The sequence below is a fragment of the Aegilops tauschii genome, chromosome 4, assembly GCF_002575655.3.
Source record: "Aegilops tauschii subsp. strangulata cultivar AL8/78 chromosome 4, Aet v6.0, whole genome shotgun sequence".
Classification (NCBI taxonomy): Eukaryota; Viridiplantae; Streptophyta; class Magnoliopsida; order Poales; family Poaceae; genus Aegilops; species Aegilops tauschii.
This window is the reverse complement of record NC_053038.3, coordinates 134,114,007-134,186,095: the sequence shown is the minus strand read 5'-3', so window position 1 is coordinate 134,186,095 and position 72,089 is coordinate 134,114,007. Positions and strand designations below refer to the sequence as shown.

General features: G+C 45.8%; 1 long non-coding RNA gene across 4 annotated transcripts; it reads right to left on the bottom strand.

Moving 5' to 3' along the window:
• Positions 1 to 65,953: 65,953 nt before the first annotated feature.
• LOC120962827 (uncharacterized) lies at positions 65,954 to 71,008 on the bottom strand. Of its 4 annotated transcripts, none has more exons than XR_006662290.2 (4): positions 70,560 to 71,008; positions 68,509 to 68,636; positions 67,911 to 68,017; positions 65,954 to 67,090 (listed from the first exon to the last, which is right to left on the bottom strand). It is a non-coding gene; the product is annotated as an uncharacterized lncRNA (long non-coding RNA). The 4 variants fall into 4 exon arrangements; XR_006662289.2 differs by having other exon boundaries at positions 67,911 to 67,995; XR_006662293.2 differs by lacking the exon at positions 67,911 to 68,017 and having other exon boundaries at positions 70,560 to 71,006.
• Between the last annotated feature and the right edge of the window lie 1,081 nt (positions 71,009 to 72,089).

The window sequence follows — 72,089 nt, the reverse complement described above, 5'->3', positions numbered from 1 at the left end:
ACTCGCCAGAAGATGAGTGAGGTGTTCCCTGATAATTTGAATCAGATGGATTAAGAGGCTATCGGAAACAACCCGCCTTGGGGGAAGAAGTGTCAAGAGTATAAGAGACCTCTGATCGGCGTTTCCGAACCAGAGTGTTCGGTAAACCGGCAGAGGTAACTACCTGGCCGTTGTGCCGAGTTGTGCGGCGAGCTTCCTGTTGCTGCGTCTTCAAAAGAAAGTTTGGATCCAAGTAAGCAAGGGGGTGAGAAAATTTTACTTTCCGGTTTGCTCGACGGATTTTCGATGTTGGCAGAGGATCTGAATCGAAGGAAAGAATGATTACCTCTACGTCCTGATAATAGTCATTGTCAATGAGGTGTATGAAAAATGAACCAAGAGAGTCAAGTTCTACCTCTGAGTCCGGATTAGCCACATCGGCATCAGCATTTGGCTCGGAAGATGCAGTGGTCCTTTTCTTGGCAGGTTTTTTAACAACCTTGGTCTTCTGGCGAAGTGGCTTGGCCGGTTTATCTTGCGGTTTTGCCGGTTTATCTTGTGGTTTTTTCTTCCAGAATGGATGATCGCCCTGTCAAAGATGGACAAGATTTTCAGAGAATATTTTGAAAGAAGCAACTTAAAACAAAAAAGTCATATGATTCTTACAGCTGGCGGTTTGTTGGAGGTGCAGAAAGGACTTAATGCGGTCTGGCCACAGACAGCCTCTGGTTCATTCAACATTTTCTTGACAGCCTCAGTAACTTCAGCCTCTGTTAGCTGAATATTAACATGTCGTTGAGGGTCGGTCAAACTCCCCGTGTATTCACACATCAAATCGGGGCACCGGCTTAAGGCAGAATGCTCCAGTTTATCCAACAACGAGCAAAGTCAACACCTGTTAAACCGTTCGCCATAAAGGCTCTAAGCTTTGACAGTTGTGGGGCATAGTTGGCCCTTTCCTTTGCAGTTAACCTCTGAGGAAAGGGATGTGTATTGCTGAGATGGTGAGGGCAGTAACCCGGCAAAGGGTTTTCATCAGTTGGAGATGTGTCTTTGCAATAAAACCAAGTCTGGTTCCACTCCTTGGGGTGACTGTGAAGCTTCGCATGAGGGAAGCTGACTTCCTTCCTTTTTTGAACTGCCATTCCACCGAGTTCAATATTGGGTCCATCTGTGAACTCTGTGCGACGGTTTAAGTGGAAGAAATCCCTAAATAATTCAACTGTGGGCTCCTCTTGAAGATAAGCCTCACAAAAGACTTGGAAATGGCAGATGTTGGACGCAGAGTTTGGACCGATGTCCTGAGGGTGAAGCTGAAAACTGGCAAGCACATCTCGGAAGAATTTTGAACCGGGAGGGCTAAAGCCTCGACCAATATGGTCAACAAAAACGACTACTTCTCCGTCCTTGGGTTCAGGAGGATTTTCCGGATCAGGGGCCCTCCAGTGGATGACCTCTTTCTTGGCTAAAGCGCCAGCTGCGACACATCTGTTTAACTGATCTTCAGTGACCCGGGAAGGAACCCAGTTGCATTCATAGACTTGTTTGGCCATTTCAATGGAAGCTGAAACATAGTTATTGCCGGTTTAAGATTTATAATGAACAAGTATAAAGTGATGCAAGTTAAAGCAGAGGTGTATGCATATTGTTAAACCGGAATATGATATTGCTAAACCGGAGTCTGATATTGCTAAGCCGGAATCTTACGATGGAGAAGGTGCAAACATAAATGAATCGGCGGTTTAAGAGGGGACTAATGGTACCTACCGGATTATCATTTTTTCAAAGCTATACCGCCTATATTGGTATCAAAGGTACAGATCTAAAGTACTTAAGTGAAGGAAAACAAGTTTCGCAGATTGATGTGATAAATTTCAGATCTGTGGTGTGACAGAAAACTAGAAAATATTCAGACCTAATTTCAAGTGCTTGAACAAGTTCATCAAGTTCAGATGAGTTTTTATATAAAGGAGATGCTCCAATAAGGAAAAGGGGGATTATGGCCACGACCGCACAAGAAGTATTAGATCCAAACTAGCCGTCTGTGCTACTAAGAAGAACAGGGAAGAACGGCGCCGGAGCTGCAATAAACTCTGATGAACACTGAACCCTAATGGTGGATCTAGAGCAAGGAAAAGAGGAACTTACTGATGCTGAGGAAATAGCGGAGGAGCACCGCGTTTCTCTGGTGCGATCAGGTTGATGCAGCGGTCGTTGTTGATGCAGATGTGAAGATCGATGGCGGCGGCAGAGCTCGATGGTTCGGTCGGCGCGGGGAAGAAGATGATGTGAAGAGGCACGGGGGGAAAATGGAAAGACCCCCTGGTCCTATTTGTAAAGGCAAGGGGATAAGTGACAGGCGTGAGAATCGAGGAGCCCAAAAGTTAGATATATGGCAGAGCTGTCGCCTCGATTGTCGGAGGCTCATTAAGGAAGGTGAGCTATATGCAATTTTTAATAGCAGATGGCGTCATGGCGGTTTATCATGATTCTAGAAGATGACATCATGGCGGTTTACAAGATTTCTGTGAAGATGATGATGCGTTGAAGATTGACATGAACCAGTTCAAATCAATCTGGGGCCTAATGTTGGGGATATTACTACTGGGCGTAAACCGCCCAGGAGAGGCCGGGTTATCCCCATAATGGTTCACTGTACCTGAAGCCCATGAAGACAGACGGTGGTGCTTAATGAAGGCCCATGGTCCAAAGACGGTTTAAGCTCTATAGACGTAAACCGACATTGATATGTAAACTTGTGTTGTAAGATAGAAAGAGCAGAGACCGAGCCGGACACGTTTATGAGCCGGCCTCGGGACCCTGTAAACTGACGGGCGTCAACCCAAGTATATAAGGGGACGACCTGGCGGCGGATTAGGACAGCAGACAACAACTCGAGACTCAGGCAAAGCGTATTCGCTCCCTGGTCATCGAAACCCTAGCAATCCCACAACAACTGGATCGTAGGCTTTTACCTTCACCGCAAGGGGCCGAACCAGTATAAACTCTCTGCGTCCCTTGTCCGCTTTAACCCCTTTAAGCTAACCCGTTGCGATGGCTCCACGACTAAGTCCTTTCTCTGGGACATCTGCCGTGACAAAACCACGACAGTACCCTCCTTTAACTTTCTGTTATTTAGAATAAATAAAGCAAAAATAGTATTTTCTGTTTGTTTTCTGAATTATGCTTGCAATAAAAAAATACCCCGAAAATAAAAGTTCTCCAAATGCCCTGAAATTGAAATATGATTTTTTTTCTAGAATATTTAAGAATATCTGGCACTTAGAACACACCCGAGGGAGCCACCACATGGCCACAAGGGTCTAGGGCACGCCCTACCCCCCTGGGCGCACCCCCTGCCTCGTGGGCCCCACATGGCCCCCCTCCACTTATTCCAGCACCCGCACACTTCGTCTTCCTCCAGAAAAAATCACCACACATTTCAAACCCGTGTTCTAGCTCGTTTTGCTGCGATTTTCGATCTCCTTGCTCAAATCTCCATTCACAAAACTGCTTTGGGGGATTGTTCTTCGGTATGTGACTCCTCCAATGGTCCAATTAGTTTTTGTTCTAGTGCTTTATTCATTGCAAATTTTTGCTGCTTAGGTGACCCTGTTCTTGAGCTTGCATGTCAAATTTATTTGGTCCCAAGTAGTTCTAATGCATGATATAGTCTCTAGGCACTTGTGGGAGTAGTTGCTACCAATTTTCTTGAGCTTTGTTCACTTTTATTTTGAGTTACTAAAAATTTCAGACATTTTTCAGAGGAAGAAATATGTTTAGTAAAATGTAGCAAGGTGGTTCTTCAAGGAAGCAAGGACCCACGCCCGTAATACATGAGCCGGACCATGAACTACCAAGAGAAGCTCAAGTGCGGCCTTGTGAATGGCCGTCAGAAAATTTCATGGTCCAAGCAGGAATTAAGGAGGAATTTGATGCGTATGTGCATAATGCTGAACTCGAGGGCTTCGTGTCAGATAAGTGCCCCCAACATTACTACCTAACTGACTCCTTTGTGAGAAGGTTTAAATTTACATCATCACGCAATTCTCACATGGTCCTGTTTGATCTTTATGATAAATCTTATACCATTGACTTAGAGGATTTTAATACTGCTTGTAAACTCCCGCAGTGGGGTACTGCTAGTGAACGTCGCAAATCTGAATATAAAGACTTTCTTCCTAGTATAACTGTGGGGGAATCTAGGGAAATCACGCAAGCTACCATAGGGAGCTAGGGAGCATTCACTTTCCTGCCATACATTATTTTGCTCTCTTTATAGGTAGATGCATTAACGGTAAGGACGAGGCATGTCACATGTGTGTTCCCGATCTTAGTGTTCTCAAGAGTGTTGTATTAGGAGATAAACAATATAACTTGGGAGCTATTGTTGCACGAAGGTTGCATCATAATAGTATTAGCGGAGATTTGTTTGGTGGAATTTATGCAACCCGTTTAGCCAATTTTCTTGAGGTACCCATTCATGAAAATGATATGGAGTTGCCTCCTACTTATCTAGATTTTAATGCTATGGTTTGCCATCAGTTTATTGAGAGGAATGAACATCCTCTCCAGTACCGACTAATGTTTGACAGGTGTCGCGCTGTCCATATTGCTCTCCCTGCTCCTACTTTCTTTTACTTTCAGGTAAAAGGGAGATATGTTATAACCAGAGAGGAGGCGAACGAGTATGAGAGGAGGATGGAGGCAGCTCGCCTCCAAGCTGCAGCTCATCAGGCAATAGCCGCTGCATCTCAGTACGACCCCAGTTACAACTTCGGATATCCGCCAGGCAATCCATGGGCATAGACCAACTTAGGCCAAAAGCCTAAGCTTGGGGGAGTACGTATTTCTCACCGACATTATATTCATGTTCACACACTCATGCCAGTTGTCGGTGCTCATACATTTTCATTGTACTATCCATGCTAGTTTATTTTCCTTTTTCTTGTTTTCTTCTTGTGTGTTTGAAAAACCTTAAGAAAAAACCAAAAAAATTAGTTGTAGCTTTTAGCTAGTTTACTTTCCATGCCTGTAGTAGTAGTAACTAAAAGAAAACCCAAAAAGATTTCTCGTTCTTCTTTGGGGGTTGAGAGGAGAAGACCATGATTAAAATGTTGAAGTGGCTCTTATATGCATTATTGTTGATTTAACTAGGAGCCCATGTTACCTTTTCTTCTCCCTTGTATTAAAATGCTTGTGGATTCTAGCTTAGTCCAATGCACGTGCACTATTATTATTATCCACACCGTTCGGTCGTGCAAGTGAAATGCAATAATGATGGTATATGATGGACTGATTGAGATGAGAGAAGCTAGTATGAACTCGGCATCTCTTGTTTTTGTAAATATGATTAGTTCATCGTTCCTGATTTGGCCTATTATGAATGAAACATATTTGCAATGACAATTAGAGATTATAGTTACTCATGCCATGCTTAATTAGCTAGGAGTTTATAATGGTTTACCTTGCGTGCCAACATGCTATTAAAATGGTTGTGATGTGGTATGATAGGGTGGTATCCTCCTTTGAACGATTCGAGTGGCTTGACTTGGCACATGTTCACGCATGTAGTTGAAACAAATTCAACATAGCCTCCACGATATTTATGTTCATGGTGAATTATATCCTACTCATGCTTGCACTCAGTGTTGATTAATTTTAATGCAGGTTCATGACTGTTGTCGCTCTCTAGTTGGTCGCTTCCCAGTCTCTTTCTAGCCTTCACTTGTACTAAGCGGGAATACTGCTTGTGCATCCACTTCCATAAACCCCAAAAGTTATTCCATATGATTCCACCATACCTTCCTATATGCGGTATCTACATGCCGTTCCAAGTAAATTTGTATGTGCCAAACTCTAAACCTTTAAATGAAATTCTATTTTGTATGCTCGAATAGCTCATGTATCAACTAGGGCTGTCTGTATCTTCCATGCTAGGCGGGTTATTCTCAAGAGGAGTGGACACCGCTCCTCACTCACGAGAAATGGCTGGTCACCAGGATGCCCAGTCCCATGCTCAAACCAAATCAAAATAATTGCAAACAAAACTCCCCCAGGATTGTTGTTAGTTGGAGGCACCCGTTGTTTCGGGCAAGCCATGGATTGATGCTTGTTGGTCGTGGGGGAGTATAAACTTTACCATTCTGCTTGGTAACCGCTTATAATGTGTGTAGCATGGAAGATATCGAGATCTCTCGGTTGTTATGTTGACAATGAAAGTATGCCACTCAAAATATTATTTATCTCTGTTTAAAAAATCGAGCTCTGGCACCTCTACAAATCCCTGCTTCCCTCTGCGAAGGGCCTATCTATTTACTTTTATGTTGAGTCATCATCCTCTTATTAAAAAGCACCAGTTGGAGAGCACCGCTGTCATTTGCATCCATTACTATTAATTTATATTGAGTATGACTATGACTGGATCTCTTTTACCATGAATTACAATGTTTAGTCAGTACTTTATCTTCAGAGGTGCTCTGCACTTATGTTTTGCGGTCTCGGAAAGGGCTAGCGAGATACCATCTTATTATATCTTATTATGATTGTTTTGAGAAAGTGTTGTCATCCGAGATTTATTATTATTGCTCGCTAGTTGATTATGCCATTGATATGAGTAAACATGAGACCTAAGTGTTATTGTGAATATGGTTAGTTCATAATCTTTGCTGAAAACTTGAATGCTTGCTTTACATATTTACAACAACAAGAGCAAATAGAGTTTGTAAAAGTTTTTCTTTATCACTTTCAGTTTGTCAACTGAATTGCTTGAGGACAAGCAAAGGTTTAAGCTTGGGGGAGTTGATACGTCTCCATCATATCTATTTTCCAAACACTTTTGCCCTTGTTTTGGACTCTAACTTGCATGATTTGAATGGAACTAACCCGGACTGACGCTGTTTCAGCAGAATTTCCATGGTGTTATTTTTGTGCAGAAATAAAAGTTCTCGGAATAACCTGAAACTTCACAGAGAATATTTTGGAATTTATAAAAAATACTGGCGAAAGAATCAAGACTAGGGAGCCCACACCCTATCCACGAGGGTAGGGGCGCGCCCCCTGCCTCGTGGGCCCCCTGGTGCTCCACCGAACTCAACTCCAACTCTATATATTCATGTTTGGGGAGAAAAAAATCAGAGAGAAGGATTCATCGTGTTTTACGATACGGAGCCGCCGCCAAGCCCTAAACTCTCTCGGGAGGGCTGATCTAGAGTCCGTTCGGGGCTCCGGAGAGGGGAATCCGCCGCCGTCGTCATCATCAACCATCCTCCATCACCAATTTCATGATGCTCACCGCCGTGCGTGAGTAATTCCATCATAGGCTTGCTGGACGGTGATGCGTTGGATGAGATTTATCATGTAATCGAGTTAGTTTTGTTAGGTTTGATCCCTAGTATCCATTATGTTCTGAGATTGATGTTGATATGACTTTGCTATGCTTAATGCTTGTCACTAGGGCCCGAGTGCCATGATTTCAGATCTGAACCTATGATGTTTCAATGAATATATGTGAGTTCTTGATCCTATCTTGCAAGTCAATAGTCACCTACTATGTGTTATGATCCGGTAACCCCGAAGTGACAATAATCGGGACCACTCCCGGTGATGACCTTAGTTTGAGGAGTTCATGTATTCACTAAGTGTTAATGCTTTGGTCCGGTACTCTATTAAAAGGAGGCCTTAATATCCCTTAGTTTCCAATAGGACCCCGCTGCCACGGGAGGGTAGGACAAAAGATGTCATGCAAGTTCTTTTCCATAAGCACGTATGACTATATTCGGAATACATGCCTACATTACATTGATGAACTGGAGCTAGTTCTGTGTCACCCTATGTTATAACTATTGCATGAGGAATCACACCCGACATAATTATCCATCACTGATCCAATGCCTACGAGCTTTTCACATATTGATCTTTACTTAGTTACGTTTCCATTGCCACTGTTACAATTACTACAAAACTGCTATTGTTACTTTTGCCACCGTTACCGTTACTTCCATATTACTTTGCTACTAAATACTTTGCTGCAGATATTAAGTTATCCAGGTGTGGTTGAGTTGACAACTCAGCTGCTAATACTTGAGAATATTCTTTGGCTCCCCTTGTGTCGAATCAATAAACTTGGGTTGAATACTCTACCCTCGAAAACTGTTGCGATCCCCTATACTTGTTGGTTATCAGACGTCACCGCAGATGGTGCATGCCTCCATGCAGCCGAGTGTGTTCGGATGCATGTGTTATTCACGTGCATTCTGTGGCCGAATGTGTGTGCATGCATGTGTTGTGTACGTTCGTTGTGTGCTCCGTGTTGTGCGCGTTTGTGCATGAGTTGGATCAGCATGAGTTAGTGCGTTGGCGTGTGTACATGCGTGGCTGCATGCATCCTGTACATGCATGGCTTCTTGCGTGGTTATCAATATGAACTAATAAAATATCTTCAACTTAGCATCCCGATGTATCGTCTATAGTGGTTAGCGAAGAGTTCATGTTCTTTTATTTGTTTATAGGCGGGCCGGCGGCAAAAAACAGGGGAAAACGCGCAAGGTTCCTTGCGACTCTCCACCGCGAAGTTCCTTGCTCCTTCTCGGTCGTCGGGAATCTATGTTCTTCCACTCTCTTTTTTACGTGAGCTTTGTTCATCCTTTTGCCAACACGCGAGACATCTGGCATCAAGGTGCACGTGTCATGCAAGAAAATGGAGATAATCAGATAAGCAGTGCGTAAGTGAGTCGTGCACTTCGATGGCACCTACTCCTATACGCAATATTTTTTCTCCTCGATGGCACGTGAATAGTGCAAGTACTCAACGACGGAGCACGGGATGGTAGCCAAGACATCGTCAGCCCTTTTTGGAGAGAGTACGTACTAAATAACTTGGATGTGTCCCGTCAACTCGCAGAACGACGAGAAGCTTGCTTACTACGCCTTCTCCGTCGCCAACGCGTGCGCGGTGGCTCACAGCAGAAGGAGAAACTTTTGCTTACAAGCGGTGGACGTGCAACAGTTCATTTGGTGTCAGATTGCCAGAAGTACTACTGTAGTACCACCATTATTGTTCGACTGCCGGAAGAGGCGAAGCTAGCCATAGTGGGAGTAACATAAGTAGGAGTACCTCCTTTGTTATTCTAGAAAAACCACATGCGAATATTGGATGGTGCCAGCACAGCAACTTAATCAAAAATCGAAACCTTCCCGCCCGGCGCCAGCTGAGCCCGCCGCTCCACATTGATGGAAAGTCAGGGCGACACGACCTCTCACTGCTTCCGCCGTTGAAGCGGTGCGCCGACCGAGGGCACTGCCCGCTGCACTCCCGGCATTTCAGCCTACACATACTTTGTGAGACAAAAGGTTGGGCCATTATTAATGATATAGTATTATACTAAAGGGAATAACTATTGTAAGCAGGCTCCGTATTAGGTTGGTTCTAGATGATGTGTCAACTTCATATAGCCGGATGTTGGCTATACTATTTACCATGCTCTAAGTGTGGTGTGAGTCGGAAAATTTATGAAGACATTAATTAATAATTAACGGATGCCTTAATTACTCAGTCGTTTCTGATTCTTTTGGATAGTGGGGCTATTATTGACTTGGACGTGGGGTTTGGGCCAAAGGCCTACTATTATACTACTTGGTCTTACTCACACAACCGACCTGACAGGCTCTACCCTAGCCGCCGCTGTATCATAGGGTTTCGCACCATTCCAGATCTTAGCGCCGCCACGCAATTCTTCTCCATCCCTCCTTCCGGCGTGCACTGCGAGAAGGGACAGTAGTCCTCCGAACCCCGCCTTTCGTGATCCTGTACGGGAGAGGGGCGATCAGGTTTTTCGGGAGCACACTCCTGTGACTGCTGCCAGCGACGACTTCCTCAACGACAGCCTTCTTCCCCGACCTCGGTAACCTCTTCATCAACGACATGAGTGACAACATCAACCTCAGTGGTTCTGCTCCCGCTGTACATTATGTGATTTTGTCCTCCTGGTTTAGTCCGCATCATTACTTCGATCTTTTCAATTGTCGTCATGATCTATTTACTGTTGATTCGGATTACATCTCATAGTAAATTGCTCATATATTCAACAATCCAATCCAAAAACCTGATTATAGGCAATTTACTCCGAGTGGTTTTGCTGCGCTTTTGAAGCCGTCTACTTTTAAGGGGGTGCAATATAAAAGGTGGCGCACAAGAGCAGTATATTGGTTTTAGATCATGTACAGCTATGGCGCCACTAAGGGTAAGCCTGAGGGCGATCTTAATCCTACACAGCAGGAAGCTTTTGAGAAAATGGATACCCTCTTCAAAGCCGCCCTGCTGAGTGTTCTTGACGATTCCATTGTGGATTCATATATGTCGTTTGATAGCGGAAAAGACATGTGGGCTGCACTCGAGGCCACGTTTGGGGCCTCAGGCGCTGGCAACGAGTTGTATGTCATGGAGCAATTCTGTGAATACAAGATGACTGATGAGCGCTCTGTTGTTCAGCAGACTCATGAGATACAGTCACTCGCTAAGGAACTTGAGTATTTCAAGTGTGTGTTGCCGGACAAATTTCTTGCTGGGACCATCATTGCCAAGCTTCCACCTTCGTGGAATGATTTTGCTACTTCTCTGAAAATAAGAGACATGAGTTTTCCGTTTTGGATCTCATTAGCACTCTACATTTTGAAGAGAAGGCGAGAGCAAAAGACACACGTGCTTGGGTCGCTGAGGGAGCTTCTAGTGCCCACATGGTACACGAGAAGAACTTCCAGCCCAACCAGCCCCAAAACAACAAGAACAAATCTCAGGGGAAAGGCAAGTTTGATGCAAAGAATAAGCCGTCACATTCTACCAACTTCAAGAAGAATTCTCATAACGGGAAGGGATACAAACCTCAATTTTGGTAGCACCGCACAAAACTTATATGGCTGCACCTACCTGCTGTCAGCTAACCTCATGGTGCTCCAGGTATTCCTACATTTGTAACTAGGTACAATCACCACCGCAAGATGAAATAAGCTTATTCGGACGTTGACTTGCTGATTGCAGTGCGGAACGATCTTGTCATGTGTGGAGTAGCAAACAAGCAGTGCAACCAAAGGTGGAAATCAACCAAGGACTTATGAAATTATATATAATCTTCCTCACGCAGGTCAGTATCCCCTTCGTCCAGATGATCATGTTTTGTCATGCCGAGCTATGGATATGTGCTACTATTTTGCAACACCGTTTAAGTATAGTTATTGTTTTCCTATCTTTTCAGATTCAGGACAATGAAGATGATTTCAGGGGAACTGCACAATATGGACTCATGTTGAGTCATCTCTATTGCCTCATGTGTTTGCTGCAAATGTGTCAGCATCAATTGCAAGATGAGGCAGCTAGCTAGCTGTGGAGTTGCCAACATGCTCAAAGTGCTCGCAACATTGAGAAGAAACAAGCATGCCCAGGAAATTAATGTGTGCGCAGGGAGGCCCTTTGCTCAGAGAAGCATCGACCAATTTTCTTTATTTCCACACCTTCTCACAGCTTTGTATTGGTTATAGTATGGTGAATCATTGAGATGCATAAACATTCTGAACTTTTGTTCTTCTGAATGTTAGTATGCATACTGTATCTTCTGAAGCTTAGTTTAATGTAAATGTTGACTAGCCTGTGAACCTTCACAACCTAGTAAGTATATTGTAGGCCTATTATTTGACACCTCGCTTTGACGCGCTACGCGGCCAGTGTGAGTGTCTGCATCCAGTAGCGCATCCTCTAATTTGGTGGATGCCAAGTTGAAAAAGGTTACCGATGAGTAGCCATAAGCTGGAGGCATCTCTTTTTTTCTTTCGAATGGGTAGTAAGATGGAGAGTGTCTTGGGCTGCCTCTAGCACAAGGCCCTCCAGTACGAAACACGGGCAGCCGACTGGGCCGATACAAAAGCCTATCCATCTTAAAGCCCATTTGTTTTTTTTGCGAGGAGAAGCCCATATTGCTTGAAGAGGGGGTGATCCCAGGAAAACCCTCCTTCCTCCTCGCTTCCACTTACACTTCCGTCTCGCCCCAATTCCCCCCGCTCCCCATCTTCCTCACTCTTCCAAAAAAACCCGCTCACCTTCTTCCTCACTCGTACAGAAAACGCCTGCTCCTCTTCTTCCACTCCTACAGAAAACCCCAGCCCTCCTTCTTCCCCACTCGCACTGCCACTAGGCTCGTCTCTGGCTACTCTGCTCAAACCCGTGAGCTCGGCACGACGCCCACAAGGAAAATGGAGTCGGCTGGCCCCAGCGCCAAGAAGATGAGGCTCCCGCTAGCGGCGACGCCGGTTGTAGATCCCGCACCCGGCATCGCGGGGAGAAGCGGCGAGCCCCCCCCACCCAGATCTGAGGAACCGGTAGAATCTCCGGTGGACCGCATCAGCGATCTCCCGGACGTCATCCTTGAGGAGATCATCTCGCTTCTCCCCACCAAGGATTGCTGCCGCACACAAGTCCTCTCAACTCGGTGGCGCCCTCTATGGCGCACCACGCCCCTCAATCTCGACTGTCGTCAGATATCTATCCTTCCTGAATTTGATCTCCTCAGAGCCATCATCTCCTCTCACCAGTAGGGCCCCATTCAACGCCTCTGCATCCCGACACGCTACCTGCTATCCATACCCGGAACGGTGGACGCTTGGCTAACATCCCCTCAATTCCGAAAACTCCAGCAGTTTGAGTTCTACCATTACCATGAAAGTTTCATACCACGAACATACCAAGAATTCGTGCCCACACCACCATTGTCCATCTCGCGGTTTTCCTCCTCTCTCTCCACACCGCCACCTTCGCCCGGTGCCATCTACCAGATGATCTGGTACAAATGCTTCGACTCCCACTGCTAAAAAGACTTTCACTTGTGGTGGTTTATCTGTCGGAGGCCTCACTGCACAGCATGATCCACTCCAGTTGCCCTGCCCTAGAGCACTTGCTGATTGTTTTGGGAATAGAAATCCCTATCAGTTGTCTCCAAATAAAGCATTGGAATTTGTTTTGAAGGACACCAGCTCATCATCGAAGATGCCCCTTCACTTGAAAGGTTGCTCCTTGATAATTGTTATAAACCTTCGTAAATAATTGTCGTCTCTACGCCCAAACTGGAGACCTTGGGTGTAATTCGTGATTCGTTTAATGATCACAAGAAGTTGGTGTTTGGCTCCTCACTTTTTTAGGTACCGTATATTATCATCTACACATTTGTAATCATAAGCTGGATTTTTCATTTGTGCGCATAAGTTTTATATCATCTTGGAGTACACTTTGGGTACTAATATTATGTTATATGCTCAATGAAGAGTTCATCCATGGATAGCCTATCAATGCTGCTAGATTCTGTCAAGATCTTATATATCAGAATATATAGTTATGATTTGAACATAATTATTGGCTTGTTGCGATGCTTTCGGTCTCTGGAGAATTTATACATGGAGGTGATGATTTCATGCACATTGAAAGACTGTATATATTGTACTAGAATTAACCATTCAGCTGTTGCTCTTTCGACACACTCTTTTTTCAGACCTTGACTATGTTCAAATCTTCATGTCTACTTAGGTACTGCAAGCACATGGACAAAAACGTATAACCAATCGGTGGCATAATAAGCACCGGGATTTTCTCAGTTCTCATGACATTCGTTTGAGGACAATAACGATGGAAGGATACACATCCAACCAGGCAACAGAAGCTTTGTCACATTCTTCGTGTTGAATGCGAGGTTACTATTGTCCCTGAGGCTTAAGTTTTACCGCAAGAGATTTCTCACGAACGGACACGTTGAAGAGCAAAAAAAGAAGTTTCAGGTGGACAAATGGGCTTATAAACGTGCTCGGCTTCTATTTACAACAAGTTGTAGTCATCGTGCAATAAACTTTTATGCACTGGATGTTGATTTTATGGATCAGACCAATCCATTTGTTTGTGACTGCGAAAAAGAGTGGTTGGGTTAGATGTTACTGCCATGTTCAATCTGGATTTTGTCTAAAAATTTGATGAACAATTAATCCTGGGCTTTTTTGTACCGTTCGTAAGCTTGAGTTGCATGTTGTTGCCATCGTACTCCCCTCCACTTGCCACTACACTGCCGCATCCTCCACGGCTGCTGTTCCTTCCCGTCCGTGGCCTCGCCATCGTTCTCCGCCTTGGTTCGCTCGCTGTGCCCGCCTCTGTCTGGCGTTGTCAACATGGTCAACAACCAAGAGGAATCAGGAGATGCCTGTACGTGGAGAGGCTGACAGTAGGGACCCACCAGGGTCATTGCACTATGCAAGCAGGTGCCTCGTTATTACAAGCCAAAAAAATACTTCCTCCTAATTCCCCACTGCTATAAAATCACTTAAATGTCTTCAAAGGTCAAATGACCCTTGAAATTTTTCAAAATTTGACATGACAGTTGTATTAGTACTAAAAAAAATCTCGTTCATTTAAAACACCACCTGTTGCCACTTTACTCCAAATTCGTCTTTCACAGCTAATAAAAAATTTGTACAACATCACACACAATTGTTTTCTCGGAACCGTTTGTGATGAAAATATCTGGGTCTATTTAAGTCTCCCTCCTTAAGCTTCGCCGGCTCGTCTGCTCCAGTGCCGGCAACCCCCGAATCCATGAATTCCAATCCCCATTCCCGCACCCCCTTCTTGCAAAGATGACGCCGTGGCAATGCTTCTTGAAGGCTCGTACGATGGCCGCGTCCCCCCCCCCCCCGAGCGCCGCCGCCTACGCCGAGAGTGCCGCCGCATCCGCATTGAGCGCGGCCGCTTTCGCCGAGAGGGCGTCTGCGGTAGCCGATAGGGCAGCCGCGGCAGTCGAGACAGCTGCAGCTGCTGCTGCGATGGTGACTGCAAACGCCGAGAGCGCTCGAGCTGCCATCCATGCCGCCGATGTCGCCCTGGCCCGGGTCGAGGCCATCCACGCCAAGATCGAGGATGCACACGCCAAGATATTCCAGGCCACCTTGGACTCCAGCATGCAACCCACGTCTGAAAAGGCGGCGGTGGCCATGGAGCACCTGCTTCCTCATGAGGTAGCCGAGCAGGAGCTGGAGATGCAGGAGGCGGTGGAGATCGAGGAGCACCGGGAGGAGGAGTTGCGCGTGGCCGAGATCGAGGTAAAGAAGAGTCTGTCCGTCGAGGAATCGGCGGTGGAGTACCAACGCGAGCTCTTGCGCAGCCACTACTACGAGTACTACAACCTTGAGGGCGGCGCCGACGATGAGGACGAGGACGAGGATGTGGACGCGGTCGACTTCAGCAAGGGGGACGCGGAGTCCACCAACGGCGGCATGTCGCCAGGACAATTCATCGATGTCTCATCTCACACCGGCGATGCAAAGGTCGGCGCGGCGGCGGATTTGTTAAAATTACACAACGAGTGGATAACACCAGGGACCGAGCAGCTCGCCCAGTTGTTTTTTTAGTTTCAGAGACGGAGCTCAACTGCGCGCTGTGCGGGGGCTGTGGCCCGTCTAGCCCACGCTTACGCTTTTATTTAAGCACATGACGAGCCCAGTTGATATCTTTTTTCTTTCTGAAAATGGCTAGCCCAGTTCTTTTTTTGGAGAACACCAAAACCGAGGCCTACTTGCTTTTCTCAGCCCTGCTGGGCAGCAAATCTTTCAAGACGAGAAGGGAGGGATGTAAAGTAGTAAGAAATTGGCTTCCCCGGAAAATGGGCTATAAGTTGTAAGAAATGGGCTGTAAATTTTTAAATCAAAGCCAACCGGCAATTACATTAAAATATCATTTTTTTTCTCGATTTCTCTACTCTCTACTCTTATAAAAACCAAAGCCAACTGGCAATTACATTAAAAGATCGTCTTTTCTCCCGCAAGATAAACTACTCATACAAATGCATTTTCATGTTCCGTGCAACGCACCGGCATCTTGCTAGTTAAGATTTTAATTTCATTCATTTTTTGCGGAGAATAATTTTTTGAATTCTATTTTGATATAATTTTTTAAAAATTATTTTTAACACGACTCAAAATTTCGTGATTAAAAGAGTTCAGACCCCACCGAAATATGAAAAATTTCGTTGAATTTTTTAGCAGTGCCCAGAATATATGGTCTGTAATGCTAATAAAAAGAATATGGGCTTCAAATATCCTTAAGAATTAGCAAATGGGCTGTAAATTATTGAAAATAATGGCTAATGGGTTGTATGTTGTTTTCCACGGATTTGGAGGCTGACTTCTGGGCCTACTAGGTTGACGATGACGCTGTCCTAAATTTTTTTTGGACGCGTACGCAAGGCTTTGTCAACTTAGTCAACACAGAGCAGTGACTGTTGGATGTCCATCCAATGGCCGCCTGCTCCCTCTTCCCGTGGCTGCCTGTGCTGCCGCCATGCCATCCCTCTACACACCCGCACATCCTGTTATTTTCCGGCGACGTCAGCCCCACCCCGCAGCCGACCAGTCAGCGCTCGTACACCCCTCAGCGTGGGCATCCGCTGCAGTGGCTTCGCCGGCTCCGGGTTGCTCCCTTCCTGGGCCTCGCCCTCGTCCACTGTGTTTTTGCTCTCGGCGCGGCGAGGTCAACATGGTCAACAAACAACAGCCATCGGAAGAGGCTGATAGTAGGGGTCCACACAAGGAAATGCCTCCGTATTACGTGCAAAATAATGATTCGTCCACCTGACAGCTGGGACCCACCGGAAGGGCCTCTGTATTTCTTGAAAAAAATGTTCGCCCCGCTGTCAGCTCGGACCCACCAGCTCTATCTTCGCACACAAGGAAGTGCCTCCTTCCTTATTACGCACAAAAAATGAATACTCCCCCTGCTAGCTGGGACCCACCATTGTGGGAGGCCGACTTGTGGGCCTACTAAGATGACGGGGACGGCAGGCTTTGTCAACTTAGTCAATATGAATGATTCTAGCTCCAGTGACCGTACAATGTCAATCCAACGGCCGTAGTGCTTCTTCAACCTCTGGTCTTCTCGCTCCAGCCGCCCAAAGCAGCACCGGTCGTGCCGCCTGCTCCTGCCTCCCGTGGCCGGCTGTGCTGCCGTGAAGGCCTCACCGCCCCCTACTACTCCCACTGCTGGCCAGGCCATCTTATGCGGAGCATCCCTCGACCATCACCATGGACGTCACACCGCCACTGCAAGGACGGAGAGGACCATGGACAAGAGCTCGCGCACGCGCCATCGAGGACGAGGTCAATTCTTTCCTCTTTGAGTTTCATTCGGAATCACCTATGAATCGGGTCCTACCTCAAGTGGGAATGTTGTGCATCACTAGGTACCGAGAAGAAGCATGTGAGAAAGCAAGGACGGAGGCACTAGCACCTGAAGAGAAGGAGGAAGGAGACGTGAAGAAGAAGGACGCGGAGGCCCGGCCCCTCCCTGGCGCAGCTCCCAGCCGGCCCAGGGTAGCCGGCCAGCAGCCCCGGGTGCCCGGCCTCACGTGGCCCAGCCGCGGCCCAGGCCACCCCCGGGTGCCCGGCCTTAAGGCCCCGGGTGCCCAGCCCCCTCCCGCTGGTGCTGCTGCCACCTGCCCGGGTGCCTGGGCCATCTCCAGCCGGCCCCGGGTGCCCGGCCGAATGGCCCCGGGGGCCCGGGCCCTCCCGCGCCAGCCACCAGCACTGCCCGGGTGCCCGGGCTTTGGACCCCCGGGTGCCCGGCCTCGACCACCCAGGCCCCTGTGTCTACCCCGGGTGCCCGGGCCTAGGACCCCCGGGTGCTCGGTCCACTCCGAGGGCCTGCGTGCCTCTTTGGGTTTTTACCCATGTATTCCCCTCCTCCTCTTATTTCGCCCCTAGACTATAAGTACCCCCCCCCCACCTAGCTCATTTAGAGGGATAGCAAAGTATATGAGATGATTTAGTGAGCTTTGCTCCTTGTACCCACTCCTCTAGGAGATCAAGACCTCCTAGGAGAAGATCCCTAGTGGATATCAAGCCCCATCTTGGGAAGGATCCCCATCATAGGATCATCAAGACCTCTCTCCTCATAGGATTGGGATGAACTAGTACCTTGTATCTTTCTTTTGTTGTTCTTGAATCATTGTGATCTCTTGTGTGTTCTTGGATCTAGCATATGTGTGATTGGATCTAGTCAATTTGAGTGTTTTCCCTCTCTTGTGTTCTTCGTGTTCTTCGTGTTCTTGGGGATTTCCCCTCCAATTCGTGAAAGATCTCCATCTAGGGTTCCACCCTACAACATCTTGGTATCATGAGCCATGGTTTCTCATGAAATTGGAGCCCCCCTTCTTGTTCTCTAGCCTAATTTTGTTGTGTTCTTCCCAATTTCGAAAATTCCCCACCAAAAATAGCCCCAAATTTTTTTGTGATTTGTTGGTTTGATGAGGTTTTGTTGGATTTGATCCATGGATTTGCTTGGTTTCGAGTGGATCTAGCCTTTCCCCCTTCCATCTCCACCTTTCCCTCCACGAAATCCACCAATTTCTCCCATTTTCCCACCATTTTCCGCCCAAATCCAACACCCCCGGGCACCCGGACCTCAAACCCCGGGCACCCGGACCCCCCCCCCCGCCCACCCCGGGTGCCCGCACCCCAAACCCTGGGCGCCTGCACCCCCGGGCTGTTTGCCTCGGACCACCCCGGGTGCCCACACCTTCCACCCCCGGGCACCCGCACCCCTGAGAATCAGCCGCGTGCACTTTACGTTTTCACTCATAACTTTCACTCCCGAACTCCGATTTGGGTGTTCTTTGGCTCATTGAAAAGCAAGCAACGTGCCCAAGCTGCTAATCTTGGTTTTACCACCATTTTACTCCATCAAAAGTTTGGCATTTTGGCATCTTTTCCTAAGCCATCCACCATATCATCCGCAAAACCACCATAGCTTTCCGCAACCTAACCCATTTTGATCCATATAGCATTTGTGGTTGCTTGAGGGGTGACTTGAGTATCCTAAGGTGTTTAGGCTACTTAGGGACGGTCGCTTAGTCATCAACCACCACCACCACTTCCGTGTTGCTAACTCCGGAACCACCAACGCATTCCGCTACCACCATTTGACATTTGCCTTTGGATATTTTGAGTTTGCAGTTTTTACCGTTTCCTAAGGTGTTTCGGCTACTTAGGGACGGGTCTACATCATCTTGGTATCTACATCAAGAACACCGCCACTCATCATCGCCACAAGGTCATCTTCGACATCGACCACTTCACCATTTTGACACCCTAACCGTAAGCAAGAACGGTAACCTCTATATCATCTTGGTATCGTGGTATCCCATCATTTTACATTCTTGCCATTAAATTGTTAACCCCTTAGCCCATTTTGTGTCACTTGCCTATTGAGACTAGCCATTGAGTATTGCCGGCAACGTTACTTGTGCACATTACTGATCCATACCTTCCATTGCATACATACCATATCATATTGGTATCATCATATCATCAGTTGTGTCACAAGATTGTTCCCGCATATACAAAATTGCTATCTCGGTTTGTGCATGTCGCATAGTGGCCATATAAAAAAAGCTTTTAAGCAAAAGGAAAACAGAGCAAAGAGCTTGTAAGCAATAGCCATAGCATCGCCACATTGCATATCATACTACCATATTGATCATCTTGCATCATCGTGTGTGAAACACCGGAACATCATACACATAGCATACTTGGGATAGAAAGTTGATACATTTTGCATCTTCTAGGTTGTGCACAAGGGTCGTATCCGCCTATTTAGCAATCGTGCTAGCGTCTCTCTAGAGTTGTGCAACACGAGCGTTTTCCGTGGATTCCACATTTTGTGCTCATTCCTTGGTTGCACGACCTCATTTATCTATCCGTGTGTGTGTTCCCGTGTGCCACATATTGCTATTGGTCTACTTGTTGCACTTGCAAATTTGTGAATCTTTTCCAACATTATTGACTCTTGCTAACATTTTGCATCAAATTTTTGTGCCACTATCCTCACCGAGCTCCACCATAAGCCTTACTTGTGTAGGTGTGGGAATTGACAAGATCCGGTACCAATTGTGCTATTTCCTTGTTACATTATCGAGCGATCATTGATCCATCTTCAACATTGGATAAGGTACATTTGGTCTAGTTATTTCCTTTCTTCCACTTACATTTCCTCGAGTCTTGTGATGGATAGGCAAGGCATTTCATCTCCGGTCTTCCATGACAACGACGGCGCGAACAACTACATCACCAAAACACCCATCTTCGGACTACAACGGGCAATCCGAAGCATTGAGCGACTCACCGTCGACATTCATCAACGTGAAGCACGAACAAGGGACTACATCGACACCAAGTTGGCGGAACAAAGGGATCAAGTACGAGACATGTTGGCCAACTACAAGTCTTCTTCCCCTTCGCCATCTTCAAGGCGGCGACGCTCTAGTAGCAAATCTTCGGAATGTCATCGAGCTCAAGCACTACAACACCATCAAGATGAAGATGCTCGCGATGCGTACACCTACAAGTCCCAAAAAGCTCTACATCAAGCTGCGGCCAAACTTCATGAGCACAAGAGAGGACCGCGAGGCAAGCACCACCAAGACGGAGCTACAACTACTACGACCACTTCGGCATCTTCGCCAAGTGTCATCAAGGCATCTTCAGCTTTGGACGTATGGCATCTTCGCCTACCTCCGACGAGTATGCCTACATCGGCCTTCCTCCACGGCGACGGTGACGAGATGATCGAGAATGGGATTTTCCCTTCGGTCATGGAGGAGAGCGATGATGTGCCATCTTCGGCCTTCATCCACAGCGACGATGACGAGATGGTTGAGCATGGAATTTTCCCTTCGACCACGGCGATGTATGATGACTTGAGTGACTTGTGCCACCATATGGAGAGTGAGAGTTGTTGGGGATCGTAGCAGAATTTTAAAATTTCCTACGCATCACCAAGATCCATCTATGGAGTATACTAGCAACGAGGGGAAAGGAGTGCATCTACATACCCTTGTAGATCGCGAGCGGAAGCGTTCTAATGAACGGGGTTGATGGAGTCGTACTCGCCATGATCCAAATCACCGATGACCGAGTGCCGAACGGACGGCACCTCTGCGTTCAACACACGTACGGAGCAGCGACGTCTCCTCCTTCTTGATCCATCAAGGGGGAAGGACAGGTTGATGGAGATCCAGCAGCACGACGGCGTGGTGGTGGAAGTAGCGGGATCCCGGCAGGGCTTCGCCAAGCACAAGCGGGACGGAGAGGTGTTGCAGGGGGAGAGGGAGGCGCCAGGGGCTGTCGTGCTGCTGCCCTCCCTCCCCCCCACTATATATAGGGACCCCTGGGGGGCGGCGGCCCTGGGAGATCAGATCTCCAAGGGGGGCGGCGGCCAAGGGGGAAGGGGGTGGCTTCCCCCCCCCCCCCCCAAGCCAAGTGGGGCGCCCCCCACCCCTAGGGTTTCCAACCCTAGGAGCAGGGGGAGGCCCAAGGGGGGGCGCCCCAGCCCACTAAGGGCTGGTTCCCTTCCAACTTCAGCCCATGGGGCCCTCCGGGATAGGTGGCCCCACCCGGTGGACCCCCGGGACCCTTCCGGTGGTCCCGGTACAATACCGATAACCCCCGAAACTTTCCCGGTGGCCGAAACTGGACTTCCCATATATAATTCTTCACCTCCGGACCATTCCGGAACTCCTCGTGACGTCCGGGATCTCATCCAGGACTCCGAACAACTTTCGGGTTTCCGCATACTAATATCTCTACAACCCTAGCGTCACCGAACCTTAAGTGTGTAGACCCTACGGGTTCGGGAGACATGCAGACATGACCGAGACGCCTCTCCGGTCAATAACCAGCAGCGGGATCTGGATACCCATGTTGGCTCCCACATGTTCCACGATGATCTCATCGGATGAACCACGATGTCGAGGATTCAATCAATCCCGTATACAATTCCCTTTGTCAATCGGTACGTTACTTGCCCGAGATTCGATCGTCGGTATCCCAATACCTTGTTCAATCTCGTTACCGGAAAGTCACTTTACTCGTACCATAATGCATGATCCCGTGGCTAACTCCTTAGTCTCATTGAGCTCATTATGATGATGCATTACCGAGTGGGCCCAGAGATACCTCTCCGTCATACGGAGTGACAAATCCCAGTCTCGATCCGTGTCAACCCAACAGACACTTTCAGAGATACCCGTAGTGTACCTTTATAGTCAGCCAGTTATGTCGTGACGTTGGGTACACCCAAAGCACTCCTACGGCATCTGGGAGTTACACGATCTCATGGTCTAAGGAAAAGATACTTGACATTGGAAAAGCTCTAGCAAACGAACTACACGATCTTTTATGCTATGCTTAGGATTGGGTCTTGTCCATCACATCATTCTCCTAATGATGTGATCCCGTTATCAATGACATCCAATGTCCATAGTCAGGAAACCATGACTATCTGTTGATCAACGAGCTAGTCAACTAGAGGCTTACTAGGGACACGTTGTGGTCTATATATTCACACATGTATTACGATTTCCGGATAACACAATTATAGCATGAACAATAGACAATTATCATGAACAAAGAAATATAATAATAACCATTTATTATTGCCTCTAGGGCATATTTCCAACAGTCTCCCACTTGCACTAGAGTCAATAATCTAGTTACATTGTGATGAATCGAACACCCATAGCGTTCTGGTGTTGATCATGTTTTGCTCTAGGGAGAGGTTTAGTCAACGGATGTGCTACATTCAGGTCCGTATGTACTTTACAAATATCTATGTCTCCATTTTGAACACTTTCACGAATGGAGTTGAAGCGACGCTTGATATGCCTGGTCTTCCTGTGAAACCTGGGCTCCTTGGCAAGGGCAATAGCTCCAGTGTTGTCACAGAAGAGAGTCATCGGACCCGACGCATTGGGAATCACCCCTAGGTCGGTAATGAACTCCTTCATCCAGATTGCTTCTTCCGCTGCCTCTGAGGCTGCCATGTACTCCGCTTCACATGTAGGTCCCGCCACGACGCTTTGCTTGCAACTGCACCAGCTTACTTCTCCTCCATTCAAAATATACACGTATCCGGTTTGTGACTTCGAGTCATCCAGATCTGTGTCGAAGCTAGCGTCGACGTAACCCTTTACGACGAGCTCTTCGTCGCCTCCATAAACGAGAAACATATCCTTAGTGCTCTTCAGGTACTTCAGGATATTCTTGACCACTGTCTAGTGTTCCATGCCGGGATTACTTTGGTACCTTCCTACCAAACTTACGGCAAGGTTTACATCAGGTCTGGTACACAGCATGGCATACATATTAGACCCTATGGCCGAGGCATAGGGGATGACACTCATCTTTTCTCTATCTTCTGCCGTGGTCGGTCTTTGAGCCATGCTCAATTGCACACCTTGCAATACAGGCAAGAACCCCTTCTTGGACTGATCCATATTGAACTTCTTCAATATCTTGTCAAGGTACGTACTCTGTGAAAGACCAATGAGGCGTCTTGATCTATCTCTATAGATCTTGATGCCTAATATATAAGCAGCTTCTCCAATGTCCTTCATTGAAAAACACTTATTCAAATAGGCCTTTATACTTTCCAAGAATTCTATATCATTTCCCATCAATAGTATGTCATCCACATATAATAAGAGAAATGCTACAGAGCTCCCACTCACTTTCTTGTAAACACAGGCTTCTCCATAAGTCTGTGTAAACCCAAACGCTTTGATCATCTCATCAAAACGAATGTTCCAACTCCGAGATGCTTGCACCAGTCCATAGATGGAGCGCTGGAGCTTGCATACCTTGTTAGCATTCTTAGGATCAACAAAACCTTCCGGCTGCATCATATACAATTCTTCCTTAAGAAAGCCGTTAAGGAATGCCGTTTTGACGTCCATTTGCCATATCTCATAATCATAGAAGGCGGCAATTGCTAACATGATTCGGACGGACTTCAGCTTCGCTACGGGTGAGAAAGTCTCATCGTAGTCAACCCCTTGAACTTGTCGATAACCCTTAGCGACAAGTCAAGCCTTATAGATGGTCACATTACCATCCGCGTCTGTCTTCTTCTTAAAGATCCATTTATTTTCTATGGCTCGCCGATCATCGGGCAAGTCAGTCAAAGTCCATACTTCGTTTTCATACATGGATCCTATCTCGGATTTCATGGCTTCTAGCCATTTGTCGGAATCCGGGCCCGCCATCGCTTCTTCATAGTTCGAAGGTTCACCGTTGTCTAACAACATGATTTCCAGGACAGGGTTGCCGTACCACTCTGGTGGGGAACGTGTCCTTGTGGACCTACGAAGTTCAGCAGTAACTTGATCCGAAGCTTCATGATCATCATCATTAACTTCCTCCCCAGTCGGTGTAGGCACCACAGGAACATCTTCCCGCGCTGCGCTACTTTCCGGTTCGGAAGGGGTGACTATCACCTCATCAAGTTCCACTTTCCTCCCACTTAATTCTTTCGAGAGAAACTCTTTCTCCAGAAAGGACCCGTTCTTGGCAACAAAGATCTTGCCTTCGGATCTGAGGTAGAAGGAATACCCAATGGTTTCCTTAGGGTATCCTATGAAGACGCATTTTTCCGACTTGGGTTCGAGCTTTTCAGGTTGAAGTTTCTTGACATAAGCATCGCATCCCCAAACTTTTAGAAACGACAGCTTAGGTTTCTTCCCAAACCATAATTCATACGGTGTCGTCTCAACGGATTTCGACGAAGCCCTATTTAAAGTGAATGCGGCAGTCTCTAAAGCATAGCCCCAAAATGAGAGCGGTAGATCGGTAAGAGACATCATAGATCGCACCATATCCAATAGAGTGCGATTACGACGTTCGGACACACCGTTTCGCTGAGGTGTTCCAGGCGGCGTGAGTTGTGAAACGATTCCACATTTCTTTAAGCGCGTACCAAATTCGTGACTTAAATATTCTTCACCATGATCTGATCGTAAGAACTTTATTTTCCTGTCACGTTGATTCTCAACCTCACTCTGAAATTCCTTGAACTTTTCAAAGGTTTCAGACTTGTGTTTCATTAGGTAGACATACCCATATCTACTTAAGTCATCAGTGAGAGTGAGAACATAACGATATCCTCCGCGAGCCTCAACACTCATTGGACCGCACACATCGGTATGTATGATTTCCAATAAGTTGGTTGCTCGCTCCATTGTTCCGGAGAACGGAGTCTTGGTCATCTTACCCATGAGGCATGGTCCGCATGTGTCAAATGATTCGTAATCAAGAGACTCCAAAAGTCCATCTGCATGGAGCTTCTTCGTGCGCTTGACACCAATGTGACCAAGGCGGCAGTGCCACAAGTATGTGGGACTATCGTTATCAACTTTACATCTTTTGGTATTCACACTATGAATATGTGTAACATCACGTTCGAGATTCATCAAGAATAAACCATTGACCAGCGGGGCATGACCATAAAACATATCTCTCATATAAGTAGAACAACCATTATTCTCGGATTTAAATGAGTAGCCATCTCGAATTAAACGAGATCCAGATACAATGTTCATGCTCAAAGCTGGCACTAAATAACAATTATTGAGGTTTAAAACTAATCCCGTAGGTAAATGTAGAGGCAGCGTGCCGACGGCGATCACATCGACCTTGGAACCATTCCCGACGCGCATCGTCACCTCGTCCTTTGCCAGTCTCCGCTTATTCCGCAGTTCCTATTTTGAGTTACAAATATGAGCAACCGCACCGGTATCAAATACTCAGGAGCTACTACGAGTACTGGTAAGGTACACATCAATTACATGTATATCACATATACCTTTGGTGTTGCCGGCCTTCTTGTCCGCTAAGTATTTGGGGCAGTTCTGCTTCCAGTGACCACTTCCCTTGCAATAAAAGCACTCAGTCTCAGGCTTGGGTCCATTCTTCGACTTCTTCCCGGCAACTGGCTTACCGGGCGCGGCAACTCCCTTGCCGTCCTTCTTGAAGTTCTTCTTACCCTTGCCTTTCTTAAACTTAGTGGTTTTATTCACCATCAACACTTGATGTTCCTTTCTGATCTCCACCTCCACTGATTTCATCATTGAATATACCTCAGGAATGGTCTTTTCCATCCCCTGCATATTGAAGTTCATCACAAAGCTCTTGTAGCTCGGTGGAAGCGACTGAAGGATTCTGTCAATGACCGCGTCATCCGGGAGATTAACTCCCAGCTGAGACAAGCGGTTGTGTAACCCAGACATTCTGAGTATGTGCTCACTAACAGAACTATTTTCCTCCATTTTACAGCTGAAGAACTTGTCGGAGACTTCATATCTCTCGACCCGGGCATGAGCTTGGAAAACCATTTTCAGCTCTTCGAACATCTCATATGCTCCATGTTTCTCAAAACGCTTTTGGAGACCCGGTTCTAAGCTATAAAGCATGCCGCACTGAACGAGGGAGTAATCATCAGCACGTGATTGCCAAGCGTTCATAACGTCTTGGTTCTCTCGGATGGGTGCTTCACCTAGCGGTGCTTCTAGGACATACTCTTTCTTGCCAGCTATGAGGATGATCCTCAGGTTCCGGACCCAGACCGTATAGTTGCTGCCATCATCTTTCAGCTTGGTTTTCTCTAGGAACGCGTTGAAGTTGAGGACAACGTGGGCCATTTGATCTACAAGACATATTGTAAAGATTTTAGACTAAGTTCATGATAATTAAGTTCATATAATCAAATTATTCAATGAACTCCCACTCAGATAGACATCCCTCTAGTCATCTAAGTGAAACATGATCCGAGTTAACTAGGCCGTGTCCGATCATCACGTGAGACGGACTAGTCAAGATCGGTGAACATCTCCATGTTGATCGTATCTTCTATACGACTCATGCTCGACCTTTTGGTCCTCCGTGTTCCGAGGCCATGTCTGTACATGCTAGGCTCGTCAACTCAACCTAAGTGTATTGCGTGTGTTCCGAGGCCATGTCTGTACATGCTAGGCTCGTCAACACCCGTTGTATGCGAACGTTAGAATCTATCACACCCGATCATCACGTGGTGCTTCAAAACAACGAACCTTCGCAACGGTGCACAGTTAGGGGGAACACTTTCTTGAAATTATTATAAGGGGTCATCTTACTTACTACCGTCGTTCTAAGCAAATAAGATGCAAAACATGATAAACATCACATGCAATCAAATAGTGACATGATATGGCCAATATCATTTTGCTCCTTTGATCTCCATCTTCGGGGCACCATGATCATCTTCGTCACTGGCATGACACCATGATCTCCATCATTGTGTCTTCATGAAGCTGTCACGCCAACGATTACTTCTACTTCTATGGCTAACGCGTTTATCAATAAAGTAAAGTAATTTACATGGCGTTATTCAATGACACGCAGGTCATGCAAAAAATAAAGACAACTCCTATGGCTCCTGCCGGTTGTCATACTCATCGACATGCAAGTCGTGATTCCTATTACAAGAATATGATCAATCTCATACATCACATATATCATTCATCACATCTTCTGGCCATATCACATCACTAGGCACATGCTGCAAAAACAAGTTAGACGTCCTCTAATTGTTGTTGCAAGTTTTTACGTGGCTTGTATAGGTTTCTAGCAAGAACGTTTCTTACCTACGTAAAACCACAACGTGATATGCCAATTTCTATTTACCCTTCATAAGGACCCTTTTCATCGAATCTGTTCCGACTAAAGTGGGAGAGACAGACACCCGCTAGCCACCTTATGCAACTAGTGCATGTCAGTCGGTGGAACATGTCTCACATAAGCGTACGTGTAAGGTCGGTCCGGGCCGCTTCATCCCACAATACCGCCGAAACAAGATAAGACTAGTAGCGGCAAGAAGAATTGGCAACATCTACGCCCACAACTGCTTTGTGTTCTACTCGTGCATAGTAACTACGCATAGGCCTGGCTCATGTTGCCACTGTTGGGGATCGTAGCAGAATTTTAAAATTTCCTATGCATCACCAAGATCCATCTATTGAGTATATTAGCAACGAGGGGAAAGGAGTGCATCTATATACCCTTGTAGATCGCGAGCGGAAGCGTTCTAATGAACGGGGTTGATGGAGTCGTACTCGCCGTGATCCAAATCACCGATGACCGAGTGCCGAACGGACGGCACCTCCGCGTTCAACACACGTACGGAGCAGCGACGTCTCCTCCTTCTTGATCCAGCAAGGGGGAAGGAGAGGTTGATGGAGATCCAGCAGCACGACGGCGTGGTGGTGGAAGTAGCGGGATCCCGGCAGGGCTTCGCCAAGCACAAGCGGGACGGAGAGGTGTTGCAGGGGGAGAGGGAGGCGCCAGGGGCTGTCGTGCTGCTGCCCTCCCTCGCCCCCACTATATATAGGGACCCGTGGGGGCGCCGGCCCTGGGAGATCAGATCTCCAAGGGGGGCGGCGGCCAAGGGGGAAGGGGGTGGCTTCCCCCCAAGCCAAGTGGGGCGCCCCCCACCCCTAGGGTTTCCAACCCTAGGCGCGGGGGGAAGCCAAAGGGGGGCGCCCCAGCCCACTAAGGGCTGGTTCCCTTCCCACTTCAGCCCATGGGGCCCTCCAGGATAGGTGGCCCCACCCAATGGACCCCCGGGACCCTTCCGGTGGTCCCGGTACAATACCGATAACCCCCGAACCTTTCCCGGTGGCCGAAACTGGACTTCCCATATATAATTCTTCACCTCTGGACCATTCCGGAACTACTCGTGACGTCCGGGATCTCATCCGGGACTCCGAACAACTTTTGGGTTTCCGCATACTAATATCTCTACAACCCTAGCGTCACCGAACCTTAAGTGTGTAGACCCTACGGGTTCGGGAGACATGCAGACATGACCGAGACGCCTCTCCGGTCAATAACCAACAGCGGGATCTGGATACCCATGTTGGCTCCCACATGTTCCACAATGATCTCATCGGATGAACCACAATGTCGAGGATTCAATCAATCCCGTATACAATTCCCTTTGTCAATCGGTACGTTACTTGCCTGAGATTCGATCGTCGGTATCCCAATACCTTGTTCAATCTCGTTACCGGCAAGTCACTTTACTCGTACCGTAATGCATGATCCCGTGGCTAACTCCTTAGTCACATTGAGCTCATTATGATGATGCATTACCGAGTGGGCCCAGAGATACCTCTCCGTCATACGGAGGGACAAATCCCAATCTCGATCCGTGTCAACCCAACAGACACTTTCAGAGATACCCGTAGTGTACCTTTCTAGTCACCCAGTTACGTTGTGACGTTGGGTACACCCAAAGCACTCCTACGGCATCCGGGAGTTACACGATCTCATGGTCTAAGGAAAAGATACTTGACATTGGAAAAGCTCTAGCAAACGAACTACACGATCTTTTATGCTATGCTTAGGATTGGGTCTTGTCCATCACATCATTCTCCTAATGATGTGATCCCGTTATCAATGACATCCAATGTCCATAGTCAGGAAACCATGACTATCTGTTGATCAACGAGCTAGTCAACTAGAGGCTTAATAGGGACACGTTGTGGTCTATATATTCACACATGTATTACGATTTCCGGATAACACAATTATAGCATGAACAATAGACAATTATCATGAACAAAGAAATATAATAATAACCATTTATTATTGCCTCTAGGGCATATTTCCAACAAGAGTGACTTCACCACTAGCCCCATATATGATGAGTTGCCACAATTCCCATGTGAGGAGAGCCACAACCCCCCACCACTTGAATGAGATGAGTGACTCCACCATATGTGACATTGAGTGCACCTACCTTGAGGGAGTGAGTGAGCCACCACCACATAGAGAGAGTGAGGGAGTTGATAGGGCACGTGAGGCCATTTGCATTTCTAACAACTTGACCTCTACCTCTATTGTGTCTTCTCATTTGGTGCTAGGTCCCATATATGATGATGCGCCGATCCGCGATGACTTCGTCCTTCCAATGGATAAGACGATGGCCATGGTGGAATATGATGCACCCCCACATGGTTCCACCAAGATGAAGATGATGACCACCATTTGGTCTTTGCCACCTCACCTACACCACTTGAGTGGAATGAACAAGGTAATATAGGTGAAGGTGATGCTCTAGTCCCACTAGTGGACATTCTCGACATTGATTGCTTGCATGATGTTGATCCACCTATTGTCATGCTTCATGCTAGTTCGACTTCCCCATGCGATGATTTACCCATTTATGATGAGTTTGATGATTGCCATGTGGAGTCTATTAGTCGTGATGCCATGTTACATAGGATTTCTTGTGATAATTCTCTCGGTCACATCATGTTTGACAATCCGCTTGACTTGTCATATGCTATGCATGAGATCAACAATATGTCATATTTGCAATCTCATCGTAGTGACTATGCATATGCCATTAAAATTAACCCAATTTGCACATATGGCATGGATGACAAGCCCATGGTTATTTGCATTTGTTTTTCTTGTGATGATATTGATATGCTCCCTTTGCATCATTTATCCTATATGCCATGCCATGACCACCTAGCTTCGGATATGCATTGTTTTGGATGTTGTCCATATTCTTCATGTGATGTTTCCATTAATTCTCATGAGGAGACCCCCATAGTTTCCTCATACATATTAGGAGATTTTGATGCATTCCATACTTTGCATGATCCCACTACTTGTGTGCACAATATGCTTCCCATGAATAAAAACGATATTGATGTGCCATATACTTGCATTCTCAATTTGTGTCCCCATCGTGTCATACATAACAACTATTCTTTCATGATGGATGACATGTTCGTATACCACGCCTCAAATTTCTTTGAGCTATTCTTATCTTGTACTAACTCACACGTGCACATACACATCATGATGGATGATGTGTACATTTACCACACACACTTTCTTTGGTGTTTGTCTCTTTTGTATAGGTACCCATGAATACTTGTCAACCTCACAATCCCATGAGTTGACAAAACGAGCTCTAGAGAGCAATGATGACTTGGGATCCCATGGAGTGTCTTTCCCACCGCTCTCTTCGCGCAAAGACTTTGCGCATTTCTTCTACATGGCCCTCACTTGGCTATGGCTATTGTCCATTACATATTATATGCCCATCTTGCCATGTTCACTTTGCATGATATGCTCATTTCTTTACATTTGCCATGCATTTGTGACCCATGCCGTGCATTACACATGATGATTAATGCTACTACTTGTATGTGTATTTGCAAGCTTGGTGGAGATATTGCTTTTTATTGCCATGTTCCATTTATGCCACATTCTTACGATGATACTATGATCTTTCTTTGTGCTCGTGCTCGCGATATGTCATGTGCATTTCCTATATCTATTATTTGCTCACATGACATGATTGCCATGATTTCTTCTAGGGTGTTGCATCTTCGCTCCACTCGTTTACACGACTTGATTGCTATGCTTTCACATGTTGCATCCAATTCTTCGATTACTTGCTACTATCACATGTTTGGTTGAAACAATGTCATTACTTCACATATGCCTATGCCTACTTTTTGCTCTCATGACTTGATTGCCTCGCACATGTTGCAAAATTGCTATATCATATATGTTGATGCCTCTCACTTGATTTGTCATGATCATTGTCTCTTGTCTCCATTAGTTGCATCTCTCATATCACCTTGTATTGTGTGCCAACTTGCTATGCTTATTGATCGTGGAGACTTGGACATATTACTTGTGAAGCATGCTTGTTTACTTGAACCTATTGTATTTGGTTGTTCTCGCATCCTATGCCTCCATACTATGAAATGCGCCCTTGTCCTTCCTGATGATGAGCATGATGCATACACTTGTTGGGTATCTTACCACACGAATGATAGGTTTTGCACTTCCGCTAACCACATTTTTTCCAAGTGTCTGTTGTTCTTGCTCCTTTTGAAGGAATCACAAGACGTTGCGACATTGGAGAGTGACCGTTACGAGCTTACACATGACAAGTGCTTGGTGTTTGTCCACTTCCACTCGGCGATGCCATCTCTTTCCCATGGTGATGAAGATCACGATCCGTGGATAGATCTCTCCCAAGGGGGGGAGATGATGCGGAGCATCCCTCGACCATCACCATGGACGTCACACCGCCACCGCAAGGACGGAGTGGACCATGGACAAGAGCTCGTGCACGCGCCATCGAGGACGAGGTCAATTCTTTCCTCTTTGAGTTTCATTCGGAATCACCTATGAATCGGGTCCTACCTCAAGCGGGAATATCGTGGATCACTAGGTATCGAGAAGAAGCACGTGAGAAAGCAAGGACGGATGCACTAGCACCTGAAGAGAAGAAGGAGGAAGGAGACGTGAAGAAGAAGGACGCAGAGGCACGGCCCCTCCCTGGCCCAGCTCCCAGTCGGCCCCGGGTAACCGGCCTGCAGCCCCGGGTGCCCGGCCTCATGTGGCCTAGCCGCGGCCCAGGCCACCCCCGGGTGCCCGGCCTTAAGGCCCCGGGTGCCCGGCCCCCCTCCCGCTGGTGCTGCTGCCACCTGCCCGGGTGCCTGGGCCATCTCCAGCCGGCCCCGGGTGCCCGGCCGAATGGCCCCGGGAGCCCGGCCCCTCCTGCGCCAGCCACCAGCACCGCCCGGGTGCCCGGGCTTTGGACCACCCGGTGCCCGGCCTCGACCGCCCAGGCCCCTGTGTCTACCCCGGGTGCCCGGGCCTAGGACCCCCGGGTGCCCGGTCCACTCCGAGGGCCTACGTGCCTCTTTGGGTTTTTACCCATGTATTCCCCTCCTCCTCTTATTTCGCCCCTAGACTATAAGTTCCCCCCACCTAGCTCATTTAGAGGGATAGCAAAATATATGAGATGATTTAGTGAGCTTTGCTCCTTGTACCCACTCCTCTAGGAGATCAAGACCTCCTAGGAGAAGATCCCTAGTGGATATCAAGCCCCCATCTTGGGAAAGATCCCCATCATAGGATCATCAAGACCTCTCTCAACATAGGATTGGGATGAACTAGTACCTTGTATATTTCTTTTGTTGTTCTTGAATCATTGTGATCTGCTGTGTGTTCTTGGATCTAGCATATGTGTGATTGGATCTAGTCAATTTGAGTGTTTTCCCTCTCTTGTGTTCTTCGTGTTCCTCGTGTTCTTGGGGATTTCCCCTCCAATTCGTGAAAGATCTTCATCTAGGGTTCCACCCCACAACACCATCCCTCCACTCACCCACTCCCCCTGTTATTCTGCGGCGACGGCAGCCTCACACCGAAGCCGAACCAGTGAACCCTCGTACTCCTCTCCGCGTGGGCATCCACTGTCGCGTCTTCCCCGGCACCGCATCCTCCCCTTCCAAGGCCTCGCCGTCGTCCACCGCCCTGGTGCTCTCGGCACGGCGTGGTCAATGTGGTCAAGGAACGACTTCCATCGGAACAGTACTATACGTGGAGAGGCCGACAGCTGAGTTCACGGCCGCAGCAAGGAAATGCCTCCTTATTACTCGAAAAATAATGATTCCTCCACCTGACAGCGGGGACCCACCGGACGGGCCACCGTATTTCATGAAAAAATGTTTCCCCCTGACTGCTGGGAGCCACCAGCTACATCTTCGCACGCAAGGAAGTGCGTCCATATTACGGGCAAAAAAAATTATTCGCCCCCTGACTGCTGGGACCCACTAGCTACATATTCGCACACAAGGAAGTGCCTAACAGTCGGGACCCACCCGGTCGAAGCATTCGTAGCATTGTCATTCTGGTCGCGAACGTGTACGTACATACTGGTCGATGTAGAGGCGTGCACGTGTGGTAGTAGAGGCGCACACGTGTGGTAGTAGAAGCGCGCACGTAGCATGTACACGTACGTACAGCGGCCAGGGTTCAAGAAAGAAAATACGGCCACATACGTACATACGGGCGGGGTCTCGAACGCCAACTCGTGCATACGTACGGCCAGGGCTCGTGTACATGGCTTTGGCTGGGTCGGAACGGAGAAACTGCGTCGTCGTCGTCTTCATGGGGAGGCAACGGAATGCGTCGTGTTCATCGGGAGGCAACGGAACGCGTGCTGTTCATTGGGAGCCAACCGGCTTAGACGAAACAGCCGATGGAAACAAGGCCTGGCGTACCGCAGAACAAAGGAAATGGCCTTGTGTTCGACCGGCCACGGTGGAAATGGGATCCTACGGTCTGGCGTACCGCAAAATGGAGGAAACGGACCTCCTACGGTCAAAACGGGGTCCTGTTAATCGGGAGGGGTGTGGCATATCGCAAAACGGAGGAAACGGACTTGTGTTGGAGCGCTATGATCGAAACGGGGGTCCTGTTCATCGGGAGGGGTGTGGCGTACCGCAAAATGGGACTCCACGGGATACTGTTCATCTCCACCGTCGACCACCACCAGCCTCCACCTACGACTGTTCATCACGGGCTCCTGTTCATCTAGCCTCAACCGCGCGCTCCTCCACCGGCTACTATTCAACAAGCCCTCTCCACGGGGGTCCTGTTCAACCACCCCTCCACGGGCTACTGTTCATCCAGCCCTCCACCGGCTATTGTTCAACCAGCCCTCCACGGGGTCCTATTCATCCAGCCCTCCACGGGGTCCTATTCATCCAGCCCTCCACGGGGTCCTGTTCATCGACCGGATTGATCGATCGGGGTACTGTTCATCCATCGGCAACGGCCTCTACTACCACGGATTCCTGTTCATCCAACCCCCACCGGGAACTGTTCATCCAAACCCCCCAACAACGCTCACTATTCATCCAGAGGCAGCATTGATCGGCTTCAGTTAGCAGCAGTAGCGAAGGAATCGCTCGATCGGGTTCAGTTAACAGCCATCGATTGATCGCTCGGGTTCAGTAATGCGTAGCCTACAGTGCAATCGACCGGGTTCAGTTAGAGCCCAATGCCTCGCTTGGGTTCAGTTAGAGCGCAACGCCTCGCACACACGCGCGTACGTACGAGAGAAATGCGCATCGCTCGGCCCCCGACCACCCATCGTAACCGGGAACTACCCCGATATTTTCCTCGCCCTCGCTTCTACCACGGTTTTCTCCGTCATGGACAGCCCAAAGAATGTCATGCAGCTGCGTCTCCAGCCCGCCCAGGATGAAAAGCCCATTTTCTGTCATGATTTTTGGTCATAGAAGTAGGACCCCACCACATCTATGATGATACCGGGTTTTGTCACAACTATCGTCATAGAAGTGTCATAAGCATGACAGAAAAAAAATTCGTTCGGCCCAAAATGTCACGGATGTGTCTTTTTTTTGTAGTGACAAACGTTGGTTTCTTTGCAAAAACCTCCCATTTGGGCCGCTTGCTCGCATTGTACTGAGCATCACCATACACAGCCTTCATTACTTGGACCAATCTAGAGATCTATAAAAAAAGAAAAGAAACCACACATTTTCAGGTCTCAGAAAAGCAAAAACAAAGAGGCGGAAAAAATAATCCAGGACGGATAATAAATGTCACTCACTCTTCTCGCAGTCTTTATGATAGGTGTTCTTTGAAGGACAATGGATCTTATTATAAGGTAAAGAGTCAAGGATGTCAACGCTACTTCGGTACCGATTCATGACATATAAGGAAAAGTGGTTCACTTTCCTATCCTTTGATAAAACCATAGGTTTGAATAGAGGCATCATGATCTAAAAACAAATGACCAAAAAAGAGATATTAAATATTCAAAATAAAAACCAGCATCACAGCAAAAAAATAAAACCAAAAATCAGCTAGTAGATCTCACAAGGTCGGCAGTGAGAAAGTCTTCCTCATCTTAAACATAGCTCTTGAAATCTCTCGCTGCACTCTCCACATTAAACTCTTTATCTTCATCACCGTAGAACATACAATCAAGCACAACCTGCAAAAAGCCAAAAAGAAATAGACAGGGGGAAAGGATCAACAAGCAAAGTATTATTAAAACTCATAAAACAATAGGCAGTCTTGTTTAACAGAAACAAACGATCTGATTGATTACCGTGATGAAATATGGACTCAGCAATACCCTTTTCCAGATGCGAAATCAACATTTCTCTCGGGATCTTGCTTCCAATCATCAATGAGGAAGTCCATTACATCACTCTCCATCATTTTCCCAGGTGCAAAAACTTCCCAGATGCGTTTACCAGTGAAGCTAGTTACGCTATCATCAGGCTGAGGTATCATTGAGAATGAAGTCCTGTAGCACACATAAGAACAAAAAGCAGGGGAAGCAAGATAAGGCATTCATAGCAGTTCAAGTTGTATAAAAAAGAACAGTTCAGGTCATATTTATCTAGCAGTTAGAAACAACAGAAGAAAAGAAGAGGAAACATAACGAGAGATACTCACTCGGCATATTTCTCACGTCCTTCATCACTAAGCAACAGATTATACAACTTGCGAGCCTTGTCCAGGTGAGGGAATTTATGAGGGTGGAGCTGCTGCAAAGTGAAGCAAAGCTTTATAGGAGCTCTGGGTTCACGCTTCGTGCTTGTAACATTGCCAGAATCCAAAGCAGGATCCTTCCTAGCAACACCAGCTCTACGGGCCACTATTCCAGCAAGGGGGGATAAACCCTTGGCAGCAGCGCTCCTGGTGACTCTTCCCATGCCAGTAATCTTGTCAAACGCATCATCATCACTGTCTATCAATCCCACAATGGGATTCTTGGGTGTAGAGGGGCTCTCTACACAAGAAGCCGTAGAACCTTTCAGAGCTCCCAACCGCCCCTTCATAACACCAGATCTTATCTTTTCAGGAGAACGCCCTGGCTAGAACCAATAGCTACACGCTCGAGCTCCGAGAACTGGCTGCCAAAGATCCTGTAGTCATGCTCACCAAGATCCAGCTACTCACCTGCAAAATAAAAAAGAAGGAGCGCATCAAGGGTAAGTTCAAATACATAATTCATGACAGTACTAATCAAGAAGTATAAGCTGCAATAAATTACAAAAGGTCATGTACCCGTACAGGGTTCGATGCAAAACAAACCCCGAAAGTCAACATCAAACACATCGCTAGTTGCGCAGGTATACAGCAAAGTCTTCCTAATGTCAAGAATGTCTTCGTGGATGTAATCCAACATTTCAATCACACCATCCTCCCGGCAATGATAGGTCTTGCAGTTTTGTAGCATAAAGAAGCCACAATCATGCATGTTAACAAAATAAAAAATAAAAGGGTACATCAAAAATTCGAAAATACAGGAACACCATCCTCCCGGAAACAAAAACAACTAATAAAAATCATTAAAAACGGATACTCACGTGTTTTTCTGCTGTGGCACCCGCACAAACTCGCAAGAGAAACCATCAATATGCGCTGGCAAGAACGGTTTGGCCCTGTCTACGCTGGACTCCCTCCAAAGCTTCTTTATGTTATCTGTCATGGTCCTTATGAATCTAACTGCATCACTCCAGGTTTCATCGCGGAGTGAATCAAGACACTCGAAACGACGGAACCTCAAATTCAGAACAATCAAGCACCAATGCCCAAATTCTTCACTAGGCTTCATTGTGGCCGCAAATGACGGCGGATCAAAAGTAGGGAAAAGAAGCTGACAAAAAAATCGCAGAGGAAAAATGAATTTAACAAATCATAATGAAACAAAAAATTCAGCCTCCAAACAATAAAAGAGAAGAGGGAAATTGAAATTCAGAAATACAAACAAATCAGATAATCATAAGTTCTAATTGAGTAAGCAACCCACTACAAAAAATAAATGCTACTCAAGTTTATATCCACCGCCCAAACTTGCAACAAACATATCAGTTAAATTTCCTTGCGACAATAAGTGCAGCTTTAAAAGAAGAAGCACACATCATTCATAAGTACAAGGGTTAAAAAGCAGGCTACTCAAGTTCATTCCCACCTCCCAAACTTGCAAGAAAACATGACAGTTCTAGTTCATGAGTACAATAAGTTCAAGTTCACCTACTTGGTCAAAACCATCAGCCCCTGATCTCGTGAACCACTGTAGCACATTGGCATAAATATTTCCATCACGGATCTTGGTCTGTTGTACAAAAAGAACAACAACAGTTAGAAAATTGCCAAAATACTGACCGTCACCCATCTGGGAACTATCAACTTGTTAGTGTCTCGGTACTTCTGACGTAGAGAATATAAAATAATGTCAGCACTGTCTGAGTTGAGCATGCCAGTGGGGACAAACGCTTTAGCAATAGAACCAACACTGGCATCACATTCGCTATTTTGAAACATTGGCTTGTCCCTAGGAAAACACAAAAGATGACATGAATTAAAGCTACTGCAATAACAAAAATAGTCATATGAGAGAAAGAAAAAGAGACAAAAATGATACGAGTAAAATCCCAAACTAACCGTTTCCCACGGTTCGTGCGCAACCTCGTAACAGCGAAGAAAAACAAATCAACCTTAACAACATTAGCACCTTCTTCTTGCAGAAAAAGAAGAAAAATAATAAGTTCAAGCACTACAAGTAAACATGTCCAAAATGCCATAAATGAGAAGTACGCCTCATTTACAAGTCCTTACCTGCGCTATCAGCGTTTGACGATGGGAGTTCCTGTGATGACACCAATATGCCTCCGGGTTCAGCGTTTGACGACGGAAGATCTTGTGAGGACAGCAATATGGTTGCGCGTTCAGGGTCTGAAGAAAGAAAATCCTGGGATGACAGGAGCGCCTCCTGCGTCAACGGGCCAGAAGAAATCGACAGAAGTAAATCATCATCCTCAGATGGCACCTCCTCCACGCTAGAGGCATCTTGCAATGCATCACCGTAATCAAGCCCTCCAAGCGGGAAATTTTCTGGCGGCAAATCTTCGCAATCAGAAAGATTTTCATTCCAGCAATACCAACACCAGACGATTTGGCATCAAGTATGCTGGTAGCACCAACATCCTCATCAGCAACTTTGCTACCAACATCGTGCCCACTGCTCAATGGAACACCGCAAGCATCATCTCCAACACTAACGGCAGCCTCACGCTCAACATCAGTCATCTGAAAAAATAAAAATTCAGAAAGTGAATAATATGAGCAAAACTAACAATCAAAAAAGCTAGCAAGAGGTGCACAGGCTAACTGTTACAGCTACAAAGAAACAGCAGTGAAAACTGCATATAAAATTAATGCAAGCATAGAAAAACAAACCTTAACAGCATTCACAGCAACATCACCGATCTTGCTGCTACTAACATTCAAAGGAACATCGCCAATGGTCGAACAAGGCTCATCGCCAACAACAGGACCCTGATTCATAGTAATGAAGCAAAAAAAATGCTATTATTAGCAACAATAAGCACAAGGAATTAAACCACACTAACAAAACGGTAGGTATCACCTACAAACTCTTAACGGTGTGGGATAGAAAAATGTGCACATTGGTGCGCATGAAAATTCAAGAATATATATAAACACAATAAAAATAAAATAAACATGCACTTATCAGTAGATGGATCATTAACTCCACGGTCAACAGCAGGCTCAACATTATGACTGGTCTCCTGCATGAAAGAAAAATTAATAAACAGATGAAGATGACAAAGTTCAACTACAATACTGACAGCAGAACAACATAGTAAAATTGCAAACATCAAGGACTGACTCACATCAACAACAGGGGCTCCAAGCCAACATCATTCGTATGGTGATCAGAAACATTAGCCTCAGTACCATCACCAGCCCTGCTGTCGGTGGCAGCAGCCTCATCCTGCTCAACCTGCCTGATAACAACATTGGCACTTTCTTCATATGGCTTGCAGCGAGAGTCTTGCATAGTTTTGAAACGCTTCATGTTGTTCAACAGACGAACCGAGCTCTGAATTAGTTGAGCAGCACCATCACACATATCACTAATTAAAATTCTCTCCATCTCAATATAGTTCGCTGCTTCCTCAGCATTAAATTGATGACCTTCAGGAAGGATACCATTGATACAGCTCAGACGCTCAACTGTAGTTGGGACCTTTTGCACCTCAGAACACACATTACTAGAAATATGCTCAGCGCGCTCCAACGCAGAAACAACTACATCAATACCAAAACCCTGCTTCTGTGAAGTACTAGCCTTACTAGGGCCAGGGGAAACATAACCAGCACCCTCAACACCATGGCCATCTCTCAACTCATCGTGCAGAGATGAAATCTTGGGAACCTGAGACGCCGGCATCTCCAGGACTGGCCGTTTATACATTCGGAAAAAGGAAACCTCCTCTTGAGTTTTCCACTACAAACAAGGGGAAAAAGAGTTAATTAATCAATGCAACACACAGGGAAAAATAAACATTATATTAATAGATTTAAATCAACAGCACTAACGATCTTTCACTATCAGTGCCAATTTGTTAGTATTTACAAACAGGTCAGTTGAACAAGAGATTCAGTTCAACCACACACGCCACAACAGTACTAAAAATCATACCTAAACCTCACAAAGCTTAAGAAATGAAAAAATCTAACCAGCAAAAATAGCTATACCTAAATAAAAAAAGGTCTGCAAGACACGACATAAATAAAACTCAGCGAAAGCTTCCAAAACACCCAAGTCTTTGGATCTGCGTTGCCTTTTTTTATCAAATCTGCATCAGCCAGATCGGAAAGCTTGTCAGGATCCATGAAACATATGCGAGGGACTCGCATGTCAGGTTCCAGAGTCTTGCCACGGATAAGGCAGTCAAGGTACATTAGTACAGGCCCTATAGCACAGCATGTGATTGTCTTCCCAAGGGTAACACCATATTGGTACCTGACAACAGCCGTTCTAAGCTCATCAACCATCAGCTGGCAATAATCCATATTAGCCATGTCCTCAATGACGAGATCCTCAAACATTGCTGCCTCTCTGGAAACACGCGGGGCGACACCAGGCAACACAACCTTCATAAACACAATAATGAAGAACACTTTGAGAGCAAGGTCATCTTTGCTAGGATCCTTGACAAGCACCTTGAGCCTATCCCTCAAATCCCATGTCAAGAGTCATCGTATCAGGATCTACCTTCAGGTACAAAGCTCCCATCAGAGGGCGGGAAATGTTAGACTTCACCTTCCACTTGATGATAGAACCAAAACCAGCTGCATAAACCCTAGCCACATGGCGACTCTCAAGCAATTTAGCACAAGCATCAATCTCTCTCAACGAACATCGCACAATAATGTTCAATCGCTGTAGGTCACCTTCATCCAAAGCAACTTTTCTGGCATTGCCTCTCACCGGCTTGACCGGACCCATAACGCTAACAGGCTGTAAATGAAAATAAAGAAGGCACAGCTTAATTAAATGAATATAGAAAAAAACATATGAAGGCAAGAAGAAAAAAGAAAGATTGCACAAGTTCAAATCTTAAAACAACATCAATACCACCCTCAATTGATGCAAACAATGACCAGCCCTCACCTGACCAGCATACCAATCCAGACACAATTAAATCATTGCAAGTACAACTATTAAGTCACATACAGTACAAACACGTACCAGTGCATATTCATCTTCAGAATCAACTTCGATATCATCTTCTTCAGATACAGGATCTTCAGCTTCGACACGAGCACGCTTCTTCACAACTTTGTTCACCTTCGCAGGAGGGACTTTACGATTTGTCGGGGATATACCCCGCGGTATGACCCGACCGGAGTTATAACCCGGCTCGTACTTGGTGAACCGGCAGGAGTGAAGTCAGATGATAACCCGGTAGGAGTTAAGTCAGATGATAACTTGGCAGGAGTTAAGTCAGATGATAACTCAGCAGACAATCATAAACCGGCAGACCATCATAAACCGGCAGACTATGATAAACCGGCACCAGTCAATACCTAGCAGACAGTGATAACTGGGTTGGCAGGGGTTATGAAGCCCGAGACGTTATGAAGCCCAAGATGCTAAGAAGCCCATGAAGAGAAGTCAGAATAGTCAAGTCTTAAGTCCGAGTTGGACCCTACATGTAACCCGCCCCTTCAACTTATATAAGGAGGGGCAAGGCTCCCCAAAAGGGACAAGATTGACAAGTTCCACAAGTTGGACAAGTTAGGTTTAGACAATAGCTCTCGAGATAGAGCACTCTTCTAACCGTGATCATCATCATCAATATCAATGAAGCAGGATGTAGGCTTTTACCTCCACCGTGAGGGGCCGAACCTGGGTAAACATCACGTCTCCCGTCCCGCTCAACCCCTCTCAAGCTACCACATAGATGCGTTGGCCTCGCGACTAAGTCCTGACACTAAGGACATCTGCCGTGACAATTCCACGACAGTTGGCGCCCACCGTGGGGCATGCGCACGGTGGTGTTGAGTTCTTGGAGGGATATTTTCTATGGGTTTGAGAAGTTTGCAAATTTCCGGCTTAGCAAAAATCTCGGGTGGAAAATTCATATCAACTACAAATTCATCAGTCAAGATTGACGAAAGTGTTCTGCGGTGGCGGATATATGAGATTAAATATTTTAGCGTTACATGTTGTACGGCCATCTCTCGCGATGTGATAATCCGCCGAGTACTATTGCGCCGAGTCCGAGGCGAGGTCTTCGACTGGAGGCGATTTATCTGCCATGTTCTCCGAGGCCGACTAAAGTTCAAGCGATCCGTCCGATCGTAGGTTCTGCCAAGTTGTCGTAACCACATGTCCGTTCTACTCGGTGGAAAATCCCTTAAAGCGGCAGCCGTCTTGACTATTCCGACGCGTTGCAACTGGTGCTCTGTACGCAGCGCCCATGTTACCTGCCGCCCACAAGCAGATTCATCCACGGGTTGAGAATTCCCCGTTGACCCGTCATGCTGAATGCTGCCTCTGTCTTCGTTCCTAAACCGTCGTAATCAGGCGTGCCTCCGACGGCTACTCGAGCTTGATCCGGACCCGGATTCGCCAGCCGCGCGCTGGTCTCCTGACTTGTTGGATGGCTCCGCCTTGGATCGGTTGGGGTGCCCCCCACCGGGTCTCGCTGCTGCGGCTGGTTCAGCTGCCGCACGCTGAGTTGCTGGACACCGCCGACCGCCCCCGCGCCGAGATGCTGCTTCGCCTCGACTTGTTGCACAGAACTCCTACTGCTTTGTGCACTCGCGCTGAACCGGCCACGGCCGCGCCACTCCAACCTGTCGCGGCAGCAGCGCACCTCATCGACCCGCCAGAGTGCCCTTGATGTGGCCGGACCTCCGCGCCTGAGACGCGCCACCGAGCCACCTACTGTTCGCCACAGCCAAGCTCGGTCCTGCAGCCTTAAAATCGGATCAAAATTCGGGTTACGCCGCCTCAGAGTCAAGCCGCGCCCACGCCCACGTCCGAGTTACCGCGCCAAGTGCCGTAGTTTCAAGCCGCCCGTCGGTTTAGCCTCCACCAGAGCTTAAGTTGCCCGTATCGTGCTGAACCGCGCTGGGCTCCGTCTTCAAATTGCCGCCGCCGGCCACCTTCGAGTCGGCCGTCGTGGTGTATCTGAGCCGCTGTCCGCCTTGGGCCGCCCTGGCCGAAGCAGCCTCGCCTCTGCTCCCGCTGCCGCAAGCACGTCCTTGAGTCGTCGCCTACCTCGGCTGCTCGTTGTTGAGCAGCCCCGGTCGAGCCGCCATCACCTTCACCCGCCTTGCCTCCGCCTCGAGCCACCGCACGTTGGGCCGCCAGTCGCCTCACCACGGGCCTCCTCAGCGGCAGCCATGCCGGTTTGCCCTGACCCCGTTCCACCTCCACTCGGACTCGCTCCCAAGTGGCCTCGTCTCTGGGTCGCTCCGCCTTCCGGACCCGCCTGCAGCCGTTTCGAGCTGCCTTCGTCAAGAGGAGCATGTTTCTAGACTAGCCTTTGCCATCACCTGTGACCTCGCCCCGCCTCGGCTCTGGCTGTGACAAGTCGTGCCTCGCCGGTTTGCCTGCTTATCAACTCCTCTGTCAAGGTGCTAGTTGCAAAGAACAGAAGACATCACACATTGAAACAGGTGATTCAGAAAACAAAGAAATACTCCCCTGTATGGAGTAGTACACAGTTCAAATCAGTAGACATTATTTGTGAGGCCGCACTGGACAATGGAGAAGACTACGGCAGCAGTACTAGCACGTGTTGGCGGTTTGGTTAAGCATTGATCTTACAAAAGGTTCAAAAGGAAGGCAGGATAACCCGGGGCGTTTCTGCTCTGCTTCTAAACCGCCTGTGCATTAACCTGGAGCGGCCATCGCAGCCACTCCTCGAGTCAGCCGCCTCCGCTTCGTCAAACCAGTCGCGCCTGATACGGCCTCGCCGGCGCGCCGAGCCGCTACTGCAGCCCGCCTCGGCCTCGCTCCGCCTCAAACCGGACCTACGCCGCCGTTGCTGTCCGTCAGTTTTTTGTGTTGGATTAATCCGTTCGGGTCGGCCGTCTCCGCTGAATCGCCGGAGTTTGAAACTACGGTCTAAAACTGCCTGCTGCCGTTGCAAGACGAGCCCCCGTCATCCGAACCGCGCCCTGAGTCGCCCGGGCCAGGCGGCGTCGCCATCCGCGCCTTGAGCTGCTGGATCTCAAACAGTTCGCCGAGTTTACCTTGCTGTCGCGCCTCTGCCCCGGGTTGTTTCTGCTTCAACAGCCGCGTCGAGCCACCTTCGACCCGGACTCCTCTATCGAGACCGGCTGTCCCGCCCGTCTGCTCGTGGCCTCTGGTCACCTCTGTCCGCGGCCGGCGCCGGTTCTGCCCTGCCTGAGCTGCCGCCTCGCCGTGGCCTTGCTGCCCTCGCCTCCGCCTCAAGCCGTCCGCCTAGCTGGCGTGCCCCTGCTGTTGTGGGTTTGTCGCTGGTGCATACAAGAAGAATCAACACAAGTGTCTCTGTACGAGAATAAACAGGTGAGTTTTGAGCCAATGGAATAAAACGGGGCCTGGATCCAACACAAGTGTTTCTGTGCCAATGTGTGGAGGCCACTGTACCTTGGCTTCAGAATTTTGCGGAACAGATTTTTAAGCTGAAGATGAGATTACAAAGAAATATAAGGAGGGGGCATATCCAGAGTTAATAGTGCAGATGATGTCCAACATCTGCTTAACGGCAGAGCTCTTATGTGCATCACGGTGCAGTTTTTAAGTCCATCATGGCAGCAGCGCCAGTTTTAATAAAGCTACCTGAGGGATTGGCATCATCAGCTGTTCGGACGGTTAATACCTCCAAAGACATCATTTAAATGGTCATCACGAAGGGAGTCTCGTAAAGGTCAAACTATTACAAATGCATTCAAAGTACTGCTGCAACGACCACTACCACGTACCAAGAGTCGACGTACAGATCACCTGTCTTTCAAAGACATCAGGTGATATCTATCTATGTCTGTTTTGTTAGTACATATTGTTTTCATCAAGAAAAAACAATTACTTTGATTCATATATGTTGACATGCAGGACAGTTATTCATTATAAACATGGTTTATACCATGGGTACGGAGCACGCGCTGGCAACGTCCTGCCCGGTGTTCGTCCGTGCCACAATACCTGGTGAATGGACGCGTCTTCCGCCTTTACGTCCTGGTTTACACCAACTTGCTAGGACCGTGCCCACGGCCGACTCTCCCGCCTGCACCGGCTTATAAAACCGCGGCCGACTCATATATCTGTGATGCCTCTGAAGCCGTGGTCGTCTTTGCCGTCCGTCTCTCGCGGCCGGGTTCAACACACCGGGGCGCACCTGTCTGCATGAGCTGTCTATTGAGTATGAGCAAGTCATTGCTTGGGTAGCCCGGTTTTCTTCCAACAAATTGAGGGCAAATTGTCATGTATTATCACCCGCCGTCTGCACTGGGTGGATCAATGGACATGCGCACAAGTCACCGCCACTACCATTTGGTTAATTTCAAGCAGCTAGATGGAAGGAACCATTGGCTGAGTTGCTGACACGGCTCATACGGGATCATTTATAACCCGCCGCAGTCACCTCAACCTTCTGTGGATTTACATCGCGTTATCAACACCAATGATATATACCTTTTACTATGGTCAAATACGGAGAATCTCAAGACAACTCCTTGAGTCATCTTAAGACTCGGGGGCTACGATGATATGACTCAGCAAGTCTTGCTAGTTTCAGCATATTCAAGTGCCCCAGGATGTTGAGGGGAAAGATAACCTGGTCCCGGAGGCTACTGTTATATTTTAAAGGCCGTCAGAAATATTCCGGCTCACAATGATGCTTCCGGTTTATAGTCCGGTTTAAGGGAAACCCCGTCTCTCACACAGTGCTAAAGCCCTTGGTATCTGGTTCAAATCCGGTTTAAGAGGAAACTATCTCTTGCAAAGCTCTGACGCTCTCAATATCCGGTTCAAGAAGAATTTATCTCTTGCAAAAAGTTAAACGTTGCCGAAGAGGACCTGTTGCCATGATGCGTGGTTCAAACATGGGTATCCTGCCTTATTGGCTTATCATATTATTGATCACATGGGGGTTTCTATTCATAAAGCGTCGTCCGGTTTACCCCTTGATTCAGCTTATAAAGCTTTATATAAAAATCACTTGGGGGCTTGGTCGTACTTGAACCATAACTACACCTCTTGATCGGTGCAAGCCCACCAGAAAAATCACTTGGGGGCTTGGTCGTATTCGAACCAATAGCTACACCTCTTGATCGGCTCAGAGCCAAAAAGAAAATTACTTAGGGGCCAAAGAGAGTGTTGCAAAAGAACAACTCAAACATAGGCACCCGCTGAGCACAGCTCAAAATATTGCATGGGGATTCTTTGCTATCGCAATGAACAAAGAATCTACACTTGTAATAGGCTATCAAGCCCCGGCTTGGAAGCCTGGTGTATACACCTAAAACCCTGGGTTAGCCTGCCTTTTTTAAGTAAGTCACTCCGTCCAGGTAAACCTGGTATGACGCGCCAAACTTTGACAAGTCAATCTCATAAGACCCTGAACTTTTCAAAGTTAAAATGACGATTGGTTAAAGATTGAGGTCCATCTTAAAAGGCTTTGTAAAATGGTTTAACTCAGCGGCCTGGCAGCCCATGAAAAGCCTCGAATTTGGGGCCTGGCAGCCCGTGAAAAGTCTCGACTACAAGTTTTCATATGCTTTTATTTGCCAAGTTTTTTCTCCTTTGATGAGATTTATGATGTTTTTGATAGACCGGCGTTTATTGACCCGGCTCGGCTGTCAACTACAAGTTGTCAGTATATGATCAATTATAATCCGGCGCTTATTAACCCGGTCTGGTTTCGACTATAAGTTGCCAGTATATATTTGGATTGCGCCATTGGAATCATGCGCTTATAAATCATTGAGTATATTATTCAAATCTTTAAATAGCCAACATGGCTGGATTTTTATTATGGTTATCAATAATCAATATTATGATTGAGGTTTTCAAAGTCGCTTTAAGCGCAATGGCTATTGTTTTATCAATGGATATGATTTATCCTACAATGGAAGGAATAGTCCCGAGTCGCTGCAGGCTTACGACCCGGCACTTGGGGGCTACATTCTTCAAATTGAGAATTACATCAAATATGCAAGTCCCATGTCACTGCCAGCATGCACCATGGCACTTGGGGGCTAATGCAAAGTCATTTTTGTTCACCTCATCGAAGACCCGACTCATCACATCATAATGAGCCGGCCCTTGGGGGCTACCAATTGCTCTTGTCAAACAACTCAAGCTACACAAGTTTGCATCCATTATATTGAAGGATCCACTGCTCAGTTGGTAAAGCACAAAGCTCTCAACCTTGTGGATGTGGGTTCAAGCCCCATGATGGGAGTTACATCATATAATGTTATTCTCAATGAAGTATATATAAAGTCCCAGCTCAATATTATCTTACTGAGCCGGCCCTTGGGGACTACACGTTGCTGTTCAAAGTCTACATGATTATATTTACAAAGTCCCTGCTCATTATTGCATAATGACCCGGCCCTTGGGGGCTACACTGGTTGAAGTTTTTATGAGCATAAAGCGATTTCAAGTCCCAGGTTGCTGCAAGCATGACAACCCGACACTTGGGGGCTACATATGTGGAATACTCAGTTCTGACTAGTGATTGAGATGAACAAACTGGATTTCTTCAAGCTTGTGACATTCATATTGAAGCAAGTCCTAAGTTGTTACTATGTTCCCTTCTTAAGACTTGGGGGCTACAAGTGATAGGCATATAAGAGGATAAACCGGCAAGTTCTACATTCTTAAACCGGCTGAAGATCAGATGAGTATTTCAAAGACCAATATCTTTTTTAAGCATTGGGAGCTGAGTCAAAGGAGTTATTCTTCACAATATTTTTCTGGGACAACCAATGTCAGCAAATTGATTATGAAGCTGGCCTATTGACCCGGATTTTCTAGAAGGAAATGACAAGGATTTAAGGATGCTCAGGATCAGTTTAACATGGATAAATCCAAATTAAACCGGGGGCTAATGTCGGGGATATACCCCACAGTATGACCCGGCCGGAGTTATAACCCGGCTGGTACTTGGTAAACCGGCAGGAGTGAAGTCAGATGATAACCCGGCAGGAGTTAAGTCAGATGATAACCCGGCAGGAGTTAAGTCAGATGAAAACCCGGCAGGAGTTAAGTCAGATGATAAACCGGCAGGAGTTAAGTCAGATGATAACTCAGCAGACAATCATAAACCGGCAGACCATCATAACCCGGCAGACCATCATAAACTGGCACCAGTCATAACCCGGTTGCCAGGGGTTATGAAGCCCGAGACGTTATGAAGCCCGAGACGTTATGAAGCCCAAGATGTTAAGAAGCCCATGAAGAGAAGTCAGAATAGTTAAGTCTTAAGTCTGAGTTGGACTCTACATGTAACCCGCCCCTTCAACTTATATAAGGAGGGGCAAGGCTCCCCCAAAGGGACAAGATTAACATGTTCCACAAGTTAGGTTTAGACAATAGCTCTCGAGATAGAGCACTCTTGTAACCGTGATCATCATCATCAATATCAATTAAGCAGGATGTAGGCTTTTACCTCCACCATGAGGGGTCGAACCTGGGTAAACATCGCGTCTCTCATCCCGCTCAACCCCTCTCAAGCTACCACATAGATGCGTTGGCCTCGCGACTAAGTCCTGACACTAAGGACATCTGCCGTGACAATTCCACGACACCCTTCTTATTTTCCTTCAACAAAGAGGGCTCTGGAAGAGGAGACGAAGAAGGCTTCTTATTTGTCAAAACTCGTGGACTCCGACGAACAGGAGAGCCACCAAGTGTGCTTGGACCAATCTTCACAGCAACACTATCTCCATCAGCTTTGCTATTACCAAGTTGGGAACCAGCTTTCACACGTGGGCTACGCCTCTGTGTGCCATCAGGATTTGGATCTGACATCTTCCTCTTCAAAATAGCTTTCTTCTCCTTAACTGCATCACGAGTAAACACTTGTGTCAAGCGAGTCTGCAACAGGTTTGTCTTCATAGGCATGTCAGTTCCATGAGATCCAGCATCAACAGTTGAAAACGCCGCATCACCACCTTCATCACCTACACCTTTAGGAGCTTGAGTAACATCCTCATCGCTTCGTTGCACGCAAGCAGCCTTTTGACGCCGTTCCAACTCCTTTCTCCTTTGGAAATCACACTTCTTCTTTCTTATCCTTTCATCCTTGAGCCGTAACTGCATAGGAACATCCTTAGCCTGAGTAACAGGCAGTGCCATCAACACTCTGTGACTGAGTAACAGACAACTGCAAGCTCCCATTACCATCATCAAAGTTAAGAGAATACATTCCATCATTAATATCTTTGACAACATCACCAATGTCCTCAGCAGCAGCATGGCTGTCATTAACTGCATAAACCAATAACATAAGCACACACATATAAAATTAAAACACAATTGACATTCAAGAGACAAGATAAATAAGGCACATAGCATCAGACAAAAACAAAAGGAACAACTTATGTAACTAAACATATTTATGTATTCAAGGCTGTTAAAAAAAGAGCAAATATAAGGGAAACACCAGCAACACTCGCAAGTTCTTCTAGAGGATTTGGTATCTCAAAAATAACATTCACAAGATCTTGAAAGCGTTCTGATTTGTCAAAATCAGGAGGCACCGGCACTCCAACATCTGCAACAACATCATAATCAGCAAAAAGGTAAAAAAAGAAAAGTACATGAACAAGCAGTCGGTTCAACTATATGAACACTACAAGTGCACCCAATAAAACAATATCACCCCACCACTGGCACACCAAACTTCAAAATGACAACTCTTTCAACATCATAGTAGTTCTTCTCAGACTGCTACAAACTATTCAAATGCCAGGTCAACAGTTCAAACTACTCATGGTGATCAGTACTGCAACCTGTCTGCAGTCCACAGCAACCTAAAAACTAGACACACCACACATTCCAGGGCAAAAATTAACAACAATCGAAATCCATACAACTTATAAAGTCCATACGACAACGCCTATACAACTAAAAACCTCTTAAGCACCAGATCTGATAAAACATTATCCGAATTACACGAAAAAATACGTGCATTCAACTTGTTTGGACTGGATGATGTACCCATTGAGATCTACAGACCTAAAATCTGCCGAACCAGAACTGCAAGACAAATGAACAAAAACTAGGGCTCTTACCTATTTCAGAAACGAAGCACGCCATACAAAAAAACTCTTACCAGCAAACACAAAATCCACCACCGAATCCAGTATCACTGACGCGAACCACTCATTCAAGAGCAAAGTAACCCTAGCAAATCCAGCCTGAGATAGCACGAGAGCAATAACTTACAAATATAGGGAAAATCTATAGATAAGGGGACGCAAGGGGAGTCGATGGCAGAGCAAACAGAGCACCCAAACCTCCACCCCTGGAGTTCAACCCGCTGGCCGACGCTCCCGCGGCGAAACAGGAGAAGCAGCTTCTATGCGAAAAGAGGAGAGGAGGCGAACGAAGAAGGAATCGATTTTTGGAGGCGAGGGGAGCGGAACGGGGGAGAGTGGAGGTTAAAAGGTGAGTGGCTGAAAACCGACGGCTAAAGCCCACAATCGTGGCAAAGCCCACTATCTCTGGGCAGTTACTAGAGATAATAGCAAAAATTAAATACAATAAAAAATTAATATATAGAGAGAAAACTAACGGCAAAAGTACAAATAATAACTCATAACAGTACAAAAAAATTATCAGAAAAGTACAAATGAAATAATACTTCATAACGGTGCTGGTTTTCCCCTAAAAAACATAAGATAATGGGGGCAAGTCATGTTACGGACTCGCCTCCGCATGCGATGCCGCGGCACGCCGCGTCGTCGCCTGCTACAGCTCGTTCCTGGCTCGGCCTCGCCGGGATGGGGGAGGGGGGTACCGACCACACTCCCCCCAGGCTCGGCCTCGCGCTAATGCTGTAGTGTGCTCTTTTGACAGGCGCAGTGTGGTTATTCTGTCCCCCCCCCCCCCCCACATGCACCGACACACCCTAAGATAGATAATGGGGGCAAGTCCATACAAGGAAGATGTGTCAGTACAACTATGCCCCTCGGTGCGGTGCTGGTTTTCCCCCTAAAAGATAAGATAATGGGGGCAAATCCATACAAGGAAGATGTGTCAGTACAACTATGCCCCTCGGTGCGGTGCTGGTTTTTCCCCTAAAAAAGATAAGATAATGGGGGCAAGTCATGTTACAGACTCGCCTCCGCATGCGACGCCGCAGCACGCCGCGTCGTCGCCTGCTACGGCTCGTTCCTGGCTCGGCCTCGCCAGGATGGGGGAGGGGGGTCTCGACCCCCCTCCCCCTCGGCTCGGCCTCGCGCTAACGCGGCAGTGCGCTCGTTTGACAGGCGCTGTGTGGTTATTCTGTTTCCCCCCGACACGCACCCACACACCCTAAGATAGATAATGGGGGCAAGTCCATACAAGGAAGATGTGTTAGTACAACTATGCCCCTCGGTGTGGTGCTGGTTTTTCCCCTAAAAAGATAAGATAATGGGGGCAAGTCCATACAAGGAAGATGTGTCAGTACAACTATGCCCCTCGGTGCGGTGCTGGTTTTTCCCCTAAAAAAGATAAGATAACGGGGGCAAGTCATGTTACGGACTCGCCTCTGCATGTGACGTCGCGGCACGCCGCGTCGTCGCCTGCTCCGGCTCGTTCCTGGCTCAGCCTCGCCGTGATGGGGGAGGGGGTCCCGACCCCCCTCCCCCCCCCCCGGCTCGGCCTCGCGCTAACGCGGCACTACGCTCGTTTGACCGGCACAGTGCGATTATTCTGTCCCCCCACACGCACCCACACACCCTAAGATAGTTAACGGGGGCAAGTCCATACAAGGAAGATGTGCTAGTACAACTATGCCCCTCGGTGCGGTGCTGGTTTTTCCCCTAAAAAAAGATAAGATAATGGGGGCAAGTCCATACAAGGAAGATGTGTCAGTACAACTATGCCCCTCAGTGCGGTGCTAGTTTTTCCCCTAAAAAAGATAAGATAATGGGGGCAAGTCATGTTACGGACTCGCCTCCGCATGCAACGCCGCGGCATGCCGCGTCGTCGCCTGCTACGGCTCGTTCCTGGCTCGGCCTCGTCGGGATGGAAGAGAGGGGGGTCCTGACCCCCCCCCCCCCCCGCTCAGCCTCGCGCTAATGCGGCGTGCGCTCGTTTGACACACGGGGTGCGGTTATTCTATTTCCACCCCACATGCACCCACACACACCCTAGATAGATAATGGGGGCAAGTCATACAAGGAAGATGTGTCAGTACAACTATGCCCCTTGGTGCGGTGCTGTTTTTTCCCTAAAAAAGATAAGATAATGGGGCAAGTCATGTTATGGACTCGCCTCCGCATGCGACGCCACGGCACGCCGCGTCGTCGCCTGCTACGGCTCATTCATGGCTCGGCCTCGCCGAGATGGGGGAGGAGGGGTCCCGACCGCCCTCCCCCCTGGCTCGGCCTCGCGCTAACGCGGCAGTGCGCTCGTTTGACATGCGTAGTGCGATTATTCTATCCCCCCCCCCCACACGCACCCACACACCCTAAGATAGATAATGGGGGCAAGTCCATACAAGGAAGATGTGTCATTACAACTATGTCCCTCGGTGCGGTGCCTGTTTTTCCCCTGAAAAAGATAAGATAATGGGGGCAAGTCCATACAAGGAAGATGTGTCAGTACAACTATGCCCCTCGGTGCGGTGCTGGTTTTTCCCCTAAAAAGATAAGATAATGGGGGAAAGTCATGTTACGGACTCGCCTCCGCATGTGACGCCGCGGCACGCCGGGTCGTCGCCTGCTACGGCTCGTTCCTGGCTCGGCCTCGCCGGGATGGGCTGCGTTTTAGATTCTGGCCTTTCACCATTTCTTATATTCCCGGAGATCGGTAACTCCGATTGGGTTGAAATTTGGACACGGTTTTTATCCGGATAATGGCTTTCTTGCGGCGAAAGAAGGGCACCAACCGCCTTACGGGGTGGCCACGAGGGTCAGGGGCGCGCCCACCCCCCTAGGGTGCGCCCCCCTGCCTCGTGGCCCCCTCGGGCATCGTTTCGCGTTGATTCTTCTTCCCAGAAATCACATATATTCCAAAACAATCTTCGTCAGTTTTTATCCCGTTTGGACTCCGTTTTATATGGATTTTATGCGAAATGAAAAACATGCAACAAACAGGAACCTTGCCCCCGGCTCGGTCTCGCGCTAACGCGGCAGTGCGCTTGTTTGACAGGCGCAGTGCGGTGATACGTCTCCGTCGTATCTGTAATTTTTGATTGTTCCATGCCAATATTATACAACTTTCATATACTTTTGGCAACTTTTTATACTATTTTTGGGACTAACATATTGATCCAGTGTCTAGTGCCAGTTCCTGTTTGTTGCATGTTTTTCGTTTCGCAGAAAATCCATATCAAACGGAGTCCAAACGGGATAAAAACTGACGGAGATTGTTTTGGAATATATGTGATTTTTGGGAAGAAGAATCAACACGAGACGATGCCCGAGGGGTCCACGAGGCAGGGGGCGCGCCCCTGACCCTCGTGGCCACCCTGTAAGGCGGTTGGTGCCCTTCTTTCGCCGCAAGAAAGCCAATATCCGGATAAAAATCCTATCCAAATTTCAATCAATCGGACTTACGGATCTCCGGGAATATAAGAAACGGTGAAAGGCCAGAATCTAAAACGCAGAAACAGAGAGAGACAGAGAGACAGATACAATCTCGGAGGGGCTCTCGCCCCTTCGCCACCATGGAAGCCAAGGAACAGAGGGGAAACCCTTCTCCCATCTTGGGGGAAGGTCAAGGAAGAAGAAGAAGAATGAGGGGGCTCTCTCCCCCTCTGTTCCAGTGGCGCCGGAACACCGCCGGGGCCATCATCCTCACCACAATCTACACCAACACCTCCGTCATCTTCACCAACATCTTCATCACCTTCCCCCATCTATCTACAGCCGTCCACTCTCCCGCAACCCGTTGTACCCTCTACTTGAACATGGTGCTTTATGCGTCATATTATTATCCAATGATGTGTTGCCATCCTATGATGTCTGAGTAGATTTTCGTTGTCCTATCGGTAATTGGTGAATTTCTATGATTGGTTTAATTTGCTTGTGGTTATGTTGCTGTCCTTTGGTGCCCATCATATGAGCGCGCGCCTGGATCACACCATAGGGTTAGTTGTATGTTGATAGGACTATGTATTGGAGGGCAAGAGTGACAGAAGCTTCAACCTAGCATAGAAATTGATGCATACGGGACTGAAGGGGGACCAATATATCTTAATGTTATGGTTTGGTTTTACCTTAATGAATGTTAGTAGTTGCGGATGCTTGCTAATAGTTCCAATCATAAGTGTATAGAATTCCAGGTCAGGGATGACATGCTAGCAGTGGCCTCTCTGACATAAAACTTGCTATCAGTCTAGTAACGTAGTCAATTGCTTGGGGACAATTTCTCAACTCCTACCATCACTTTTCCACACTCACTATACTAACTTTATTGCCTCTTTACTTAAAACAGCCCCTAATTTTTATTTACGTGCTCTTTATATTCTTGCAAACCTATCCCGTTACACCTACAAAGTACTTCTAGTTTTATAGTTGTTCTAGGTAAAGCGAACGTCAAGCGTGCGTAGAGTTGTATCGGTGGTCGATAAAACTTGAGGGAATATTTGTTCTACCTTTAGCTCCTCATTGGGTTCGACACTCTTACTTATTGAAAGAGGCTACAATTGATCCCCTATACTTGTGGGTTATCAAGACCTTTTTCTGGCACCGTTGCCGGGGAGTTATAGCGTGGGGTGAATATTCTCGTGTGTGCTTGTTTGCTTTATCACTAAGTAGTTTTTATTTTGTGCTCTTGTTTTCTATCTTTAGTTATGGGTAGGAAACGTATAAAATACCAAAAAAATTAGTGGTACCTACTAAACCGATGGTTGAAGAACCACTCAAAATCTATCACACTACTGAAGCTTTTTACTTGGATCATCTTTGATCCCTATGTGCTCGGGCTGAAACCCCAACTAGCTTAGTTGAGGGCAAATCTTTAGATGATCGTGCTTGTTATGTGCGACACCGCATATCTGAAAAAGGGAAACTTTTACTGGATCAAATTCATCGTTTGCAATGCTATGCTTGGAATTTATGTGAAATATATGATTTTACTTGTTGTTCTGAAGACCCTAAGAAACACCTTCCCTACCAATGTGAGTTTAGTGATAATGGAATTGTATCTTCGTATGCTAAGGGTGTTTATAATTACTATGATGTTCAACAAATTGAAGAATTTGTTGCTTTTAAGGGTGCTTATGAAATTGCTTCTTTGATTGAAACGTATGGGGCTACTCTTTACAAATCTGAAAATTTTGCCATACTTAAACATTGTTATGATAATTATGCTTCTAATGCCTATGTTAAACCATATATTGAGGACTCCTCCGCTGTCCAAGAAGAGACTAATATTTTGCAGGAGTCTATGGAAGAAGGAATTGATGAAACTGTGGGCTCATTGCATGAAAAAGATGATGAGGAGAGCGAAGAACAAAAGGAGGAAGAGCGGATTAGCTACCCGTGCCCACCTTCTAATGAGAGTAACTCTTCAACTCATACATTGTTTAATTTCCCTTCGTGCTTACCGAAGGATGAATGCCATGATAATTGCTATGATCCCATTGATTCGTTTGAAATATCCCTTTTTGATGATGCTTTCTATGCTTGTGGCCAAGATACCAATATGAATTATGCTTATGGAGATGAACTTGCTATAGCTCCTTATGTTAAACATGAAGTTGTTGCTATTGCACCCACGCACGATAGTCCTATTATCTTTTTGAATTCTCTCGACTACACCATTTCAGAGAAGTTTGCCCTTATTAAGGATTATAATTTTTTTTGACTGGGAACTGTAGGGGAAACCCCCCACAGCATATCAAAACTTTATTGAGAAAAAGAGATACAGTACAAGTACAAAGGGGGATTACAAGAGGTAATCAAAGTATCTAGGGGAAGAAGCAGAAAAAACAAGTTAATTTTTATAGATATAATATGCATGTGCTTGCTGCTCCTACTTGCAATTATTATGAGAGAGGAACTATATCTCCACCTCTCTATGTTTCCAACACGATAAAATTGCAAGAAACTGCTTATGCTATGTATTGGCCTTTACTTGATGTTCATGAATTGTTCTTGTATGACATGCCGATGCATAGGAAGAGAGTTAGACTTCGTCATTGCTTGATATATGTTGCTTTGTGCACACTACTAAATGCCAAATCATTGCTAATTCAAATTGGCTTTGACATACCTTGGGATCCGGGTGGATCCATTACTTGAGCACTTTATGCCTAGCTTAATGGCTTTAAAGAAAGCGCTGCCAGGGAGACAACCCAGAAGTTTTAGAGAGTCATTTATTTCTGTTGTGTGCTTTTTTAAAGTTTAAAAATAAACATAATGTGCGAAGATTTGCCTTTAGGAAGTTTACATTGCTTGTTGGTTTGTGCGGTGCAATACAGAAACTTTGGCTGTAGTGCGCGATTTTACATTTTTTACTGGAATGTCAAACGGATCTGAAACGTTCTGCACTGACTTTCTATACAAATTTTTCTTTTTCCAAATCGTTTCAGAATTTTTGGAGTACTAGAAGTATGGTGAAAAATGTTCAGATTACTACAGACTGTCCTGTTTAAGACAGATTCTGTTTTTGATGCATAGTTTGCTTGTTTTGATGAAACTATCGATTTCTATCAGTGTATTAAGCCATGGAAAAGTTATATTACAGTAGCTACAATGCAAAAACAAAATATGAATTGGTTTGAAACAGTACTTAGAGTAGTGATTTGCTTGATTATACTAACGGATCTTACCGAGCTTTCTGTTGAGTTTTGTGTGGATGAAGTGTTCGAAGATCGAGGAGGTCTCGATGTGAGGAGAAGGAGGAGAGGAAAGAGCTCAAGATTGGGGATGCCCAAGGCACCCCAAGTAAATATTCAAGGAGACTCAAGCGTCTAAGCTTGGGGATGCCCTGGAAGGCATCCCATCTTTCTTCAACAAGTATCGGTATGTTTTCGGATTCGTCTCGTTCATGTGATATGTGAAAATCTTGGAGCGTCTTTTGCATTTAGTTTTCACTTTCCTTTTATGCACCATGCTGGTATGAGATAGTCCTTGGTCGATTTATAGAATGCTCATTGCACTTCACTTATATTTTTTGAGTATGGCTTTATAGAATGCTTCGTGTGCTTCACTTATATCATTTGAAGTTTGGATTGCCTGTTTCCCTACACATAGAAACCGCCATTTGTAGAATGCTCTTTTGCTTCACTTATATTTGTTAGAGCGTGGGCATATCTTTTGTAGAAAGAATTAAACTCTATTGCTTCACTTATATCTATTTAGAGAGTTGACAGGAATTGGTCATTCACATGGTTAGTCATAAAATCCTACATAAAACTTGTAGATCACTGAATATGATATGTTTGATTCCTTGCAATAGTTTTGCGATATAAATATGGTGATATTAGAGTCATGCTAGTGGGTAATTGTGAATTTGAGAAATGCTTGTGTTGAGGTTTGCAAGTCCCGTAGCATGCACGTATGGTAAACGTTGTGTGACAAATTTGAAGCATGAGGTGTTTCTTTGATTGTCTTCCTTATTAGTGGCGGTCGGGGATGAGCGATGGTCTTTTCCTACCAATCTATCCCCCTAGGAGCATGCGTGTAGTGCTTGGTTTTGATGACTTGTAGATTTTTGCAGTAAGTATGTGAGTTCTTTATGACTAATGTTGAGTCCATGGATTATACGCACTCCCGCCCTTCCATCATTGCTAGCCTCTTCGGTACCGTGCATTGCCCTTTCTCACCTCGAGAGTTGGTGCAAACTTCGCCGGCGCATCCAAACCCCGTGATACGATACGCTCTATCACACATAAGCCTCCTTATATTTTCCTCAAAACAGCCACCATATCTACCTATTATGCCATTTCCATAGCCATTCCGAGATATATTGCCATGCAACTTCCATCATCATCATATACATGACTTGAGCATTCATTGTCATATTGCTTTGCATGATCGTAAGATAGCTAGCATGATATTTTCATGGCTTGTCCGTTTTTTTATATCTTTGCCACGCTAGATCATTGCACATCCCGGTACACCGCCGGAGGCATTCATACAGAGTCATATCGTTGTTCTAGTATCGAGTTGTAATATTGAGTTGTAAGAAAATAAAAGTGTGATGATCATCATTATTAGAGTATTGCCCTAGTGAGGAAAGGATGATGGAGACTATGATTCCCCCACAAGTCGAGTTGAGACTCCGGACTTTAAAAATAAAAATAAAAGAGGCCAAAGAAGCCCAAATAAAAAAGAGAGGCCAAAGAAGCCCACCAAAAGAACAAAAAAACAAAAAAAATGAGAGAAAAAGAGAGAAGGGGCAATGTTACTATCCTTTTACCACACTTGTGCTTCAGAGTAGCACCATGTTCTTCATATAGAGAGTCTCTTGAGTTATCACTTTCATATACTAGTGGGAATTTTCATTATAGAACTTGGCTTGTATATTCCAACGATGGGCTTCCTCAAATGCCCTAGGTCTTCATGAGCAAGCAAGTTGGATGCACACCCATTTAGTTTCAATTTGAGCTTTCATACACTTATAGCTCTAGTGCATCCGTTGCTTGGCAATCCCTACTCCTCGCATTGACATCAATTGATGGGCATCTCCATAGCCCGTTGATTAGCCGCGTCGATGTGAAACTTTCTCCCTTTTTGTCTTCTCCACACAACTCCATCATCATATTCTATTCCACCTATAGTGCTATGTCCATGGCTCGCCCTCATATATTGCGTGAGAGTTGAAAAAGTTTGAAAATGCAAAAGTATGAAACAATTGCTTGGCTTGTCATCAGGGTTGTGCATGATGAGAGCATTTTGTGTGACAAAAATGAAGCATGGCCAAACTATATGATTTTGTAGGGATGAGCTTTCTTTGGCTATGTTATTTTGAGAAGACATAATTACTTTATTACTATGCCTGAAGTATTATTGTCTTAATGTCAAATGATAGACTATTGCTCTGAATCACTCGTGTCTTAATATTCATGCCATGATTAGATTACGTGATCAAGATTATACTAGGTAGCATTCCACATCAAAATTATCTTTTTTATCATTTACCTACTCGAGGACGAGCAGGAATTAAGCTTGGGGATGCTGATACGTCTCCGTCGTATCTATAATTTTTTATTGTTCCATGCCAATATTATACAACTTTCATATACTTTTGGCAACTTTTTATACTATTTTTGGGACTAACATATTGATCCAGTGCCCAGTGCCAGTTCCTGTTTGTTGCATGTTTTTCGTTTCGCAGAAAATCCATATCAAACAGAGTCCAAACGGGATAAAAACTGAAGGATGTTTTTTTTGGAATACATGTGATTTTTGGGAAGAAGAATCAACGCGAGACGATGCCCAAGGGGGCCACGAGGCAGGGGGCGCGCCCCTGACCCTCGTGGCCACCCTGTAAGGCGGTTGGTGCCCTTCTTTCGCCGCAATAAAGCCAATATCTGGATAAAAATCGTGTCCAAATTTCAACCCAACCGGAGTTACGGATCTCCGGGAATATAAAAAACGGTGAAAGGCCAGAATCTAAAACGCAGAAACAGAGAGAGACAGAGAGACAGATCCAATCTCGGAGGGGTTCTCGCCCCTCCGCCGCCATGGAAGCCAAGGACCAGAGGGGAAACCCTTCTCCCATCTAGGAGGAAGGTCAAAGAAGAAGAAGAAGGGGGGCTCTCTCCCCCTCTCTTTTGGTGGCGCCGGAACGCCGCCGGGGCCATCATCGTCACCGCAATCTACACCAACACCTCTGTCATCTTCACCAACATCTTCATCACCTTCCCCCATCTATCTACAGCGGTCCACTCTTCCGCAACCCGTTGTACCCTCTACTTGAACATGGTGCTTTATGCTTCATATTATTATCCAATGATGTGTTGCCATCCTATGATGTCTGAGTAGATTTTCATTGTTCTATCGGTAATTGGTGAATTGCTATGATTGGTTTAGTTTGCTTGTGGTTATATTGCTGTCCTTTGGTGCCCATCATATGAGTGCGCGCGTGGATCACACCATAGGGTTAGTTGTATGTTCATAGGACTATGTATTGGAGGGCAAGAGTGACAGAAGCTTCAACCTAGCATAGAAATTGATGCATACGGGATTGAAGGGGGCCAATATATCTTAATGCTATGGTTTGGTTTTACCTTAATGAACATTAGTAGTTGCGGATGCTTGCTAATAGTTCCAATCATAAGTGCATAGAATTCCAAGTCAGGGATGACATGCTAGCAGTGGCCTCTCCCACATAAAACTTGCTATCGGTCAAGTAATTACGTAGTCAATTGCTTAGGGACAATTTCGCAACTCCTACCATCACTTTTCCACACTCGATATAATAACTTTATTGCTTCTTTACTTAAAACAGCCCCTAGTTTTTATTTACATTCTTTTTATATACTTGCAAACCTATCCCCTTACACCTACAAAGTACTTCTAGTTTTATACTTGTTCTAGGTAAAGCGAACGTCAAGCGTGCGTAGAGTTGTATCGGTGGTCAATAAAACTTGAGGGAATATTTGTTCTATCTTTAGCTCCTCGTTGGGTTTGACACTCTTACTTATCGAAAGAGGCTACAATTGATCCCCTATACTTGTGGGTTATCATGCTGTTATTTTGCTTCCCCCACACGCACCCCGCCACGCACCCACACACCCTAAAAAAGATAGATGTTCTTCAGTCCATACAAAAAAATCTATCAGTACAACTATGTCACTCGGTGCGGTCCCTATATATCTTACCCAGATATTCATTAAAAAATCCAAAAAATGCCAAAAAAAAATGAGAACAAAGAGAAAGCAAGGGAAACACACTATAAAAAAAGATGTCAGTTCAAATAGAGGACAACATTCAGTACTAAAAAAATGCTTATATTAGGCAAAAAAATCATAAAAACTAGAAGGAAAAAATGCTAAGAATCAAAAATATTGACCGCCCCAAGGGACAGGCCGGCCTAACGCAACTGGGTACTAGGACTCAAGCCAACCACGAAACAACCGGCGAATCCTTTGTAAACCAGACTGCGGGGGCCAACCCACCAAGCGCTCAGGTAAGTATTCAGAGGAATTCGACCAGTGAGCCTCGGCAGTGCTTATAAACAGGTCAAGAGCCCCCTCGACTAGCGAGGTGGGACTAAACGTATAGCGCACGCGCACGCCGCACTGCACAGCCGCGCAGACGAGCTATCTGGGCCGAAAACAATGACTCCGGCGGATGGCCCAATACAGTAGTTCGCCCCATTACAAAATTCCAACCACGACCAAATAAAAGAAACAAATGCAGATAATTTTAAAAACTCATAAGAAATCATTTCAAAACAAATAATGTAAAAAGTTCAAACACATGTTAATTGTATGAACTAAAAAAATAAAAAAATGTTTTTTTGGAAAATTAAACGTAGAAGATTGTAATAAAAATTACAGAAACAAATTTATAAAAAGTTCAACTACTAAAATTCATAAGGTTCAAGTAAAAATAGCACTGTGCAGCAAAGATTAAATTCTTTTTATTTTAAAAAATACTAGAACTATCACTATTCAACTAAAAAATACAAATTGTGCTCTAAAATTCATGTAAAAAAGTAAGAAAAAAATGCTCTACAACAACTGAATGGGATTGGCCATTAACATCCTAAATAGTTCAATACTATCATTAACAGCATGTAAGTTCAGCAAACTCAAAAACCAAAAGGGGTCCTACAACCATCATCAGCGTATATTTTCTGTCTGCGAGCTATGTACATGAAAATATCCCAGTCAAAACAAAGGATGCCCATCAGTTCAACTATAATTGTTCCAGATCAAATATAAAGAATATATAAAAAACAGTTATGCTTGAGCAAAAAAATAGGAAAGCATTACATAAATTAAAAAATAGCGCATACAATAAAATACAAACAAATTGTTCCAAACCATCTGATAATACCAGCGTCATTTGCCACATTTAAAGAAAATACTGCAACATAATCAAACGCACACAAATCTCACAACCAGCGTCATTTGCCACATTTAAACCTAAAGCACATAAATTCTGAACGTCAGAGAGTCATCTTCCCTGGAGAACATAACCATAACCACATCACCATCCTCAAATCCAGACTCCGCCACAAACTCCTTCCACCCAGTAGTTAGGTTGATGCAACCATCAAAGTCGATGTGGTACGCAACTTCCATCAACTGATACCCGTTTTTGTCTGAAGTCTCCATCTCCAGTATCCCGGAACTAGGAGCAACAATCCTGATTCTGGGTGACATTTTCTGCAAATGGGCTTGGGAGTAGAAAACAAAGTGAACACCTGACATAACTGAATTTTTACATAGATCTAGGAACGGTTGCATAACAAAGTGAAAAGAAAATATCTGAACCAAAACAAAAACACCAAACTAACTAGTCATATGACCTGACTAAACTGAAGAAATATACATATCAATACACCTACAGTAAAAACATCTGACAAAAACAGAACAAGGATTATACAAAAATGGATAAATATTGTTAAGTAATGAACAAATACACACACAAATCCCTACTGTTAAATTCAGACAAAACCAAATAAAAATTATAGACAAACTATTGATAAAACTAAACAACAGATTCAGTCCATGGGATTAAAAATGAGACCTACAAAAAGAAGAAAACAAAATGAATAGAAACACATACCCATGATTCCTTCAAGTCCCCAACCGTCAGGCGACAAATATAGGGTGCATGAAACCCATGGTTGCTGTATAGCAAACATGAAAGTTGCCCACGCTGCCGAGTCTCGGTGAGCTCCAAACCAGATTTGTACACACAGCCTTCAGCTATGCGCGCCATCTTTGCCCGACATCCGCATGAACAATCCTCCATGGAAAACACAGGAATAGGGAAGAAAACAATAGAGAGAAGAGGGAGGAACCTAGATCTGATTCTGGAAGAAAGAAGAAAAAGGAGGGGGAGACTGAGCCACACACCACACATAGATGGATAGAATTTATAGCCAGGGAGACTTGCAGATTATAAAAATAATAAATAGGCAGGTGGGCAGCCAGCTGGTAGAAAATAGTTATTATACAAGTCATGCAATATTTGACCGCAAATCAGTTCAACTTCAGATAAAACAGCAGTTCAAAAGTGCACATAACAAACATATGCAGATAAGACAACACATTCAGAGGTAGACAGTTGAATTCATTTAGTCATTCAACCATCTGCTCCCTCACAACACAACTGTAAAAACATAAAAAAAGCAGTACTTCAGTGATAACGATCAAAGAAACGACGCCATTTGGCCCTGGTGGATGGATGTGGAGTCGTGGCTGCTCTCGCCCTAGCCCAACCGATTGTATGAATTTTGTCCCTTCCCCTGCCCTCTGGGAAAAGTAGCTCCAGTTCATTGGAGTTGCAAGTATACATCACCTCGCGCGTAAGGCGTCTGTTGAACTCTGCCTCCACTTCCTCCTCAGCAGCACGTCGTGCCCTCTGCCTGCGCCTCCTCCTCCTCCTCTGCTCTGCTACTGCAGCCCTCACATCGACGGCATCCCCCTCCTCCTCTGTGACCTGTCCCAGCTCAGGATCCATCTGGCTTTTCTTTCGTTGCAGCTGGTGGAATGAAAGTGACAGAGGGCTCGGGTTTATACTCAAAGTGCAGAGGTATGGGTAGGCAGCCAGTAGAAAATACTTACTCTGATGTCAACGCACAGTAATACAACTTTGACATGAAGCAGTCCAACTATACATACGGCAGTAATTCAAACAACACTGAAAAACATGCAACTCAATTACACAGTTTGACCAGATTACAAGAAATCGCAGGCTACAGTCAGCCACCATACACCACCTCCGCCAACGACCAAATAACATGGGAATCCGGGGTAGAAACAACTCAAAGAAGTCAAATTGACAACACAAATCTTTTCATACAATCCTCATCTCTCTCCCTGCAACGCCAATTCGAAAGTAAAACATCAGAAAAAGAAGAACACATTTGCATGGCGGACGTGGAAAACGACCAAGAACACCAAAACTTGTAATCAGAAATTACAGATGAAAATAATCTCCAAAAACTCGGACACACCGATAATTCTCACATCCAAAACAACACATAAAACAACAAACCAGACGTAAAATTGACGGCTACGAACACCACAGTAAACACCAACGCCCAAAACACGTCTACCGCCAAATGCCCACGCCGTCACCTCCGGTGACTTGAGATCGCAAAACACGACCAGGTGAGCGCGCGCACGTGCGGAACCCCATACATGTCTCCTCTGGCAACGAATGGCCCGCAGCACCGCGCCAGAGAACCCTCGGAAGCTCCCCATTCCATCCCCTGTTTCCGTCCGTCGTAGACGCACGAAGATCAGTTCAAGTAGAAAACCATGTCAGTCCAATCTATAAACTACGTCGGTTCAAGTAGGGTAACAGAATATTATTCTGTTACGCGAAACAGAATAGCCCAGATGGTTTCAGGCGGTTGTACTGATGATTTTCATCTTGTCGAAGTGATCGTCTTTTCGTCGGAATGGGGCATGTAATATATCGTTGGAAAGCTCTTGATATCTACATTACAAATATATAAGAATTGTTTTTGCAAAATCATCACGGTTTAAGAGCAGTTTTGAAAAAACCCTTTTTTTAACCAAAAACGCGAATCGTATTTTGGACTCAATTTTCAAACGGTTTGTCGGAATTGAGCAAATAAGATGACATTGGAAAGCTGGTAAAAATCCGCATCTTTCATATATCTACTGTTTTTTTAAATTATATACAATTTAAAAGTAATTTAAAAAACGGTGAAATTTTGGACGAAACGTATTTTCGTGTTTTTATGCAAACGTTTGTCGGATTGACACAAATGATACGGCATTGAAAAGCTATGGAAAATGCGCAACTTTTTCGCATAGAAATGTTTTTCTAATTCCTTACGGTTTAAAAACGAATTCGAATACGGTCAAATTTGATTTTGAACGCGATTTTTTTTAAAGTTTGTCCAAAAGGGGCAAATAATATACCGTTGGATAGCTATCAGAAATGCAAAACTTAGTCGTGTTGAACATTTTCTCTACTTCGCAACCGTTTAAGAGTAATTTTGAATAAGGTGAAACCCATCGTGTTGTTTCTTCCTGTCTAAAAAACAGAGTACTTGTACTGATGTATGTATATGTTTGTACTGAGGTATTAAAAAATTGTACTTAAACGGATGCCCGTATGGTTTTGTACTGAGCGTGTTTTTGCGGTATCGTTTTCCTTGTAACTTTTCAACGGTTTACGGTATTATCGTCCCCGAACTTGCATGGTTTTATATCTTTGAACTGAATGAAATTTTATTTAAAGAAATATACTGTGTGTCAACTCTTAACATTTTCAACGTTGTTCTGGACTTCTTTCATCCCACGACTTGAACGTTACCATTTGAATTTCTTTGGGTTTTCTTTGTGTTTCAACTTTTTCCTAAAACTTATCTAGGACGTCGTGTTGAACTTACACCTTTTTAAATTGTGAACTTATTGTGTTTTTACAATTCCAAAGCTAGCAAGTAGTAGGAGATTCACCCAACAAAGGGGCTAATTACATGGAGCTGCCAAAGTAATACCACAGTCTGATCGATAGCTAGCAGCAATAGCATAGATCACCAATACACATACACATGAACTGATAACAAACTTGCACATGACCTGACAAACAAGAAATACATTAACCGACAAAAAGAACACAATACACATGAACTGATAATCCCCACGGCTAATGGCAGAGCTTTGTTGCATCTAGGTTCATCAGTTTATTGAAAGTAGAACTTATCAGTTTTGTTAATTCAGACTGATGTTTAAATGCTCACCATTTGGCCCACATCAGAATACTCAGAACACAACAATATTTGCTAAAGGTCCTGCAAATACATAGTCACAGAACAAATTCTTTGTCCAATGACGACGCAAGAGTCACGAGCAGTATCACAAACAACACTAGCTCGACCACACCGCATGTGTGTGTGGCAAGGGGAGGCGATACTCTGATGCTAGATGTGTAGAGACAACAAGCTCACGCATAGAAGACGATGGACGACTCACGCAGGACGCCTCCTGTTGCCATCGATGGCTATGGATCATGCAAAATCCTGACCAAAAGATCACATTTATTTTCACGAAACTAATCTCTTGAACTTGCTCCACGATAATCTTCAAACCTCCTACAAGAATAGTCATTATTTAAAGTCCACATGAATACCTACAAGAAATGATCACAAACGGAACATTCTTTTAAAGAGGTATGCAGAAATATTTAGAACCAAAAAATACGGTGAAACTATGGTATCTACATTAAATATCATCTAGATTCTAGCAACAACCGTTTTGCATGATTGGCATTTGGAATAGCATCCAACAACTATCAGAGTTCCATAAGACCGCATTTGTACTTACTATGACGATGTACTTGTGCTGCCCAAAAACATACACGGAAGCACAAAATAAAAATTTAAATTCATTGGTGCTCACAGGAATAGTCACAAACACCTAAAGAGCATGTTCTTTTCACATCTTCCCAACTACTCAGTTAGCAGAATACCACATCTATGCATTTTAATAGCAGGAGCAAAGAAAGAGAGGGAGATTGCTGTGAGAAAGTGCCATTGACGCACACAGAGGACTACCATCAGCGCTCACATGGGATCCAGGCACAGGAGCAAGTGACAGCTTGCCAAAGTGTGAGGAGGGGCTCGTCCGGTGGCGTATCAAGGAGAGATTGCGGTAGCACGGTGAGACCGTGATGCGGGCACCCCTAAACTGATGTGAATTTTGATGCCAAACTGCTGTGCAATCATGCAATGAGTGAGCTACCATATAATATAAAGTTGATCTCTCTCTAACACACATCAAAATATTTTTTACGGTTGTTCTGTATGAACTAATGACAAAATACATATTGAACTGATAATAATATATTATTTTTTTCATATAGGAAACATGTTCTTCTCCACATGAACTGATACTCTAACACACAGAGAATTGTTTCCATGCTTTTCTAAGAACCGAGGATAAAATATAGGGCCGGACAATGGGGGATTAAAGTTTGTAGCAGTAGTGCTCATGGCAATATAGGGCTCTCCCAGGACAGGCGCTCGTGTATAAAAAAGCTAGTGGTTTAAATTCAAAACATGGACAACGCCACCAAGCATTTCATTAGTATATATTCTCACCTTATCCTCCAGTGCCTATTTTGTGTTATATGAAGATGGAAAACATAAAGGCAATTGTACTTACGATTTGGAATTAGATGTACTGAATAGCATACAGAAGATGGACTGAAAAAATTGAACTAGCACAACCATTTTGCCTTTTGACAATTTTTTAAACTAGCTCTATGACAATTTTTTGAACTTACGTATGTAGACGAAGTGAACTTTTCAACACATATCTTTCGTCTGTAACCATACCCAACTCACACCCTCCTTGATATTGTGTTGAACTACTGTTGCATTTTTTATGCGGTAAACTTTTTTATAAAAAAATACTGACTACTGTTTTCTAATTTACAAAATGACAAGAACAGAGCAATACAAACAATCAATATGAGGAGGAATCTCTAGATGAATAAGAACAGAGCATCAAGAAGATTCATCAAATTCATACCAAAAATATGAGGAGGGGTCACGGTACACCAACCAATAGGCTATGCGGGAGGAGGGCACCACCTACGGTGGGAGGAGGGCGCGACCTGCAGTTTCAGTGGTATATGCCTAATATAATTGGAAGGTAGATGATCAGCTAGTGTCGGCCTCCAAGGCCAACAACCTTCTTGACAACACACTGTAGACCGACCAACATGGACTTTGTTGGGTTTAAAAATTTTATTCACGCACTATTAGGCGTGCCCATTTTGAACTTACAAAGTTTTCTATACCCATCTGAACCTACAAAGTTTTCCTATAGCCATTTTGAACTTACAAAGTTTTTCTTGACGAACTTTCATGTGGTTTGTTTACAAGGAACTTTCATAAGGGAACTTCTCACGCAATTGCACATGTACTGGTTATATTTTCTCCCGAAGCCAGAATGGTTTTCATATGTTTCGTACACTATGGTGATGAATATAAACAGCGGGTGAGCACCAAGGCTTCAACATGGGATCCCTTTCCCCAAGAGGAAGCAATAGGAATTATTGCTTAGAAAATAAGCAAGAGCAAGTACGAGGAGAGTAACAAGAGTTGTACTTTTGGTGTAAGCATACATGAGCAGGGGTTGCGTGAAGGCCGCGTGAAGGAACTGGTTGAGGACGACCACACTCGTATTTGTGCTCCTGCCGTTGTGGCAAAGGGGGCAACGACCTGTGTTGGTTGCAGGAGCTGGAGTGACCACCTAGGCATCACATCAAAGTAATTAGCAAGATTAACCACTACTTTTTACAAGAATTAGCCAGCAATTAAAAGGGTGAGAAATAAGAGTTCTAGTAATTATAATTTCCAAACACTAGTAGCAACCACTGTTTTGGTTCAGTTTCCTATGAATAAAATCAACGGCACCGTCTCTCTATGAATAAAGCAGCATGCATTATCTCAAGGCCATGTCCACACTTCCTCACACAACGATTCAAAATCCTCTCAGCTAAGCTCGAACAGGTTGCTATTCTCAAGCTATTTGGCTTTTCATACAAACAGGTTGTGAGCAGATAAACTTACGCATTAAAAAGAGTATCAATTTCTCAATCGCTAGAGAAAATAACACAAGAGCGGTGCCAGCTTCAATGTAAACCCACACCTACGCCCACCTAATCCAGCAGCGATCGAGCCAGCCGAGAAGGAGCCAGCATTGAAGCACTTGGGGGAATGAAGAAACGGAATCATCTAGGTTCCATGTATAAATCATGGGAGCTCCTAGGCATTTTATCCAACACAACCAGCGCCTACTACTGTCAGCACCACCTCTGCAGCTGCAGGAACACCGCCAACTGAACGGCCTAGGTGGCTGAGTTTGAACGGCATGGGCACTGAGGCAGCGGAGCGGTGCGCGTCTGTAGGAAGGCATGGCGGCGCACGTCGACGGGGAGGCGGGGGGCGCGCGTCGGCGAGGAGGTGGGGGCGCGCGTCGGCGGGAAGGCATGAAACAATGAACAAATTACAGTAGCGACACTTAATGTTTTATATTGCCTTGGCACAACAAGTTAGTACATCTAGCAATCTAGGCCAAATAAAATCCATAGACTACAGATTGACTAAAATAAGAATTGAAATGAACTAAAACTAAAATAAGAATTGAACTGAAATAAACTTGGATATTGTACTGGACTAAAATAAGAAACTTTGACTAAACTCAAATGAGAATTTGAAATTGGACTGAACTTTTTTTTTGCTGAACTGATCATGAAAGAAACAAGAATCAATTCGTTCTGTAAGCATTTTAAGCATCAAGTCCACGAGGTTTGAGAAGTTACAGAATTATTTTCAGTTTCAAGCACAATCGCAATTCAGAATTGCTAACATAATTTCAAGGTAATATGCAAAAAAACACATTACAGTATATTGAGATGCCCAACTACATGTACCATCTTAATACCTTCTCATAAAAAATGAATCAATAGTAAGAAGCAAGGTAGTAACAATCCTAACTCTGCATAGTTTTGGGATTTATAGAAGTCTGAACATGGTTATCATAGTTAATTAGTTACTGTGTAAGCAGGATGTGTTTACACACTTATAATTCAGAATTGAACTGAACGACCCATTTTTCTTGTACTGGAGCTTGTTTTCAGAATTCGCATCAGTGGGGTTATTAAACACATGCATCAACATCGAAAGAGGAACACTAGAAAAAAGGACACCGCTATGCAGGAACTACAGTCTACAGATCCAGAGGAGAAATCCTCAAGCAAAAATCAAGAGAGGTCGCAATATCCATGGAAGATGCCGACGGATTTGCCATGGAAGGGCCTCCCACTCCCCTGCTCTATCTCCTCCCACTCCCTGCACACACAAACGCATACCAGAGATAGAGAGAGGATGAGAGGGAGATGACTAAGACAGATCGAGGGCGGACAGGGGGTGGCTTGTGCGCAGCTCTTATCGCGACCAACAGCAGAGTGTGCTGTTGTACTGTCGAGGCAAAGTTCCTCGACCCAGCGGCTCCACCCACAGCCGCTGAGCTCAGGCCATGGCGCGACAACCGAGGGTGGCGCACGGGAGTGAAGCTGCGGCCGTGGCGCGAGTGAGGGGTTCCGAGGATGGCGTGGGGGGAGGGAGACATTTGTACTACAAGAACTGAATATTGTGCAAATGTTGAACTTGCAGGTTCCATACGCAAGCTAGCCATGAATAGGGCAGTGCGTGACCAGAGGCGGTAGTGGAGACAGGGCGCGGCCCGCCAAGGCAGACGCGGCGGAGGAAGGCGGCCGGCAGTGGCTCGCGGGAGGAAGGCAGTTGGCGGTTGCTCGCCGGAGGAAGGCGGCCGGCTATGGCTCGCGCGAGGAAGGCGGATGGCGGTTGCTCACCGGAGGAAGGTGGCCGGCGGTGGCTTGCACGAGGGCAAGTTGGGGGCGGGGGCGGCGACGGGAGGCACGCTGGGAGGAGGGGGATCGTGGCGGAGGCGCCTGGGAGGAGGAGGATAGGGCCAGCGGCACGCAGGGTGGCGGTGGGATCCGGGCGGCGGCGCGCTGGGTGAAGGTGGGATCGGGGCGGCGCGCTGGGCGGAGGTGGGTTCGGGCGGCGGCAGGAGGAAGAAAATGGACGCGCCCCTAGGGCGCGAGGGTAACAGAATAATATTTTGTTACGGGTAATAAAATAGTCCAGTCCTACACGGGTGAGTTATGATGCACTTAATCCCAGAAAAGCATCTATCCTTCAAACCAGAGGAGTGCTTCAAACTAACAACAGTACATAATATTCAATAAAAAAGGATCGTGCTACAGCAGCAGGATACATGGCTCAGTCTAGATATCAGTACGAATCAAGTTGTGCATATTTGCTGTTGGCATGAACCACATCGCCACATGTCGGGTTTGCAAAAGCCATCCATCGCATGAAAGCTTGATGCCTTTCACACACTGAACATTATCTGGCAATAAGCTATGTCGACAAATCTCTGGATATGGTGATTCATGAAACCCATGGTATGATGTGTAAACACAGTTCCCCCTGGCGAATGGAAGTTGCATAGCACGGTAATAATCGCCAGTGATATGGTCGATGATTGGTTGGATAATCGGATAATTGAGCCCGAGGAACATGGAGTGGTTGCCGAGGCTGTAAACCCGCCTCCAGGTTAATATGCCTGGCCCAACGGAGCTGGGATCTTTCTCGAACACGAAGCAGCCATAGCCATCGATGTCACGAACACCCCAGACATTGTACTGCATGTGATTTGATGTAATGGTTTGGTCAATTTGGTACGTGCGAATGAGCATCAAATGACCGCCGACAGCTGAACGAGCGATAAACCACCACCCATCGACCGGTATGATTCCAGGTCCTGGAATCATGAAGGCCAGCGCATTTGCGTCTGCTGCAACAATTTAAATTGGAGACCAAAAGGACAAAAATAAATAATCATATTCAGAGTATGTGTGGAATTAAGATTATTATAACAGTGACACATATCATAGACAGAGAATTGCAATGCCGTGGTCATAATCATACCCCAAGTTAAAAAAAGCCAATGGCTTTCATATTCTAGCAATATGTCATAGGTCAAACATCATGTAACAATGAGAGGAAAACAGCTATGACAAGGCCTACTCATATTCTACCATAGCACTTACTACTGTTTTCATATCAACTCTAAGCAATAACATCCGTTGTTATAAAAATCTTGGAAATGAGA